At 41.7% G+C, this 57,121-nt stretch overlaps 1 protein-coding gene across 1 annotated transcript; it reads right to left on the bottom strand.

The window, feature by feature from the left end:
• Positions 1-12,516: 12,516 nt before the first annotated feature.
• On the bottom strand, positions 12,517-52,936 carry LOC308340498 (peroxisomal trans-2-enoyl-CoA reductase-like). Its single transcript, XM_080799706.1, is given in 9 exon segments — positions 12,517-12,698; positions 12,701-12,733; positions 19,308-19,419; positions 32,123-32,233; positions 33,244-33,340; positions 44,850-44,931; positions 50,238-50,406; positions 50,954-51,087; positions 52,717-52,936. Coding segments are annotated over 9 exon segments (909 nt in total). The 5' UTR covers positions 52,841-52,936; the 3' UTR covers positions 12,517-12,651.
• Between the last annotated feature and the right edge of the window lie 4,185 nt (positions 52,937-57,121).

Here is a 57,121-nt window from a genome sequence, read left to right as displayed (position 1 = left end):
CTTCCCGCTCCCCCACATTTTTCACGTTGAACTATCATAACCAGACTCACCGAGCTAACTGTACTGTTCCCACAATGTTCCCATTCTAACTTTATTCCTCTAACTCTACTGTGACACACTGTTTAGACGCCCAGGCTCAATCCTCACTTCTTCAGGGAGGAAACTGTTTCGCTCCTCCGGAAGACCCTCCCCTATAATCTCAACTGCTCTACAGCCTGCCAAGTCTTCCCAGTATAGCCAACTAAAATTAAACATCAGCCTGGATCCATTAGTTATACCACACTTGTTCCTAATCTGATTAAACTCCACTCAACAAACATGTATTAAGCACTTGCTACATGCAAGGTGACACGAAGATACAAAACAGGAGAAGCCATTCATCCTAACTGTTAGATTGGAGAATACATGAGCACCGTCCTTGATTGTGAAAGGCCCCCAAAAGTTTGCTCCAACTTTAAGCCCAGATCCCACCAATCTGAGTGTTCATAAATAACCAAATTTATCACAGTGGGTTTTTAGTTTTCCATTCAATTACATTACTCTTTTCTCCATAACACTCACAGAGATACATAGGCCAGAATCCCGCAACTTTTCCTTCTAAGTGGTACCCAAGCAAAAGTCCAGGTAAACCTCCCCATGAAGATTTCAAGTCTCCCCTCCTCTAGTGCTCCATGCTGCCACCTAGTGGCTATTCCTCGTAAGGGAATCGTAGTTTCTTGGGAGATGGACTAAGGATCTGAAATGGGTTCCAAAGCTTGCTTTCTCTACACCACCTAATCAGACTTAGATCTGAAAGGACCATCTCAGTATTCAAATGTGAGGTTTCAACGGTCTCTAACCAAACCCTAAACCTGCTAGAGCACTGCTGAACGGGGCAGGGGCAATATGTCCCCTTTTCTTATCAGCATGTGCCACACATGATTGATTTTTGTGGTTGTTTGTTTCATTCGATCTGATTATTGCTACTCGGTTTATTAGATTGATTTACTATCTTATGTAGAGGAAGTAATCTAAATAAGTGACTGGAACTGAAGCGTTTTTGTTTTCCAATTTTATTATTTATTTTCCTTTTTATCTACTTGAAATTAAAAGTACTTCCAAATCTATCGTGGAAACAACTTGACATAAATCAAAGGGCAGGAGCAAAATTCCCCAGAAAAAGAACAGTCCTTGGTGAAATGTGTTGATGGGCCACTTTTGCTGTGTAAAAATTCCCTCTGATGAATGGCCTAGAACTATCTTGTTCTGCATACGAATGGGGGGAAAGCAGGAGTTGGTGTGAGGACCAAGGACTGGAGAGAAACCAGAAGGAAGATGAAGCAGGAAGGAGGGAGGAAAGTACCAGAAGAGCACCTGTCATGAGCTGGGTGTGAAGGAAGGTGGCAGTGAATCCTTCCAGAATAGGACAGCACCGCACGCCAGGACTCAGACGAGGAAAGAGTGAGACTCTTAAACTGATGGATGCTTAATTTCTACTTGACCAAAGCTGAGGTCCCTTTGAATATGTTACAAGTGCCATTTTCAAAGGCTTTGTGAAGTTGGCTAGCTTAGGTCTGTAAGCTCCACTCCCCCTCCCCTTGCTGAGCCCCACAAGGGGCTTTTCTCCATTAGCTCTGTCTGGGCTGTTTTCAGTACAGAGAGGCCTTTGTCACCCAGGTAGGGATTTGACATGGAGCCACCTTCCTTATCCCTCACATCTTCCCTACGTGCCCCTTAAGAAGGCGAGGTCTCCTGTTTTTTGGTCCATAGGCATAGAATTCTGTTCACCAGGGGAGGCAATCCCATCCATATTAAACTTATTTTTTTTCTTTTTTTCTTTTTAAATAAGCTCTGATTTATTTATTTATTTTTTATTTTTTATTTTATTTTGTTTTTTTAAGTTTTATTTATTTGACACAGAGATAGAGAGTACAAGTAGGCAGAGCAGCAGGCAGAGGAAGAGGGAGAAGCAGGCCTCCCGCTGAGCAGGGAGCCCGATGCGGGGCTCGATACCAGGACCCCGAGATCATGACCCAAGCCAAAGGCAGCCGCTTAACCGACTGAGCCACCCAGGTGCCCCCATATTAAACTTATTAAAAATGAAACTACAAGGTGGGTGAACTTCCAAAACATTATGGTAAGTGAAAAACAGCCGGACAGGAAATGTCATATACTGTATGATTCATTTTCGTGACATATTCAGAATAGGTAAATCCAAAAAGACAGCTCATCTGGTTGCCAGGGCTGGGAGGAGAGGAAATGGGGAGCAACCGATTATTGGATATGGAGCTTCCTTTTGGGAATGTTTTTGAACTGGACAGAGGTGGTGGATTCACAACACTGGGAATGTACTCAATGCCACTGAATTATCTAAAAATTGTTCATCTTAGAGTATGCCAAATTTGCCTGAATTTTTAAAAATGGGATAAAAAGACCTCTTCCCTGGATGCAGTCCATTACGTTAAAAGTAACCCCCTATTGTAGAAGCCTTCACTTTTAAGTACCTGGATGTTATTAAAATATTGTTTTTTGGGGGGGCATCTAGGGGGCTCCGTCGTTAGGTGGCTGTCTTCGGCTCAGGTCATGATCCCAGGGTCCTGGGATCGAGGCCCACATCGGGCTCCCTGCTTGGTGGAAACCCTGCTTCTCCCTCTCCGCCTCCCCCAGCTTGTGTTCCCTCTGTCTTTGTGTCTCTGTTAAATAAATAAATAAAATCTTTTTTTAAAAAGTGTTACTCCGGGGTGCCTCGGGGGCTTTATCGGTTAAATGTCTGACTCTTGCTTTCAGCTCAGGTCATGATCTCAGGGTCCACACTCAGTGGGGAATCTGCTTATGATTCTCTCACTCCCTCTCCCTTTGCCCCTTCCCCCCCTTAAAAAATATATACAGTTACTCTGTCCTCAGGGTAGTGTCATATTATATTAGGTGAGTCAGGTAAAACTATTTGTTTCTAAAATCAATCTTCCTATTCAAGTCGTAGACACCGAATGGAAACAAAATTATATATAATTACACATAACAATAAGCACCTCCTTTAAACATGGGAGATAATTTCTATGTGTAGGAATATTTTCCTTCAAAAGGTGTTTGGAGCATTGTGATCCACACACCACTAAAAGTTTCTTGAAACAGGGACGCCTGGCGGGCTCAATCAGTGGAGCAGGTGACTCTTGATCTCCGGGTTATGAGTTCAAGTCCCACCTTGGGTGTAGAGACTACTTAGAAATGAAATCTGAAAAATAAATTTAGGGGCGCCTGGGTGGCTCAGTGGGTTAAAGCCTCTGCCTTCGGCTCAGGTCATGATCCCAGGGTCCTGGGATCGAGCCCCGCATCGGGCTCTCTGCTCAGCGGGGAGCCTGCTTCCTCCTCTCTCTCTCTCTGCCTGCCTCTCAGCCTACTTGTGATCTCTGTCTGTCAAATAAATAAATAAAATCTTTAAAAAAAAAAAAAATAAATAAATAAATTTAAAAAAAGTAAAAATAACTTGATAAAAATCATTCTTCTCTTCTTGGTAAAACATGAAGAAATGGATCTGAATATTTTCCTTTAATGTGTTTGGTATTGGGTGACAGAAAGGATAACAGAGTGAATATGTTTGTTTGAAGCGAACATGTAGGTGAATTAAACTATACTGAAACAAATAACATCCCTTCATCCCCACCACCACCCCACCACTATGACCCAGCATCATCTGGAATTCCAAAAGAAATACAACTTTGAGGTAAAAAGAATTACCCAAAAGCCATGAAACAGTGAAGATACCGGAACCTTCAAAGAAGGAAAGAAAAAAGAATTTAAAATACGCTAATAGCAAAATCAGCTATTAATTAAATTATTAATTAATTATTACTTAGCTATTAACTAAAATCCCTGTTTTAGACAACTGAGAGCCAAATCTCTACTCCTCCCCCACCCTCGCTGTTAAAAGAACCACTTCTAAATGCCATTGTTTCTCCAAGCATTCCAAATTTGAGAATTTTGTATAAAATGCTTTCTAAATTTCAAAACACATCTAAGACTTATTATATAATGAAATACAAAATTTTAACGTTTACCTTAATTTTCAAGAACGCAATTTGTTTCTTTTTTCCTCTCCAGTTCCATTACCTTGGACTGAAATTTTTTAAGGCATGGCATTTTGAGGCATGGCATTTTTAATTCCACACCAGAATCTGGATTTCTGCACCAGACCTAAAGAGCCAAGCTTCATATAAATAGGACATACAACAGTGCTTTGGAAGGAAATAAGCTACATTTGAAGTGTGTCCTGTTTGTAAAACAGAGATCTGTTTTAAATAAGTTGACTCCCCAAAAAAACCCTAGAAGACTGAAAATATATACTAATCAACAGAAGATTCTCCACTTGATCTTTCCAGGCAGTATCTAAATGGATAACATCTGGCATTCATTGTGTATTAATTTAACTCTATTTTATCTTGATACACTCTAGGTATTTTCTCAACTGTACCTGAATTTGGAAATTCAAATTTGTATAATGTCAATGTAATGCACATCTGAACTTATCCTCAATTATTTTGGAAACTGGCATTCTACCTTATGGTAGAATTAATTAACTAATTAAAGATCATAAATAAATGATATAAATAAATAAGCACCATACACCTTGAATAGTTACATCGGCAAACTTGATATGATGTATATTTTTGCCACAGAAAGAAAGAAGCTATAAGTAGGGATCGATCTATCTATCTATGAGAGGGAGAAAGAGACAAGGGTTTCTGAGTATTTTCCCCACAGAAATATAAAAATAAGTGTAGACCACTCAATATGTACAATACTGTGATCAGAGCATTTACAAATAGCAATTCCAATAAAAATACTAGCACAATCAAAGGGACACGTTATCTTCTTCATAAATCGTGTGTTAAAATAACAGGGGGGCACCTGGGTGGCTCAGTGGGTTAAACCTCTGCCTTCGGCTCAGGTCATGATCTCAGGGTCCCGGGATGGAGCCCTGCATTGGGCTCTTTGCTCAGCAGGGAGCCTGCTTTTCTCTCTCTCTCTCTCTCTCTGCCTGCCTCTCTCTGCCTACTGGTGATCTTTCAAATAAATAAATAAAATCTTTTAAAAAATAAAATAAAATAATGGGATGAAGGTAGCTTCATGGTGATTTAAGAAGGATTGGGCTGCTGAGTTAGGGCAACAAAGGCAAATGATTTAGAATAGGCTGAAAGTGTAATAAACACTTCCTACCTCCTGGAGGTTGGCATTTGGGCTTGCATGTCTAAAGACTCAAACTTGGGGCTCCTACATGGCTTAATCCATTAAGCTCTGTCTTCAGCTCAGGTCATGATCCCAGGGTCCTGGGATTGAGCCCTGGTCAGGCTCAGTGCCCAGTGGGCAGCCTGTTTCTTCCTCTCCCTCTGCCTGCCACTCCTGCTTGTGCTCTGTCAAATAAATAAATAAATAAGTAAAATCTTTTAAAATAATAATAAATAAATAAATAAACTCAATCTTATTATTTCTCTCTTCAGAGTTCTCAGAACTCAGGGATACTGGTTCACGCTCATAAACCCACCAGGAATTAAAGTGTGGTCTAGGCTTACACAAAACTCTCACAGTGGGTCGACATTCTGATGGGCCAGAGCAGCCCATTATAATATTATTATTAATTATTATTTTTTAAATAAACATATAATGTATTTTATTATTGTATTTATTTTTTTAATAAACGTATAATGTATTTTTATCCCCAGGGGTACAGGTCTGTGAATTGCCAGGTTTACACATTTCACAGCACTCACCGTAGCACATACCCTCCCCAATGTCCATTTCCCCACCACCCTCTCCCGTGCCCCCTCCCCTCAGCAACCCTCAGTCTGTTTCTTGAGATTGAGTCTTTTATGGTTTGTCTCCCTCCCGATCCCATCTTTTCATTTTTTCTTTTCATTTTTCTGTTTGGCAGTATCTGGCATGTCGTAATCACTCAAAAAATGATAGTTATCATTACCTACGACGTATTGGTTCTATAGCTCTGTGGGCAATATATTTCTGCTCTCCCATTTGAACTCCCAAGCCAAACACAAAGCCCATTTCTATACACACATGCTTTGCTTGCTCAACAAAATATTCTCTTCTGTATCTTACTGAAATCCTCTCCACTTTATTCCTCCAAGTAAGATAGTAAGAACTAATGAGAATCCAATGAAAGCATCCATCCTCCCCAATTCCCCAATCTCCATCCCAACAATACAGAAGAGAAGGGTTGCTCCTTCTCCCTCCCCACCACAGTCAATCCCACCAACCCCCAATCCAGACTCAATGCCTCACTTGGAAATCTTCCCATGGGGAAGAAATAGACTAGTCCTCTGTTTTCAGCTCATCTGAAAATAAGAAGCTAAAGAAATTTAACAAAATCAGCTTTGGTACATACAGCCTTTACTTCAGAAGGCTAAAATTAAAGGGTAAGAAATTCTGACAATTACTCTGAATCACCTAATCACCTAAGGAAATGACTTTTTTTTTATTTAAAGAAACCTTTACTACCTAAGTTTATGGTAATTATTAGTATCTGAAAAAAGGTAATTCTGTTGAGTTATACTTAAAACTACAAATTCTAACTAAATTTGTGACTCAGTCTATACAGATGAAAACAAGCTTAATGGTCCAAATAGTCAAGAAAACCAAGGAATATTGTTTTTGCTTTGGCTATCTGAGTTTTTCCAAATTTACCAATTGGATCTAATCTCCCCATTCAAGTGTATGAACTCAGGTATATCAATGTCACTGAAATAATTGGACCATTGTCCCTTTCCTGCAACTCTACATCTTTACCCAACTGGCTTGTGCTGGGCCTGACTAACTGGCAACGCTAACCAACCAGGATGGGAGGCTGGCCAGAATTTCGTGTTATGCCCAGGGCCTGCAGGACAGAATTCAGTTTAAGAGGCAATAATTTTGTACCACCAAATACATATTCTCCTTGGAACCTGGTCTTTTGCTCCCTCTGCCACACCCATGTACCCCCAAGAACCATTGGATGTAAGTGCAAACTCTCTCCTGTTTCTCCCCAGTAACTTTCTTTATAACCAACTAATTCTTCCTCATGCTACCCACTATCCAAGTAATGAATGACACCATTTTTATTTTGCAAATTTTTTTTATTTGAGGAATTTCCAAACTTACCCAAAGGTAGAGAAGAGAATAGAATTAACCAACATATAATGTATCTGTCACTGGCCTAAACAATTACTATCATGCTTCCAATCTCATTTCACTTCCTCCCATCCCCTACCCCACTTTTCTTTAAACTGGAGTATTTAAAACCAAATCCCAAATACCGTTTCTTTCCTAATAAGGAAGGACATTAAAAAAAAAAAATGTAACTGCCCTGCTGTTATCACATCGAATGACAAGTAACTCTTGGATAACATCTGCTAATATCCAGTTCATATTCAAACCTCGCAATTGTCTCAAAGAGTCAAGAGTCAGTGGTAGAAGCTGGGATTGGAAACCAGGCAGTTGGACTCCAGCAGAGTCTCAGAGCCCTAACTCATGGAAGGAGAGAGCCCACGGAGCGCTCTGCAGCAACGGGCAGGAAAGGGCAAAATAAACAGGGGGAGAGGATGTAACGGTGCCTGTGAGCAGACAGGTTGTTCTTCATTAAGGTCAGCAAAGTGGCGTCAATCAGGAGGGAACGGACAAGCTCCAGAAGACCAAGTTTGGAGGCTGCAGATGGAAACGCGGGATGGGGGTGGGGGGGCTCGCTCGATGAGAGGAGTAAGGACACCCCCCGGGATACAGCCCTGATGCGGACAGCGTGAGGACTTGCGGGTCCGCACGATCTGACTCCCACCGGGGCAGGGGGCAGACGTGCCTCAGGCTCCACGCCCGAGCTGAGAAAACTGGGCGGTGGCGCGGCTGGGGGCAGAGCAGACACTAACCGACAGGGGGCGCTGGTTACCAAACAAATCAGAGCATTGCCCGCAGGATTCCAAACGTCCCGTTGGATAAGCGGAGATTTAAATATTCCTTTAGATAACGGTCATAAAACAAGGGCTAGATGATCACCAGCTTTTACTCTAATACACCTTGTGGAATGTGGTTTCAAGTCTTCCTGCCACTTGATCAAATTTCAACACTTCAGGGAAGTGGATGTGATTTGAAGTTTGGTTCAATAGCAAATGGCCAAGGAAGAATTCTTGGAGGGTTTTGGTCCAAAAAAGGTGATTTTATTATAGCAGGGGGACAGGCCCCATAGGCAGATGAGCTGCACCTGAGTGTGGGTGTGACTGACTATATATTTTAAGTTTGTGGAGGGAGGGGAGGTAGAGATAACATAGATTTCTAAGGAATTTCTGTACGCGCAAAGCAGGGTCTTACAGGACCTTGAAGATCTAGCTATCGTCAAGATAACGTTGCTTCTAGTCTTTAACGAATATCCCTGGACTGCAAGCTGTAAGTTTCATTTAAACGACATCTTTCTTGCCTTTGTCCTCCTCATCAAAGTGAAACCCTTGTAAAGGAGGAGTGCAGAAGAAATACTAGGAGAAGACATTAGAGCTCAAGTGGAAACTTTGCAGCCAAGTCTTGGCTTCCCAAGAAGGCCCTGTCCGGAGAGGCTCGTGTTCCACAATTAACCACAAGGTGACGCTTTTTTGAGCCAAGCCTTGGGATAGTGTTGAAAATAAAAGGGACTGATGGTAACTGTTTAACAGTCATCACGGGATATAGGCATGTGGCAGCTGCGAAATGCACCCCTTAGGCCTTGGGGAACATAGTTAATTGCCATCTCGGCCCTAGTAGATTAGTAGCTGCTCTTTATATCTGCTTTTCCCATACTGGTTTGTTTAGTAAGCCCTCTGCCCAATATGGGACTCAAACCCACCACTCTGGGATCAACTGAGATCAACTGAACCAGCCAGGTGCCCCTATTCCATTATTCTTTACAGTTCTCCTTACTTCCTATTAGCCAGTCTCTCATCGCTCCCATCCCCTGTGGTAGCTCATAGTGCGAGATACTGAATCCAGGTAAGAGTTTACCGTTCCTGCTCGCAGGGACTCAGACACCAGTCTCCAGGGGCTTATACAAAGCCTGATCCACAGGCACGGAATCCCACGCAACAGCATCCAATCAGGTGACCCACTTCCCAGGAAAATGTGTGAGAGTGGGTCCCTGACCTTGAAACCATCAGTCGTTGTACACACGGTGCTTCTAGAAGGAGCCAGCTCCACAGAGGACTAGAAAAACCAATGCACAGCCTAAGTGCCAGCAACCTTCTGAAAGGTTGGAGTACCATCTGTCAGGACGTCTTTCCCCAAAGGCTTTGGGAACATTTCTGGGAACCACTGAGTGGAAGAGGGAGTGGTCCTACTTACCAACACTTCCAAAGCTCCACCGTGGGACCTGGTGCTTCCCATCGATTTCTGGATCTTGCAGCATTGGAAGTCCTGGTTCCCAAGGAAGCAATTCTTGCCAAGGGACCCCGGAGAGTCCCATTGAACTATGAACTATGGCCGAGTTCAGGGACCGTTGGCCTGCCTGTGTGCAGGCATGAGCTGATATTAAAAAGAGTGCCCCTGGCCAGCGGGAGGAGCAGAGCTACTCCTAAACAGTGAGGACAGGAGTGATCATGTGGAACCCAGGTCATCTACCAAGTGTCTCCCGGTACCCCCAGGCCCCACCGTGGTGTGAATGTGAACATGTAGCAAACCTTCCCTTTGCCTTCTGCTCACTCCTGTCTTTGTCCCTCTTTCACGGGTGTCACACTTGCTCCATGGTCTGAAGGTTGCTGCTGTCTTCCGGGGCTCCCCGCCTCTGCAGGCATATCCCCCATGTCTCATGCACATCTCATTCTGTCTCGGCACCGCTTCCCAGAGGACCTGAACTAACATAAGCCATGAACGAAAGGAGCAGCATGTGGGTGGGGGAGAATGTCCACTCTGTTAACGCAATTAAAAGAGTTGTTTTTTTCCTCTCAATGTCTTTTTCTTCCTGGTAGATGCCTTTAGCACCACGATCTTACCTTTTATGGCACTTAGAGCACTTAGGGAGGCTTAAATTTGTATGTGGCTTGATTAATGTTTCTCTCTCTCTCTCTTACTCTTGTAAGCTCTGTGGGGGGCAAGGTCAGTGTGGTTTTTTTGTTTGTTTTTGTTTTTCAGAATTGCACACCCAATTCTTTTTTTTTTTTTTTAAGATTTTATTTATTTATTTGACAGACAGAGATCACAAGTAGGCAGAGCGGCAGGCAGGGCGGAGGCGGGGGGACAGGCTCCCTGCTGAGAAGAGAGCTCGATGTGGGGCTCGATCCCAGGACCCTGAGATCATGACCAGAGCCAAAGGCAGAGGCTTTAACCCACTGAGCCACCCAGGTGCCCCTGCACACCCAATTCTTAACATGACGCTGAGCACACAGGGGCTCAAAATTATTGAATGATTAAACTTATTCAGGAATATTCAGTCTATAGCAAAATTTACTAAGTGTAGTAGCAAGAGAGAACATTATTGAGAGGACACTATCATGAAATGTACAGAAGTCCTGGGGAGTCGACTTATGATTCTAGAACATAGATAATGGTCAGCTGTCGAATCATTGGGCTAACAAGAAGATCTAATGAGGAGTGGTAGCTACGTCTCATGCTATGTGGGGTGGCCTCCATGTCTTAAGTAGAAATAAACACGCGACAACATCATGGAGATTTGTGGGGTGGGGTTGTTTTCGGTCATTGGCATGAGGGAATTTGAAAAGCAAGCCCTCCCTGCCTCTTTATCTTCCACACCAACCTGTGTTAGGGTTAACCTGTGGCTTGAATGCTTAGCAACTACGATATTATCGTGTCCAGAAGGCCATTTTCGAGTGTTTTCTAGAAGGAAAAGATTTCTTTCTTTTTTTTTTTTTTTAATTTGACAGAGAGAGATCACAAGTAGACAGAGAGGCAGGCAGAGAGAGAGAGGGAAGCAGGCTCCCTGCTGAGCAGAGAGCCCGATGTGGGACTCGATCCCAGGACCCTGAGATCATGACCTGAGCCGAAGGCAGAGGCTTAACCCACTGAGCCACCCAGGCGCCCCATAGAAAGAAAAGATTTCTGATCTTTCCCTGTGAATAGCACGGACACAAAATGTAGTTGTGTGTGTCCTCTCAGGGGTGACTCTGCACTTGGGCTCACCCAAGAGTGAACATCTCTTTCATGATGCCCCCCAGGCATCTAGTTAGCCTCACCCTGGTCCCGGCCCCATGTGGGAGCCTGATAAAATGGCAGATTTGTGGGTCCCTTCCCAGAGCATGGTAAACTATATACAGCTGTCGTCAACAATGGTTTCACGTGATTTTTCAACTTCACTGTGGTGTGAAAGCGAAAAGACTTTCAGCAGAAATTGCAGACCATTCTGCACCCATACAACCGTTCTGGTTTTCACTTTCAGCATAGTATTCAATAAATTACATGAGATATTCAACACTTTAGTGTAACATAGGCTTTGTGTGAGATGACCGTGACCAACTGTTGGCTAACGTAAGTGTTCTGGGCATATTTAAGGGAGATGAGGCTAAGTTACTGATTTTCAATAAGTTGGGTGTATTAAATGCATTTTTGGCTTAATGATATTATCAACTAGCAATGGGGTTATCAGGACATGACCCCCTTTTAAGCGAAGGAAGATCTGTACTTTGCACTGAGAATAAAGAAAAGAAAATATCTACTTGACTTCAAGAGGGAATACAATGAAAAGATGTTTAATTAAGACCAAAAAATGAATGTACATAATTTATAAAAGGCATTTCAGAAGTTGGGATCATTGCCCAAAAAACTCAACTGAAGGCAGAATACTGAACCCTAATTTGCATAACACTTAATTTAAAATTTTTGTTTTGCATACAAAAAGAGAAACATGAAGAAAAGGGAATCCTTTTTTTTTTTTTAAGATTTTATTTATTTATTTGACAGAGAGAGAGACAGATCACAAGTAGGCAGAGAGGCAGGCAGAGAGAGGGAGGGAAGCAGGCTCCCTGCCGAATAGAGAGCCTGATGCGGGGCTCGATCCCAGGACCCTGGGATCATGACCTGAGGCGAAGGCAGAGGCTTTAACCCACTGAGCCACCCAGGCGCTGCAAAAAAGGAATACTTTAGATTGGAAATCAAGACACAAATCAAATGCTTCCAAGAAATGCTGCACATGACTTTATTTTTCTTCTGACTCAAGAGGCTTTAAGCAAATCTAACTTCATGAACAAAACAAATCATGCATCGGTAATTATCATAAGGCTTTATGGCTCCAAAAGCATGATACCCACCATGAGATATGAATCACTGTATATCTCTAGTTTTAAGAATCATCCTGAGGCCAGAATTTGAGTTTACTGCCCACCTTTACAACCAAATATTAAAACCTTTTCGGGAAATCATGATACCTCTATTATTAATTTGAAATGATTTCATTTTTCAATTAGCTTGCTTAGAAATGAAAGGCATAATCATAAAGTATGTTAAGCCCCATTCCTAAAAAAGAAATCTTTAATCACAGGCTAAACAGTGTTGTTTGGGGCTTAAACATGCATTATTTCCAGAATAGTTTTTGCATAGGCATGATTGATAACATTAAAAGGCAGAAAGTGATTGTTTCCTTCATACTATCAGCTCCTGAAAGCACCAAAGTGTGTTCTTGAGATATTAAGGTATTTGGAGACAAAAGACACGTGTAGTTTCCTTAGCTTAGAGCTTGCTTTTAGTCTTGAAATCCTCCTTCATGTGTTTGACGACAGGTCCCCTCCTCCATCAGGCCAGTTGTCGTGATCTGGTGAGTAAGTGGAAAATCTCACATTAAATGCAAATCTATTAACCTCCTTCATCGTCTTAGTTTCCAACAGACTCTCTTCTTATTTTCCCTGGTTCACCCCTTTTCTTTTCTCGGCAAGAAAAAAGAAATCGTTAGGACAACTGGCAAAGGTCTTGAGAAAATCCTGGTTTTGAATCCCAGCTCTGCCAGGTACTAGCACTTCCAAATCTGGAGAGGTTCCTCCTCCTGAGCCTGTTTTCCTGGGGCGAGGCAGGGTGGGAGGGCGGGTGGTTGCTAACAACATCTGCTCTTCTGAAGTTGTGAAAATTAAATGTGATGGCCTATGCGGAGTGCTCGGCGTACCGCGGCCGTTCCACACGTACCATTTCCTTAGGAACCAGGATGACTTTAAAGCCGTGTACTTACTTTGTACTGGGCACACACAGCTGCCTGTCCAGCATCCAGTCCCTCATCCTCTCTTTCCAAGAGCCTCCACCTGCACTGGGGAAATCCATGAGTTTCTGGGGAAGTGGCCCCACTTTGATCTCTGACTGAGCTAAGTCACGCCTCTGGCTACTGGTTGGGGAGGGCTACACACATCAGCTGGTCCAAAACAGAGTAGGTCTCGGAATTCTGCTAGAAATGCTATAAAACGTCATTCCCCTCCCTTCTCTCTGTCCAGCAGGCTAGGGAAAAAGAAGCATGGGGCTTTTGGGGGACAGGCAGCCGTTCTGCAACCAGGAGAGTCCGTCTTAATAGAAAGCCAACACCACAGAAGCAAAAACAGAGGGAAAAGAAAAAAAAAAAAAACAAAAACATTGCCCCCGAAGAGCTCAATGAGCGGATAATTCAAGTTAGCAGACCGTTCAGTTACGGCCCAATAAATGCCTTTCCTGCTCAGGCCAGTATGAGCTGCAGCTAGAAACATCCTATCGGACACAAGGCTTTAAATGTGCATTATCTAATTTAATGCTTCTAAATGTTTACCCAATAAATGCTGTAAGTGACCCCGCTTTACAGAAAGGAAAATGGAAGCCTACTGCTACTGCCCCTCAGAACAATGTGTTACTTAAACTATAGCCCCTGGAGGATTGTACTAGTTACCAAGCACATTTGGATATGGCCTTAAGAAAAACATACACTGGCAACAGGTCTTCGGGGAGAAGGACGATACACGACCGTGAAGCTGGGCAGCTGGGGATGCCTGGCTCGCTCAGGGCAGAACGCCGCCCCTTCACCGAAGCCAGGCAGCCGGGAACGCCCGGCCCGCCCAGGGTGGAACGCGCCTGCTTCAGGGAAGCCGAGCAACCGGGAACGCCCGGTCAGCTCAGGGTGGAACGAAATACCGCCTGCTTCCCTTTTTCGATATCGCTCCTTTCTCTTCCCAGAAGCGCCCGTTGTTAGATGAGACCTTTGAATGTGCTTGATTAACTATAAACTTTATCCTCCTCCTTGCGTGTCCACGAGACACGTGACTAATGTTTGACCTTCATTGGTTCTTCTGTTGGCTATTGTTTCCATCTAATAAAAGTGGGACTCTGGAGTTGTTCGGGGCAGCAGTCTTTTCGACTGTTGTCCCCTGCTCCCAGTCTCTTGCAGCTGACTTGTTCGTGCCTAATTGTTCTCCTGTTCGCCGACCGGAAGCGGCAGCCTACAGAAATTAATTTTCCCAAGATCACACAGCTATTGTGTGATCTTCTACCCCAGGACTTGTCACTCCCGGACTGGCAATCTTCAAGAAAACACAGGACGGAAAGGCTCGGTATTCCCACTCATGGTGGGGTGGGGGCAGAAGTATATACATATATATTTTTTAAGATTTTGTTTATTTGTCAGAGAGAGAGGGAGCACAAGCAGGGGGAGCATCAAGCAGATCAGGCAGAGGGAGAAGCAGACTCCGTGCTGTGCAGGGAGCCCGATGTGAGACTCTATCCCAGGACCCTGGGATCATGACTTGAGCTGAAGGCAGCTGCTTAACCGACTGAGCCCCCCCGGCATCCCTGGGTGGTGGAGGGAGTATATTCTTGAAAAACTGCTGTAGCTGATTTCACCAAAACCTTAAAAAAAATCTCTACACTAATAAATACAGTGTTTGGGGCGCTTGGGTGGCTTAGTCGGGTGAGCGTCCGACTCTTGATTTTGGCTCAGGTCATGATCTCGGGCTCGTGAGATGGAGCCCAGCGTTGGGCTCAGCAGGGAGTCTGCTTGGAGATTCTCCCTCTCCCTCCCCTCTGCTCGCTCGCTCTAGTATAAATAAATAAAATCTTAAAAAACAAAACAAAACAGTGTTGGAATTACATAAGGAACATCTTTCACTGGTGGCCTGGAGAAGCCACTATCTGGAGTTCCTTTCCCTTTCTAAATGAGAATCGACAAATACCCTCAGCGCCACCGGAGAGGGCAGTGGCCACTTTAACTACTATCTGAAAACGGTATTGTACAACACGGAGACATTTCTGTCTTTCTAACCAGGAGTCTTAAAACCATGATATCTGGGGCACCTGGGTGGCTCAGTGGGTTAAAGCCTCTGCTTTCGACTCGGGTCATGATCCCAGGGGCCTGGGATCAAGCCCCCCATTGGGCTCTCTGCTCAGTGGGGAGCCTGCTTCCCTCTCTCTCTCTCTCTGCCTGCCTCTCTGCCTACTTGTGATCTCTGTCAAATAAATAAATAAAATTAAAAACAAAACAAAACATTTTTTTCAAAGAAATAGAACAAATAATCCTAAAATTTATATGGAACCAGAAAAGACCTCGAATAGCCAAAGGAATATTGAAAAAGAAAGCCAAAGTCGGTGGCATCACAATTCCAGACTTCAAGCTCTATTACAAAGCTGTCATCATCAAGACAGTATGGTACTGGCATAAAAACAGACATATAGATCAATGGAACAGAATAGAGAGCCCAGAAATAGACCCTCAACTCTATGGTCAACTAATTTTCGACAAAGGAGGAAGGAATGTCCAATGGAAAAAAGACAGCCTCTTCAACAAATGGTGCTGGGAAAATTGGACGGCCACATGCAGAAAAATGAAATTGGACTATTTTCTTACACCACACATGAAAATAGACTCAAAATGGATGAAGGACCTCAATGTGAGACAGGAATCCATCAAAATCCTTGAGGAGAACGCAGGCAGCAACCTCTTTGACCTCAACCACAGCAACTTCTTCCTAGGAACATCGCCAAAGGCAACAGAAGCAAGGGCAAAAATGAACTATTGGGATTTCATCAAGATCAAAAGCTTTTGCACAGCAAAGGAAACAGTGAACAAAAGCAAAAGACACTGACAGAATGGGAGAAGATATCTGCAAACGACATATCAGATAAAGGGCTAGTATCCAAAATCTATAAAGAGCTTAGCAAACTCAACACCCAGAGAACAAATAATCCAATCAAGAAATGGGCAGAGGACATGAACAGACATTTCTGCAAAGAAGACATCCAGATGGCCAGCAGACACATGAAAAAAATGCTCCACATCACTCGGCATCAGGGAAATACAAATCAAAACCACAATGAGATACCACCTCACACCAGTCAGAATGGCTAAAATTAACAAGTCAAGAAATGACAGAAGCGGTGAGGATGCGGAGAGAGGGGAACCCTCCTACACTGTTGGTGGGAATGCAAGCTGGTGCAACCACTCTGGAAAACAGTGTGGAGGTTCCTCAAAAAACTGAAAATAGAGCTACCCTATGACCCAGCGATTGCACTACTGGGTATATATCCTAAAGTTACGAACGTGGTGCTCCGAAGGGGCACGTGCACCCGAATGTTTATAGCAGCAATGTCCACAATAGCCAAACTGTGGAAAGAGCCTAGATGTCCATCAACAGATGAACGGATAAAGAAGATGTGGTATATATACACAATGGAATACTCTGTAGCCATCAAAAGAAATGAAATCTTGCCATTTGCGACGACGTGGATGGAACTAGAGGGTATTATGCTTAGCGAAATAAGTCAATCAGAGAAAGACAACTATCATATGATCTCTTTGATATGAGGAAGTGGAGATGCAATGTGGGGGGGTTGGGGGGAGGTAGGAAAAGAAAAAATGAAAGAAGATGGGATCGGGAGGGAGACAAACCATAAAAGACTCAATCTCAAAAAACAGACTGAGGGTTGCTGGGGGGAGGGGGGACGGGAGAGGGTGGAGGGGATATGGACATTGGGGAGGGTATGGGCTATGATGAGTGCTGTGAAAGGTGTAAACCTGGCGATTCACAGACCTGTACCCCTGGGGATAAAAATACATTATATGTTTATTAAAATAAATACATAAATTAAAAACAAAAACAAAAACAAAAAAACCATGATATCTTCTCCACATCACCACATTGATGTTACTAGTAAATACTAGTAAAGAAATCTAGATAGGAGGGGGAAATAATAATACTGAAGTCCCATACTTATCATTTATTAATGCAAAGAAGGTCTGAAGCCTGGAGTAGACTGTTAGTACACAAAAGAGTAGGGTGAACCTCGGTCCCTGATACAAAACTGAAATACACATGCAGGGTTCTGGAGCAGCCCAGTCCGTTAAGTGTCCAACCCTTGGTTCCAGCTCGGGTCTGATCTCAGGGTCGTGAGATTGAGCCCTGCTTTGGACTCCATGCTCAGCAAAGAGTCTTCTTGAGATTCTCTCTCCCTGTCCTTCTGCCTGCCCCTTCTCCCGTGTTCTCTCTCTCTCACTGAAATAAATAAATAAATAAACAAACAAATAAATAAATAAATCTTTAAAAAAGAAAAAAGAAATACACATGCATTACATCAACCACATTTTGATTTGCTAGCCACTTAACACTCTTCAGCAACAGTGTAAATACCTTTGAATTTTATATTTGTGTTCAATGTCTATCTTTGGCTGAGACTCATGAAATTATTGGTTTTGTATATTAAAAATAGTTGAAGAAGGTATTCGCAAATGACACTACAGACAAAGGGCTGATATCCAAGATCTATAAAGAACTCCTCAAACTCAACACACACGAAACAGATAATCATGTCAAAAAATGGGCAGAAGACATGAACAGACACTTCTCCAAAGAAGACCTACAAATGGCTAACAGACGCGTGAAAAAATGTTCATCGTCATTAGCCATCAGGGAGATTCAAATCAAAACCACATGGAGATGCCACCTTACACCAGTTAGAATGACAAAACTTAATAAGACAGTAAACAAAAAGTGTTGGAGAGGATGTGCAGAAAGGGGAACCCTCTTATACTGTTGGTGGGAACGCAAGTTGGTGTAGTCACTTCGGAAAACAGTGTGGAGATTCCTTAAGAAATTAAAAATCGAGCTTCCCTATGACCCTGCAAATGCACTACTGGGCATTTACCCCAAAGATACAGATGTAGTGAGAAGAAGGGCCGTCTGTACCCCAATGTTCATAGCAGCAACGGCTATAGTCGCCAAACTGTGGGAAGAGCCAAGATGCCCTTCAACAGACGAATAGATAAAGAAGATATGGTCCATATATACAATGGAATATTATGCCTCCATCAGAAAGGATGAATACCCAACTTTTGTATCAACATGGACAGGACTGGAAGAGATTATGCTGAGTGAAATAAGTCAAGCAGAGAGAGTCAATTATCATATGGTTTCACTTACTTGTGGAGCATAAGGAATAACATGGAGGACACTGGGAGATGGAGAGGAAAAGTGAGTTGGGGGAAATTGGAAGGGGAGACGAACTATGAGAGACTGTGGACTCTGAGAAACAAACTGAGGGTTTGGGAGGGGAGTGGGGTGGGGGGTTGGGTGAGCCTGGTGGTGGGTATTAAGGAGGGCACGTATTGCATGGAGTACTGGGTGTGGTGCATAAACAATGAATTATGGATCACTGAAAAGAAATTAAGTTAAATTTAAAAAAAAAGGAAAAAATGGTTGAATATAGCAAATTCCTATGGTTTCACTCAATATATATCCCAAAGATATATAAATGGTACCGAAGCACCCTTCCCCACCTAATAGGTCTGAGTCTTCTGCTCAGATATACAAGTCACTTATTAGAGGAAAAAAGAGGAATTAAATCTTAAAAATACGGCAACCTCTTGCCTCTTTTCTATCTCCTCCTTATACATATATATTTATATCAAGAATATTTTTCAAGGTTAAAAATCCACCAACCTATATACACAAGGCAATTTCTTAAAATATATAAATATGTGCTATGACAAAAAGTATTTAGGTATTTTCTTTGACTGGGAACATTTCCTTTAAAGATGATTTCAGGAATATAAACATTTTGTACATTTTTTATGTTCCATGAGAGAAAACCCTAATCCTTTCTGTAACTGCTTAAAAATTTTTTGAAAACTTGGGCACCTGCATGGCTCAGTCAGTTAAGTGTATGCCTCGGCTCAGGTCATGATCCCAGGGTCCTGGGATCAAGCCCCGCATTAAGCTCCCTGCTCAGTGGGGAGCCTGCTTCTCCCTCTTCCTCTGCCTGCAGCTCTCCCTGCTTGTGCTCTTTCTCTCTCTCTCTCAAATAAATAAATAAAATCTTGAAAAAAGAAAGATTTTGAGAACTTGAACCTGAAAAGGCATAAAGTTAGTGATAGTCATTTCTTGTGGGCCCACCTGGTACGTCGAAGATGTGCGTATACAAGGACTGGCCCCCGTCCACATACACCAACTGTCCGCTGATGAAGGAAGCTGCAGGGGACAGCAGGAAGCAGACCAGCGAGGAGATCTGGAAACAGAAGCACACATATGCACGCAGAAAAGCAGACGCTCCCCACCTGGGGCTGCTTCCCTGCCCAAGGAAAAGCATCCCAAAACACAGCTGTAACACACAATCTATAGTCCGTGTGCTACCTGACAGATCACAGAAGACTAACTGCCATTTTCTATTTGAGGCCCGTTAAAACAACGTGCCTGGCGTGGTGAGGTATGAAGGCGCCCACACAGTGTCAAATAAGCTAGACCCGGCGAAAAAGCTGAAAGAGAACACAGTGCTTGATTTTTCCCAGGCCACCCAGTTCCTGGCACACCTCTCAGCACCTACCATAACTCACTCTCCACACCACCAGGTGCCTTTTATGGTTTTGCCCCTGATGTAGTCAATGTGTCTGTGGAACACAAAGCTGGCATCTAGCCAAGGGTCCTGCAGGCTGCAAGGCCAGGAATGGAGACTACAGGAGCCTTCTGCGAGAGGAACTGCAGAATCCCCGCACACCCCCTAAAAATTCAGAGGTGACTGATAACCGCAGCAATGCCTACTCCCAAAACCAAAAAAAAAAAAAAAAAAGAAAGAAAGAAAGAAAGAAAAAAAAAAAAAAAAGAAATGATTTCCCTGGATATCAAGGAAGTCTCTGGGAGGCTCTTTGCACAGCCAGAGTTTCTCGAAGGGAGATCCCAAATACGGGCATTAGACTCCTTGGGGATGTTTATGGAAACTCCAAATTCCTAGGTCCTACTTGAGACCTTCTGAATTGTAAGCTCCGGGGTTGGGTACCCAGAATCTCCTACTTGATGAGGCTCCCCAGCGGGAATGAGACTGGGGGGAGGCTAATGGGGTGCTTAGGGTGCAGTATTTAAGGAGGCGATCACTCTCGGGGCAGACCCCGCACTCGGACGACCCTGAGAGTGAGCACATCCTTAAGTTTTATGTCCACGCCTAGCTTGCCTCACCCTAGTCTGGGTCCTGCATCTAGAGTGTTCGTTTACCTCGCTATGCCTCTGTGAGACCGTGAGAGCCTGGAGGCTAGGCATAGCCTTCTGTCTGTCCTTGCGCCCCCAGAAGCTAGTGTAGACCTGCACTCAAACAGGCACTAGCCATACGACATAAACCACTTTCCGCACAGCTAGTTGGAAGGGAGATGTGCTTTAAGTATAAAACACACACTCGATGCTGAAGACTTGGTATGGAGAGAAGAAGGCAAAATCTATAGAAGAACCAAAGATGAAACTGTAGATATATACTGGACTGAATAAAATCTTATTAACAATAATATATATAATTATTTCTATTATTATCAATTGTCTACTGAATTGCTGCAACGATATTAATTTCACCTTTTATATTTCTTAATGTGGTTACTGGTTAGCTCACAGTTACTTACGTAATGATTACGATATGTCTACTGGACAGCACTAGCACAGAAAATTAATCCTGGAAAAGGTCCCCCATCCCTGAAGAAGGGCATATATTTCTGAGCGATGGTGGAAGGTAACCACCAGAACTGGTATTAGCCTGTGTACTCAGTCAACAACGACTTGCCTGGTACATCAGGAAGACTCACCCCATAAGCACCTTCCTGAATACCAGCCAGACAAGAACCCTCTCATCCCAGTAACCATGACCTCCAAGTCTGCAAATCCCTGAAACCACACCGGCTCCAGAAAATGAGAAAGAGCCATACTCTGTTCAGAGAGACTGTGCCGGACTAGTGTGAACGTGGTTTTGTGCTGAATTTTGTTTGAAATATTGACTGATGGCTTCCTGTGTTGAGCGTAAAATAAGCGCTTCATTAATGTCTACAGAATGAAGGTTCTTCACGCATCTCTTCCCCTAAAATGAGCGGATGTTGCATCGCCCAGCTCCCGCTACAGCGTTTTGCCCACAGACTAGGCACCACTGAATTGAAACGATCTGCTAGGTAAAAGATAGCTAAATATTCACGATGCCTGGTTTACTTTGGGAGCTCAACACAGCGCTAAGCTGAACCAATACAATTTTTATAATTACCAAATTAATGAGGCACTATTGTACTATCTTCACACAGATTCTTCCTAACTTTCATTTTAACGAAATCTGTTTGATGGATGGACTTGAGGAACCAAGCCATTCACAAGTTTTATCCATCGGTAAACACGATTAAAGACTAGCAACTTGTAGCCACTTCCTATGTGGGTAACACCTCTTTTATCTGTGGACTTTCAGCTCTGTTTATTAAAGAGCAGAGGGATTTTAAATAAGCAAGCTGGGGTTTGAATCTCAGTACCATGAGCCATGTATGGCTTTAGGCAGATTACTGCGCCTCCTTGGCCCTTAGTTTCTTAATTTTGTAGTTTCTTTTTTTTTTTTTTTTAAGATTTTATCTATTTATTTGAGAGAGAGAATGAGAGGAGAGAGCACGAGAGGGGAGAGGTCAGAGGGAGAATCAGACCCCCCGCCGAGCAGGGAGGCCCATGTGGGACTAGATCCTGGGACTCTAGGATCATGACCCGAGCCGAAGGCAGCTGCTTAACCAACTGAGCCACCCAGGTGCCCCCAATTTTGTAGTTTCTTAATTCTGTAAAGTGAGTCGGGTCAGCCAAGTGCTGTGCTCCTTTCCAAGAGATGTGGAGGGACATCAAGCGAGCTGTGGCTATTCCTTTGAGAACTATAGCTACAGGGGTGCTTGGGTGGCTCATTTGGTTAAGCATCTGCCTTCAGCTCAGATTATGACCCTGGGGTTCTGGGATCGAGTCCCCATATCGGGCTCCAGGCAGTGGGGTGTGTTTCCCCCTTCTGTCTGCCACTCCCCCTGCTCATATGCCCCCCCCCATAAATAAAAAAAAATCTTAACAACAACAAAAACTACACCTACGTTCTGACCCTCCTGTCTCTACCCCAGGGGCTGTCACTTATTGTCACTTACTGTCAGCTCACTGATAAGCAGTTCAGCCAAAGGCCTGGTATGAGTGTGCTCCCCCCAATGATGATTAGCCGGGGTAATCAGAATATTTTAGAAACAGGACTTAGGGATGCTAGGACAGTCAAACAGAGGCATCCTCTGTTCTGCATCTCATAGAAGCTCCCAGTCTCTCCCCTTCCCTTCCCAAGTGAGATATTTGAGGGTTTTACCTCCATCAGTCAAAGCATGGTCAGCAAAACCCCGAGTCTTTCCAGGTGATTTGCAAAGATAAGACTATTTTCATTATGATACTAGATCTTTGTCTGTCCTCCCTGTGTTGACATTTGCAGTAATGGTGCCAGAGCAATGGTGGGAAAAACTGCTGGAGCCTCAGTGCAAATCGCAGCAGGAACATGAAACGGAAACTAGAGGTCCTTACACTAGTGGTCACTGTCTTCTTCACCAGCAAGTACACATGGGGGGAAAGACTGTTTCACTTTAGAATGTCCTCGATGAAGCAGCAAAAATTACTTGTCATATTGCTCTTGACCACTGGGTACAATATCCTTTTTAATATCTAGTGTCATGAACTAGGAACTGCACATCAAGCTTTTCTACTTCATAGGGAAGTCTGACAGCTGTGAACTTAACTAGTCACTCTCTTCGTGAAATCCATCTGTTACCTGAAAGAACCGAAGTATGGTTATTCACACTGGGGTTGTTGGCAGACTTTTTTTTTTCCCCCAGAAATGAATGAAGTGAGCATGTCACTTCAAAGGAAAATAACTTTGGTTTTTGTATTTGTTGTCAATGACAAGATCTGAGTACGCAAGTGAAAAGCAGAATTTTGGAAAACATGAGCTTGACAGTTTCTTAATGTTTCAAGAATTTTCTGAAGAGATCAGTGGTGATATTAACATCAGTCTCATATAACACCTACTACTCATCACATCACATGCTTTCCTTAATGCCCATCACCAGTGACCCCATCCACCTCCCCTTTAGCAACCCTCAGTTTGTTTCAAATGGCTAAGAGTTTCTTATGGTTTGTCTCCCTCTGATTTCGTCCTGTTTTATATTTCCCTCCATTCCGCTATGATCCAATGTTTTGTTTCTTAAGTTCTACATATGAGTGAGATCATGTATTTATTTTTCTCTGATTGACTTATTTTGCTTATTAGCATAATACCCTCTAGTTCCATCCACATCATTGCAAATGGCAAGACTTCATTCTTTTTGATGGCTGAGTAATATTCCATCGTGTGTGCGTGTGTGCGTGCGCGCGCACGCACACACACACACACAATTTCTTTATCCATTCATCTGTTGATGGACATCTGGGTTCTCTCCATATTATGGCTACTGTGGACATTGCTGCTACAAACATTGGGATGCATGTGCCCATTTGGATCACTATGTTTGCATCCTTTGGATAAATACATACTAGTGTGATTGCTGGGTCGTAGGGTAGTGCTGTTTCTAACTTTCTGAGGAACCTCCCTACTGTTTCCAGAGTCACTGCACCAGCTTGCACTCCCACCAACAGTGTAAGAGGGTTCCCCTTTCTCCACATACTCGCCAACATCTGTTGTTTCCTGAGTTGTTAATTTTAGCCATTTCGACTAGTGAGAGTTGGTATCTCATTGTGGTTTTGATTTGTACTTCCCTGATGGCTAACAACGTTGAACATTTTTTCATATGTCTGTTAGCCATTTGTATGTCTTCTTTGGAGAAGTGTCTGTTCATGTCTTCTGCCCATTTTTTGACATGATTGTCTGTTTTGTGTGTGCTGAGTTTGATAAGTTCTTCATAGACTTTGGATACTAGCCCTTTACATGATTGTCTGTTTTGTGTGTGCTGAGTTTGATAAGTTCTTCATAGACTTTGGATACTAGCCCTTTACCTGATATATCATTTGCAAATATCTTCCTCAAATCTGTTGTTTGTCTTTTAGTTTTGTCAGTTGTTTTCTTCGCTGTGCTAAAGCTTTTTATCTTAATGTAGTCCCAGTAGTTCATTTTTCAGTGAACTTTTTTATTCTCTTGCCTTTGAAGACGTGTCTAGCAAGATGTTGCTGCAGCTGAGGTTGAAGAGGTTGCTGCCTGTGTTCTCCTCTAGGATTTTGGTGGATTCCTGTCTCACTTTGAGGTCTTTGATCCATTTGGAGTTTATCTTTGTGTATGTATAAGGAAATGGTCTGGTTTCATTCTTCTGCATGTAGCTGCTCAATTTTCCTAGCACCATTTGTTGAAGAGACTGTCTTTTTTTCCTGCTTTGTCAAAGATCAGTTGGCCATAGAGTTGAGGTCCATTTCCGGGTTCTCTATTCTGTTCCACTGATCTATGTGTCTGTTTTTGTGCCAGTACCATACTGTCTTGATGATTACAGCTTTGTAATACAGCTTGAAGTCCAGAATTGTGATGCCATCTGCTTTGGTTTTCTTTTTCAACATTCCTTTGGCAATTTGGGGTCTTTTTTTATTCCATACAAATTTTAGGATTATTTGTGGCAGTTCTGTGAAAAAAAGTTGATGATATTTTGATAGCAATTGCACTGATTACATAGCTTGCTCTAGGCAGCATGGACATTTTAACAATATTTGTTCTTCTAATCCGTGAGCATGGAACGTTTTTCCATTTCTTTGTGTCTTCCTCAATTTTTTTCACGAGTATTCTATAGTTTTCTGAATACAGATCCTTTGCCTCTTTACTTAGGTTTATTCTTAGGTATCTTACAGTTTGGGGTGCAATTGGAAATGGGCTCAACTCCTTAACTTCTCTTTCTTCTGCCTCATTGCTGCTGTACAGAAATGCAACTGATTCCTGTGCTTTGCTTTTATATCCTACCACTTTACTGAATTCCTGTATGAGTTCTAGCAGTTTTGGAGTGGAGTCTTTTGGGTTTTCCACATAGAATATCATGTCATCTGCAAAGAGTGAGAGTTTGTCTTCTTCTTTGCCAATTCTCATGCCTTTTATTTTTTGTTGTCTGATTGCTGAGGCTAGGACTTTTAGTACCATATGGAACAGCAGTGGTGAGCGCGGACATCCATGTCCTGTTCCTGACCTTAGGGGGAAAGCTCTCAGTTTTTCCCCACCGAGAATGATATTTGCTGTGGGCTTTTCATTTATGGCTTTTATGATATTGAGGTATGTACCCTCTATCCCTACACTGTAAAGAGTTTTGATCAAGAAAGGATGATGTACTTCGTCAAATGCCTTTTCTGCAACTATTGACAGGCTCATATGGTTCTAGTCCTTTCTTTTATTTATGAAGTGTATCACATTGATTTGCGGGTGTTGAACCAACCTTGTAGCCCAGGAATAAATCCCACTTGGTCATGGTGACCAATCCTTTTAATGTACTGTTGGATCCTATTGGCTAGTCTTCTGGTGAGAATTTTTGCATCCATGTTCATCAGGGATATTGGTCAGTAGGTCTCCTTTTTGGTAGGGCTTTGTCTGGCTTTGGGATCAAGGTAATGCTGGCCTCAAAGAAAGAGTTTGGAAGTGTTCCTTCCACCTCAAGTTTTTGAAACAGCTTCAAAAGAATATGCATTAATTCTTTTTAAATATTTGGTAGAATTTCGCTGAGAAGCCATCTGGCCCTGGCTCTTGTTTGTTGAGATTTTTTTTTTTAAAGATTTTATTTATTTATTTGACAGATAGTGATCGCAAATAGGCAGAGAGGCAGGCAGAGAGAGCGGAGGAAGCAGGCTCCCTGCTAAGCAGAGAGCCCGATGTGGGGCTCGATCCCAGAACTCTGGGATCATGACCTGAGCCGAAGGCAGAGGCTTTAACCCACTGAGCCACCCAGGCGCCCCTGTTGAGAGATTTTTGATTACTGCTTCAATTTCCTTGCTGGTTATGGGTCTGTTCAGGTTTTTTATTTCTTCCTGGTTCAGTTTTGGTAGTTTATATTGTCTCTAGGAATGCATCCATTTCTCCCAGATTGTTTAATTTGTTGGCATATAGTTGCTCATAATATATTCTTATAATTGTTTGTGTTTCCTTGGTATTGGTTGAGATCTCTCCTCTTTCATTCATCATTTTATTTATTTGGGTCATTTCTCTTTTCTTTTTGATAAGTCTGGCCAGGGTTTTATCAATCTTATTAATTCTTTCAAAGAACAAATCCTAGTTTCATTGATCTGTTCTACTGTTCCTTTGAATTTTATTTCATTGATTTCTGTTATAATCTGTATTACTTCTCTTCTGCTGGGCTTAGGCTTTATTTTTTTGGTCTTTCTCCAGGTAATTTAGGTGTAAGGTTAGGTTGTATACTTGAGACCTTTCTTGTTTCTTGAGAAAGGTCTGTAGTGCTATATACTTCCCTCTTAAAACTACCTTTGCTGCATCCCAAAGATTTTGAACACTTGTGTTTTCATTTTCATTTGTTTCCATGATTTTTTAAAGTCTTCTTCAATTTCCTGGTTGACCCATTCATTCTTTGGTAGGATGCTCGTTAGCCTCCATGTATTTGAGTTCTTTTCAAATTTCCACTTGTGATTAAGTTCCAGTTTCAAAGCATTGGGTCTGAAAATATGCATGGAATGACCCCTATCTTTTGGTACTGGTTGAATCCTGATTTGTGATCCAATATGTGATCTATTCTGGGGAATGTTCCATGAGCACTTGGGAAGAATGTATATTCTGTTGCTTTAAGATGGAATGTTTTGAATAGATCTGTGAGGTCCATCTGGTTTAGTGTGTCTTTCATAGCCTTGTTTCCTTGTTTATCTTCTGCCTGGATCATCCATCCGTTACAGTGAGGGGGGCATTAATATCCCCTACTATTACTATTGATTTTTTTTATTTTGTTATTAATTGGCTTATATAATTGGCTCCTCCCATGTAGGGGCATAAATGTTTACAATTGTTAGATCTTCTTGTTGGATAGACCCTTTAATTATAATATAGCATCCTTCCTCATCTTTTATTACATTCTTCAGTTTAAAATCTACTTTGTCTGATATAAGGATTGCCACCCCAGCTTTCCTTTGATGTCCATTGGTATAATGAATGACTTTCCACCCCTCACTCTAAATCTGGAGATGTCTTTGGGTCTATAATGACTCTCTTGCTGGTAACATATCGACAGGTCTCGATTTTTATCCAAACTGATACCCTGTGTCTTTTGATTGGGGCATTTAGCTCATTTACATTCAGAGTAACCATGGAAAGATATCAATTTAGTGCCATTGTATTACCTATAAAGTCACTGTTTCTGTATATTGACTCTGTTCCTTTCTGGTCCATGTCACCTTTAAGCTCTCTTGATGTTTAAAGGATTGCCTTTAATATTTCTTGCAGGGCTGGTTTGGTGATCACAAATTCTTTTAGTTTCTGTTTGTCCTGGAAGCTCTTTATCTTTCCTTCTATTTTGAATGACATCCTTGTTGGATAAAATATTCTTGACTGCATATTCTTCCCATTTAGCACCCTCAATGTATCATTCCAATCCTTTCTGGCCTGCCAGGTCTCTGTGGATAGTTCTGCTGCTCATCTAATGTTTCTACCCTTATAGGTTATGGACCTCTTGTCCAGGGCTGCTTCAGGACATTTTCTGTCTCTGAGATGTGCAAGATTCACTGTTATATACTGAGGTATTGATCTATTTCTATTGATTTTGAGGGGGCTTCCCTGTGTCTACTAGACTGGAATGTGTGTATCCTTCCCAGGATTAGGGAAGTTCTCAGCTATAATTTGCTCCAATATACCTTCTGCACCCTCCTCTCTTTCCTCTTCTGAGATCCCAACTATTCTAATATTGTTTTTTGTTTTTTTTTTAAAGATTTTATTTATTTATTTGACAGAGAGAAATCACAAGTAGGCAGAGAGGCAGGCAAAGAGGGAGAAGCAGGCTGCCCGCCGAACAGAGAGCCCGATGCGGGGCTCGATTCCAGGACCCTGAGATCATGACCCGAGCTGAAGGGAGAGGCTTAACCCACTGAGCCACCCAGGCGCCCCTCTAATATTGTTTTGCTTTATGGTATCACTTATCTCTCAAATTCTCCCCCACGTGATCCAGTAGTTGTTTATCCCTCTTTTTCGCAGCTTGTTTATTCCCTATCATTTTGTCTTCTGTATCACTAATTCTCTCTTCTGCCTCATTTATCCTACCTAAAAAATTTAGCCTCCATTTTTTATTGCATCTCATTAAAATAGCCTTTTTTATTTTTGACTTATTAGATTTCAGTCCCCTTTTTTCTCCAGAAAAGGATTCTCTAGTGTCTTCTATGCTTTTTTCAAGCCCAATTAGTATAATCATTATTTTGAACTCTAGCTCTGACATCTTACTTATTATATCCATACTGATTAGGTTCCTGGTGGTCAGTACTGCCTCTTATTCTCTTTTTTGAGGTGAGTTTTTCTGTCTTGTCATTCCTGCAGAAAGTGTTCACTGTTCTATTTGTAGAATCTAGCAAGTCTTTTCTTAGATCTCTACTTGAGTTTGCAGGTGTTCAGAATGAGAAGGGCTCCTACTTCTCACCATCTTGGACTCCTCACAAATGTGGCTTTTGATATTATATAATGGATTATGTGTCAACATCTAGAAGATCTCCATAACTCAGTGGACCAGTTTTTCCCAAAAGAACAATAACTTATGTCACAAAATCATGTTTGGGTGAAAGATCTAATCAAAGTGCAAGAAACACTAGTGGGTTTTCATGTAACAGAGTACAAAAGATTCACTGACATGGTTTGAGGTCAATACACATTGCAACCCATCCTTAAGAAACAGCCACTTGTCAAATATCAAAGAAGGATATCCACAATTATCTAAAAAGATCATTAAAATGCTCCTCCCTTTTCCAACTGTACATGTACATGAAACTGGATTTCTTCATATGCTTTAAACAAAACAATATATAGCAACATATGGAATGCAGACACAGATGTGAGCATTCAGCTGTATTTTGTTAATCCATACATGAATGAGAGTTAGAAAAGTGTAAAGCAAATGCAAAAAATGGTTTTCTTCTGCTTTTTAAAGTATAGCAACTTTTCACTAAAAATATTATGTTGACATGTAATGTCTTTATTACTATTATTTTAACTGAACTGATAAATATTCCTTAAACTTCTCAATTTTGATTTCTATACAGTAAATAGAGGTAATAAGGCTCACATAAACAAAGGGAGTGTTCTGTCCAAAATAAAAATTTAATCATATCACCTCCTTGATTAAAATCTTTTAAAACCCCTCTTAGTTTTCAGAATAGAAATCCAAACATCTCGCTTAAAATGGCCCATCAAATGTCTGATTTCACAGTATCTTCCAAAAACTTAATACGCAAAACTATTTTACTTCAAGAATTCTAGAAAGTTACACCTGACACAAGAGTGCATGTCTGTGTTCAGGGATGTTCACTACAGAATTACCACAATATCAGAAACATAAATGGAATCTAAACATGCAACAGTAGAATCTAATTAAACATATCATGGTATAGCCACAGCAAGTTGCAGAAAAACACATACAGCAGAATCCCAATCTGTAAAAAGGTTGGTAACTATGGGTCTTTTGGGGTATGCCTAGTAAATTTCTGGAAAGAAAGACATCAAAATGCCAATGAAAGCTAGTTTAGAAATTAGAAAACTGTTTCTTTGAAGAGTTTAATGGTTTTGCTTTTACATTTAGCACTTCAATATTTTTTTTTTCATGGTGACTTTATATTTTAATAAACATATAATGTATTTTTATCCCCAGGGGTACAGGTCTGTGAATCATCTGGTTTACATATTTCACAGCACTCATCATAGCCCATACCCTCCCCAATGTCCATTTCCCCACCACCCTCTCCCGTCCCCCTTCCCCCCCGCAACCCTCAGTCTGTTTCTTGAGATTGAGTCTTTTATGGTTTGTCTCCCTCCCAATCCCATCTTTTCATTTTTTCTTTTCCTACCTCCCCCCAAACCCCCCCACCTTGCATCTCCACTTCCTCATATCAAAGAGATCATATGATAGTTATATTTCTCCGATTGACTTATTTCGCTAAGCATGATACCCTCTAGTTCCATCCACGTCGTCGCAAATGGCAAGATTTCATGTCTTTTGATGGCTGCATAGTATTCCATTGTGTATATATACCACATCTTCTTTATCCGTTCATCTGTTGATGGACATCTAGGCGCTTTCCACGGTTTGGCTATTGTGGACATTGCTGCTATAAACATTCGGGTGCACGTGCCCCTTCGGAGCACCACATTTGTATCTTTAGGATATATACCCAGGAGTGCAATTGCTGGGTCATAGGGTAGCTCTATTTTCAGTTTTTTGAGGAACCTCCACACTGTTTTCCAGAGTGGTTGCACCAGCTTGCATTCCCACCAACAGTGTAGGAGGGTTCCCCTCTCTCCGCATCCTCGCCAGCATCTGTCATTTCTTGACTTGTTAATTTTAGCCATTCTGACTGGTGTGAGGTGGTATCTCATTGTGGTTTTGATTTGTATTTCCCTGATGCCGAGTGATGTGGAGCATTTTTTCATGTGTCTCAATATTTTTTTTTAAAGATTTTATTTATTTATTTGACAGACTGAGATCACAAGTAGGCAGAGAGGCTAGCGGAGAGAGAGGAGGAAGCAGGCTCTCTGCGGAGCAGAGAGCCCGATGCGGGGCTCGATCCCAGGACCCTGGGATCATGACCTGAGCCGAAGGCAGAGGCTTTAACCCACTGAGCCACCCAGGCGCCCCAGCACTTCAATATATTTGGAAATTATTTTGTATGTGATATGAGATAAGAGGTCTAGTTTCTTTCTAATTAAACAGCCAATTGCCATAAGACTTATGCTAAATGGTCAATCCTTTCCTTGCAGATTTGAAATGCTACTTTTATCCTATTAAACTCCTTATATATACATGGTACTGAAAGAAGAGTACATTCTGTTCCACTAAATTTATTCTGTTCCAGTGTCAGCACCAGATATCCTAAATAAGTGTGACATTTATAATATGTTTTGATATTGGGAAGGTCAAATCCCCCCCATTATTCTTTTTCAAAACATTTTTTAGCTGCTTTTGCATTAATATTTCTCTAGACAAACTTTAGAATCAGTGTGTTTAATTCCAAAACTATATTAAATATATGCATTAGTTTAGGGAAACTTGATATTATTTATTTTTATTATTTATTATTTTTTTTATTAAACTACAGTTGACACTTGACATTACATTAGCTTCAAGCATACAACATAGTATCTCACAACTCTATGTTATGCTACGCTCAGCAGAAGTGTAGCTACCCTCTGTCATCAAACAAAGGGAACCATGATTTTAATAAAATTGATTTTCTCCATTGAGGATTATAACATGTTTCTATTTATTCTTTTTTTTGTTCTTCAGGAATAAATTTCTTATTGTTTAGAGCTAAGTTTATACCACGTAGTTCCATTTTTATTATTATTATAGCAACAATATCCTTTTTTCCATTGTATTTTAAGACTGATATTGCTGGCCTTTAAGAAAGCTACTGATTTCTACATACTGAAATCTGGTTGCCTTTCAGAAACCAAGTATGGAACTTCACCTGATTTGGCTTAGGGTCCTGTGTACCAACAAAGGCCATGTGATAAAATAACATAGCTGAAAAGTGCAATGAAATAAAACCAAGCTGTTCTTCATTCACACTGCATTCAGTTCTGGATAAAGAGAGCTGTGAGTGTGTAAGGCGCAGAGCCAGAAAGTGTAGAGGAAATGGGTTGGTGGCAATGGGACCACTCATCTCTGTCAGCCTCTATCACCTATCAGATTGTGTAAAAAGGACACCAAATGTCGCAATATTACAAAGTATAAAAGAAAGCAATTGGAATCAATGTTAGAAATGTACATTACCTCCTCAGGAACTCCAATTTGCTTAGCTGGGATTGTGTTAGAGAACCCTCCAAATAAGTTTTTTGCCAATGGATCATAGTTTTCAAAAGCAGTCGGGGAATAAATGACTCCCTATGTTTAAGAATAAAAAAAGAACAAAATGAAGTACATAAAACTAAATTTTAAAATCACAAAGACATCCAGGCAGTCATCAACCAACACCAAAAAAGTGGCTTAATAGAAAAGTCAACATTTCTAATATTAATTTTTCTCAATATCATCAAGGAAGTACAGTTAACCACGATTACAAGTGGATTCTATGAATGTTCATTTTGTGAACTCTTCTCCCTGAATAACCAGCTAGCTAAGCCCTGTATTTTTCCTGAAAAGATGTGTTCTCTAAAAACATAATTCAACGAACAGATCAGAGAGGCACTTAAGTGGGAGAAGGGGGATAGAGGAGTCTATTCTGTTTTCCACCAGGCTTCTCTGATTTGTAACAGAAGCCTGGGCTATGGTTATGTGAGACATGGAAAATACAATGGTTTCATGGGTTTTCATTATGGTAAAACCACAGATAAAATATTTGAATCCAATATAAATAAATAAAATTTCAATTGTGTGGGAATTCTTTGATTTGGCTTTTACTAGTTTTCAAGTATGTTCCCAAGACATTTTCTCTTCACTTCTAATCAATCTTTAACTTGAATTAGACCTTAGTTTTTTCTCTCTCTCCTAAAGAAGCATTAATGATACACCACGAAATAACAACGTAATCTGGCAAATATTCGTTCTCTAAAGCAGAGGTTCTCAATCTTCATTGTGCATTTGAATTTCCTAGGTGGCTTTTAAAAACACCAACACCTCGACTCCACAGTAGGGAATCAAGCTTACCTTTCAATACTTTTTAAACATTTTCTAGATAATTCAAGGATACTGTCAAGACTGAGAATCATTGGCTTCCTTTCACCTGCTTGACAGTCTAGTCGTAAATCGAAGCATAAGTCTCTCCAATTTTACCTATTTTTAAAAGCCTGTGATTCCTAGTATGCATGCATATGAACAAATACCTCCATTGACAATACAAAGTGAATCAGAAAAGCACAACTTGTCAACAGCGTTCATATGGAACGTTTACTTACAGGGGCAACACAGTTGATCCTTACTCCACTGTTAGCCCATTCCACAGCCAAGGACTTGGTGAGGTTGTAAACCCTTGCTTGAGCGGCTCCAGAATGCCTTTAAAAGACAAAGCATAACAATTCCAATCAGCTTCCACTGAATGTTTCTCTCGTTAACTCAAGTGACAGGTATGTCAGTGGCCTGTCAGATCCCCACAGATACGTTCTTGTTGAGTCTGGTTTTTGGAGTCTTCGTCTGAACAGTGGGAAAGAAGTGGGTCCTTTAACGTTAAAGCCAAAAACACAAGTATCTGATAGTTAATTGTGTGTGACCAGCCCACACAAGATCCCTCAAAACACCATGACCATAAGAGCAATATTTTGAAGATCTTTTATTATGTAGAAAAATTAACAGATTGGTTATTTTGGGGGTTATAAGTGTGGTTATCTTTTAAATTAATTTTAGATGACAAGGCATAAGAAATTCATATATGGGCTAAAAATAGTATCAATAGAATTTCTAGACACACCCAAATTTAAGTAAATTTTAATATACTTTCAGATAGAAAGTTCAAAATAGTTAGGTCTGCATTGATATGGGGTCTTATGCACAAGGTACACACACTGTGGCTTAGAATTTCTAATTATAAGGTCCTTGGCACCAAGTATGTCAGATCTGGGGGCATATCCACTTCTCACTAGAGAGGACCTACAGAGCCCAACCTCTCTGGAGAAAACCCATCTCTGTCCCAGCGTTGGCCACAGTAACCTTAGTGGGACTCCAGGCAGAAGACAACCACTTTGTCAGAATTACCCAAGCGATCCCATCACCATCAGGTATGGCCACAACTTCTGTTGCTACTGCATCCAGCAGTCCTGGGTCTATCTATAGGACATGTTCCCTTGCCCTGCCTACCGTCCCCAATGCTAAGAGCGGCCCAAAGACAACACTCAGCTGGAAGGATAATAGAAATTTCCAGGCTTCTCCACAACACCAGAAGTAAGAGGCAGGGGCAGGAATAAACATGCTTACATAGAAATGCAATCAAGCCCTGGCCCTTTTCTGTGAGGGGGACCTAGAGGTGTTTGCCCCCTTGCACTCAGTGCCCTGATCACCAGGGCCACCACATGAGGTCCTGCCTCGCATCATAGGAAAAGCCTCAGCAGTTATGTTGACCCCCTGAAGAAGAAGCAAGTGGCAGACGTTCAGAAGCTGGTGTAACCACCCAAGAGAGAAAGCCACTAGAACTGAGAGACAGAGGTGGAAAACCAGAGACAGAAGTTACTGAATTTCAGCATCTGAACCAGTTTGTTATACATGAGCAAGAGGCAGATGCAGGGCAGCAGAATATGCCACTCCAAAATAGGACAGTAGGAGCTCAGGACATGCCACCCAAAATACACAGCTTTGATATAATATTTTGAGCTGTAGGCACTTGAAAAATAGCAAATGCAGGGAGAAGCTTTCTCTGAACTCCCCTTATCTGCCTAAATGTAGACTGGGTTCCACCAAAAGGAACTCAAATACCATAAGTCCCGTCCCCAGGGGTTTCATCACCCAGGGAAGACTGCCTGTGGTCACAGTTGTATAAAGACTACAAGTTGACATCACACCCAGACACACTCTGTCACAAGCTACCATACCTCCCACCTATTTTTCCAAGGGACCCATGCATCTTTCCTGAAAATCATTTACTCTCCTCTACGAGGCTCCCATCTTTCCTCCCCTGTCTTTACTAAGACAGTGGTTCAGTCTGAGCTCTAAGCCACTCTTGGAAGCTACTCATTTCTCCCTGGGTATCTCCCACGTACACATGATGTATACATATGAAGAAAGTTGTTTTTGTCTTGTTAAGTTGTCTTTAATTGCAGGGGTCTCTACTAAGAACTCAGGAGGGTAGAGGGAAAATTCTTTTTCCTCCCCTACACGGTTTTCTCAAGCTTCGCAGATGAAGAGAAGGACACTCAGAAACTTAACGCAAACATAACAACATGTTGAGATTAAATTTTCATACTCAATGATCTACCAGAGAAGGTGACAGAAAAGAGTGTGATGTCAGAAGTGAAACTGCTGATGGATGTCAAGGGCATCTGCAACAGGGGAGCCTGAGGCCCATGCTCTCCATCCTTTCCAGTTAAGGAGAGAAGGATGCAGTCTTCCTCCATGGTATTCAGATCTCCTAAAAGTGATACAAGGACTGAAAGAAGTTACTCTGGATCCCAAAACAGCACATCCTAATCTGCTTGTCTCTGAGGATAAAAAAGAACAACAAAGACCAATAACCAGAAAAAACTTTGACAACTGTGAGGAAAAAAGCAAAGAGTTCATTCAAATCCAGAGAGACTTATAGTTTATCCAGTCCTGCGTTCTGAAAGACTTGATTCTGGTGGGCATTCCTGGGAGGTCCAGGTAGATGAGATGCCTGAATGGGCCATGGGGGTTTGTGAAGATTCCCTTTCCAGGAAGAGAAAGTGGTTCCCATTGGAATAGAACAGATACTGGACAATTCAGCTTCGGAGTGATGACTATGTCCCATTAAGTGCTGCCCTAGTCACTCTTCTTCTAAAGGAAAACCCCGGAGGGACAGACATTTATTTGAACTATGAGTTGACTGAGATTATATGTTACCGTTTCCATGACAGGTCTCACAGCTGTTCTTTCAATGACCAATTTTCTGAAGTATGAAGGCCTCGTTTCTGTATCAGATATGATTTAAACTCTCTTACAATCTGTACTGGAACAGATTGTGAGTGATAAACTGTCTTGAAGGTTGTCACAATGCCTCACTGTCTTCCTCTAATTTATAAATAGGAAGCAGAAGGATGAATGACTCTCCGTGAATATAGCACCAACCAATTTTTTCAATGCTTCTACAACTTAAACATATAATACCATACAGTATATGCTCTTTTTCATCAGGCCTCTTTCACTCAGAATAATTCTTTTGAGGGAGGAGAAAAGATGGCAGAGTAGGGGACCCTATTTCAACCGGTCCCCTGAATTGAGCTGGCTATCTACCAGATCATTCTGAACACCCAAGAAATCAGCCTCAGATGTAAGAAGATATATCTGGATCTCTACAAACAGCATATCTGCAGTGGATGGTCTCGAGGTATGAAGTGGGAAGCCGTGATTCTGCAGGCAGATATCAGAAGATAAATGGATGGGGGAGGAAACCTCCATAATCTTGTACCAGGAAGGCAAGAGCCTCCCACACTGGGGACCAGGCACAGACTCACACACTGGTAGCCACGGGGAAAGGGCTTTAGGGCAGCCTACCAGACTGAAACCTGGAGCTACGGGGTACATGTGTGAACTGGGGCGCAGCTTGTGGTTTTGGAAGCACAAAGGGGCAGAGTCCGGCCCTGGGAGCGAGGGCTGGGAGTGCTGCTGTGCAGCCTGCAATGCAGGACGCTGCAGTTTTTAGCAGCACAGACAGAAACCGAGACAGAGTGGCCTGGAGAGCTCAGTGGAGAGCAGACTGCAATCTCATTGTTCTGGGACAAAGGTTTAGATATGGTCACTTCTGTTCTGACTCTCAGAAGAGATGCGTAAAGCCACCAGAGAACCAAAGTCTCCCCCCTCCCCCAACCAGCTTTCACTGAGCCCATCTCCCTCCCCCCACAGGGGGCAGGGCAACTCTGCCCAAACAGGGTTGCCTCAGTAACAGTGTGGCAGGCCCCTCCCCCAGAAGACAGGCTGGAAGAACAAGAGGCAGAAAACCCTAAGTTCCCTATAAAGCAGGTGCATCTTGCTTGGGTTGTGGTCAATAATTTGTACTCTGTACATTCCCTCAACCACCCCTCAACAGAATGACTAAGAGAAGGAACCCCCAACAAAGGAATGAATCAGAGAATATGGCCTCTGCCACAGAACTAATAGATATGGATATAACCAAGATGTCAGAAATAGACTTCAGAGTAACAATTACAAGGCGAAATCTAGACTTGAGAAAAATATTAACAACAATATCGAATCTCTAAGGGCAAAAATGAAATTTAATCAGGCCAAACTTAAAAATGCTATGAATAAAATGCAGTCTAAACTGGATAGTCTGACTGCCAGGGTAAACGAGAAGAATGAATTAGTGAACTAGAGGATAAGATGATAGAAAAGAAGGAAACTGAGGCAGAATGGGAAAAACAACTTAAAGCCCAAGGAATCAAACTGAGAGAGATTAGTGACTCAATGAAACATTCCAATAGCAGAATTATTGGGATCCCTGAGGGGGTGGAGAGCGAGAGCGAGAGTGAGAGAGATCTAGAAGGTATATTTGAGCAAATCGCATTTGAGAACTTCCCTAATCTGGGGAAGGAAATAAGCATTCAAGTCCAAGAGGCAGAGAGGACCCAAGATCAATGAGAACAGACCAACGCCCTAGCATACAATAGTACAATTTGCAAATCCTAGATCCAAGGAAACAATCTTGAAAGTGGCAAGGGGGGAAAAGATTTCTTATGTACAGAGAGAGGAACACCAGAATAACGTCAGACCTGTCCACAGAGACCTGGCAAGCCAAAAAGGCAAGACATATTCAGGGTACTAAATGAGAATAACATGCATGCAAAGATACTTTATCCAGCAAGGCTGTCATTCAGAATGGATGGAGAGACAAAGAGCTTCCAAGAATGTCAGAAACTGAAAGAATATATGACCACAAAGCCAGCCCTATAAGAAATATTAAGGGGGGTTCTATAAAAGAAGAAAAACCCCAACAGTGATATAGAACAGGAATTTACAGAGGCAATCTAGAGAAAAAGCTTCACAGGCAACATAACAATAAAATCGTATCTTTCAATAATCACTCTTAACATGAATGGCCTGTACGTTCCCATGAAATGGCACAGGTTGCAGACTGGATAAAAAGACATGACCCATACCTATGCTGTCTACAAGAGACTCATTTTGAACCTAAAGATACATCCAGACTGAAGGTGAAAGGATAGAGAACCATTTTTCATACCAACAGACCTCAAAAGAAAACTGGGGTAGCAATTCTCCTACCAGAAAAATTAGATTTTAAGCTAAAGACTGTAGTTAGAGATACAGAGGGACACTCTATCATTCTTAAAGGGTCTGTCCAATAAGAGGATCTAACAATTGTAAATATTTATGCCCCCAACAGGGAGCAGCCACTACATAAGAGACCTCAACACTCCACTCTCGGCAACAGATCATCTAAGCAGAAAATCAACAAAGAAACAAGAGCTTTGAATGTCACACTGGACCAGATGGACCTCATAGATATACTACAGGACACTTCACCTTAAAATATCAGAATACTTATTCCTCTCAAACACACATGGAACTTCCTCCAGAATAAACCACATACTGGGACACAAATCAGGTATCAACCAATACCAAAGATTGAGATTATTCCCTGCATTTTCTCAGACCATAATGCTTTGAAACTGGAACTCAATCATAAGAAAAAGTTTGGAAGAAATTTAAACACTTGGAAGCTAAAGATCATCCTGCTTAAGAATGTTTAGATCAACCAGGAAATCAAAGAAGAATATAAACAATTCGTGGAAACCAATGAGAATGAAAACACATTGGTACAAAACCTATGGGATACCGCAAAGGTGATCCTAAGGGGGGGGATACATAGCCATCCAAGCCTCACTCAAAAAAATAGAAAAGTCCCATATACACAAATTAACTTTACACCTTAAGGAACTGGAAAAAGAACAACAAATAAAGTCTAAGCCATGCACGAGAAGAGAAATAATTAAGATTAGAGCAAACATCAATGAATTAGAAACCAGAAACAGAGTAGAGCAGATCAACGAACCTAGAAGCTGGTTCCTTGAAAGAATTAATAAGACTGATAAACCACTGGCCAGACTTATCCAAAAGAAAAGAGAAAGGACCCAAATTAATAAAACCATGACTGAAAGGAGAGAGATCACAACTAACACCAAGGAAACAGAAACAATTATTAGAAATTATTATCAATGACTATACGCCAATAAATTAAGGAACCTGGAAGAAATGGATGTCTTCCTGGAAACCTATAAACTACCAAGACTATAATAGGGAGAAACTGACAACCTGAATAGACCCAATAACCAGTAATGATATTGAAGCAGTGATCAAAAACCTCCTAAAAAACAAGAGTCCAGGGCCTGATGGAGTCCCTGGAGGATTCTACCAAACATTCAAAGAAGAAATAATACCTATTCTCCTGAAGCTCTTTCAAAAAATACAAACAGAAGGAAAACTTCCAGACTCATTCTGTCAGGCCAGCATTACCTTGATCCCCAAACCAGGCAAAGACCCTATTAAAAGGAGAATTACAGAACAATATTCCTGATGAATATAGATGCCAAAATTCTCAATAAGATCCTACCCATTAGGATCCAACAGTACATTTAAAGGATTATCCATCATACCAGGTGGGATTTATTCCTGGGATGCAAGGTGGTTCAATGTTCGCAAATCAGTGTGATAGAACACATTAATAAGAGAAGAGATAAGAACCATATAGTCCTCTCAATTGATGTAGAAAAAGTATTTGACAAAATACAGCATCCTTTCCTGAGTAAGACTCTTCAGAGTGTAGAGACAGAAGATTCCTCAATTTCATAAAAACCATCTATGAAAAGCCCACAGCGAAAATCATTCTTTTTTTTTTTTTTTAAAGATCTTATTTATTTATTTGACAGACAGAGATCACAAGTAGGCAGAGAGGCAGGCAGAGAGAGAGGAGAAAGCAGGCTCTCCACGGAGCAGAGAGCCCGATGCGGGGCTCGATCCCAGGACTCTGGGATCATGACGTGAGCTGAAGGCAGAGGCTTTAACCCACTGAGCCACCCAGGCGCCCCCGAAAATCATTCTTGATGGAGAAAAGCTGAGAGCCTTCTCCTTAAGATCAGGAACGTGGCGAGGATGCCCACTCTCGCCACTGTTGTTAAACATAGTACCAGAAGTCCTAGCAACAGCAATTAGAGGGTGCCTGGGTGGCTCAGTGGGTTAAAGCCTTTGCTTTCAGCTCAGGTCATGATCCCAGGGTCCTGGGATCGAGTCCCACATCAGGCTCTCTGCTCAGCAGCGAGCCTGCTTCCCTTCCTCTCTCTCTGCCTGCCTCTCTGCCTACCTGTGATCTCTGTCTGTCAAATTAAATCAAATCTTTAAAAAAAAAAACCCAGCACTTAGAAAACAAAAGAAATGAAAGGTATTCAAATCGACAAAGAAGAAATCAAATTCCCTCTCTTTGCAGATGACATGATACTTTATGTGGAAAACCCAAAGACTCCACTCCCAAATTACTAGAACTCATACAGCAATTCAGTAATGTGGCAGAATACAAAATCAATGCACAGAAATCTGTTGCATTTCTACACACCAACAATGAGACAGAAGAAAGAGAATTAGGGGATTGATTCCATTTACAATAAATAGCACCAAAAACCATAAGATAACCTTGGAATAAACCTAACCAAAGAGGTGAAGTATCTGTACTCGAGGAACTACGGAACACTCATGAAAGGAATTGAAGACACAAAAAGATGGAAAAACATTCCATACTCATGGACCGGAAGAATAAACATTGTTAAAATGTCTATGCTGCCCAGAGCAATCTATACTTTCAACGCCATCTTGGTCAAAACACCCATGACATTTTTCCAAGTCCTGGAACAAACAATCCTAAAATTTGTATGGAACCAGAAAAGACCCTGAACCACCAAGGAAATGTTGAAAAAGAAAAAAAAAATGCTGGGGCATCATGTTGCCTGATTTCAAGCTATATTACAAAGCTGTGATCACCCAGACAGCATGGTATGGACACAAAAACAGACACATAGATCAATGGAACAGAACAGAGAGCCCAGATATGGACCCGCAACTCTATGGTCAAATAATCTTCAATAAAGAAGGAGAAAATATCCAACGGAAAAAAGACAGTCTCCTCAATAAATGGTGCTGAGAAAATTGGACAGCTATATACAAAAGAATGAAACTTGACCATTCTCTTACAGCATACACAAAGATAAACTCTATATGGGTGAAAGACCTCAATGTAAGGCAGAAATCTATCAAAATCCTAGAGAAGAACATAAGCAGTAACCTCTTCGACCTCAGCCACAGCTACTTCTTTCAAGACCGGTCTCCAAAAGCAAGAGAAACAAAAGCAAAAATGAACTTTTGGGACTTCATCAAGATCAAAAGTTTCTGCACAGCAAAGGAGACAGTCAACAAAACAAAGAGGCAACCCACGGAATGGGAGAAGATATTCAGATAACACTACAGATAAAGGGCTGGTATCCAAGATCTATAAAGAACTTCTCAAACTCAACACCCAAAAAAACAAATAATCAAGTAAAAAAATGGGCAGAAGACATGAGCAGACACTTCTCCAAAGACAAATGAATGGCTAGCAGACACATGAAAAAAATGCTCAACATCATTAGCCATCAGGGAAATTCAAATCAAAACCACATTGAAATATACCTTATACCAGTCAGAATGGCAAAAATTGACACGGCAAGAAATAAAAAATGTTGGAGAGGTTTTGGAGAAAGGGAATGCAAGTTGGTGCAGCCACTTTGGAAAACAGTGTGGAGGTTCCTCAAAAAGTTAAAAACAGAGGCATCCTATGACCCAGCAATTGCCCTACTGGGTATTTATCCCCAAAGATATAGATGTAGTGAAAAGAAGGGCCACATGACCCCAATGTTCACAGAAGCAATGGTCACAATACCCAAACTGTAGAAGGAACCAAGATGACCTTCAACAGACGAATGGATAAAGAAGATTATTTATACATAAATACAATGGAATATTACTCAGCCATCAGAAAAGATGAATACCCACCATTTGCATTGACATGGATGGAACTGGAGGAGATTATGCTAAGTAAAATAAGTCAAACAGAGGAAGACAATTACCATATGGTTTCACTTATTTGTGGAACATAAGGAATAGCATGGACGATATCAGGAGAAGGAAGGAAAAAAATGAAAGGGGGATTATCCAGAGGGGTAGGCAAACCATGAGAGACTATGGACTCCAGGGAACAAACTGAGGGTTTTAGAGGGGAGGGGAGCAGGGGGATGGGTTAACCTAGTGATGGGCATTAAGGAGGGCACATACTACAATGAGCACTGGGTGTTATACAAAAACAGTAAATGTTCTATGAAAACATGGAACACTATATCAAAAACTAATGATGTACTGTATGGTGATTAAGACAACATAACTTTTAAAAAAGGAATAATTATTTTGAGATTTATCCACGTTGTTGCATGAGTTAATAGTTCATTACCTCTTATTTCCAACTAGTAGTCTGTTATACAGATATACCACAGTGTGTTTAGTCATTCACCCACTGATGGGCATTTGAGTTACAAACTATCCATGGGAGACATGAGTTGCTTTTTTGACCTAGCTTTTGCCCTCATAATTATTTATTAATTAAAATTAAGGTGTGCCTGGGTGGCTCAGTGGGTTAAAGCCTCTGCCTTTGGCTCTGGTCATGCATGGTCTCAGGGTCCTGGGATCGAGCCCCACATCAGGCTCTCTGCTCAACGGGGAGCCTGCTTCCTCCTCTCTCTGCCTGCCTCTCTGACTACTTGTAATCTCTATCAAATAAATAAATAAAATTTTAAAAAATTAAAAAAATTAAAAAATAAAATTAAAAAAAAGCTCAGCAGCTCAGACTAAACTCCTCTGCAAAGATGTAACAGAAAATAGACTAGCCTTAGACAGTATTAAGAAAATGTGCCAAGACAGCAATATGACTCAAACATATACACAAGATATCCAGATAGCCTTTTTTTTTTTTTTTAAGATTTTATTTATTTATTTGACAGACAGAGGTAATAAATAGGCAGAAAGGCAGGCGGGTTGGGGGGGAAGCAGGCTCCCAGCTGAGCAGAAAGCCCGACATGGGGCTTGATCCCAGGACCCTGAGATCATGACCCAAGCCGAAGGCAGAGGCTTAACCCCCTGCGCCACCCAGGCACCCCATCAGATAGCCTTTCAACAACTCAAAAGATGCTCCACAGAGAATACCATTTCTTGACCATGAGAGCTGTCCAGAAGCTAACAACACACATTTTGGGTCAGGCTCTGGGGAACATGTACTCTCATACTTTGTTGGCTTGAAATACCTGAAAGTATGCATTTACTCTTCACCTTCACCCAGCAATCCAACTTCTAAGATGTACCCTGAAGGTACAACTCCACAAACATGAAACAAGTATGTACAGTGTTATTCGCTGCAGAATTATTTGTAATGCAAAATGTAGAAACAATACAAATTTCTACTAAGTTTGAGATAGTACGTGCATTTGAATAAAGGAATTTGAAAAGAAATCTGTAAGTCCCTAATAGTGGTCTACCAAAAAATTTAATAATAATAATAATAAAAAATGCAGAGAGAAAGAAGGAATGGCTGTTGAAGAAAAGTCATTTTACAGAAGAATATCAGCTAATAAATACAGAAGCAATTATGAAATCAGAAAAATCAACATCTTCCGAATCCTAATGTAATGTAAGTGATTCAGGTAAGAATCAACAACGGTTACAAAAGTCACAAAGGCAAACAGGATATTCATGCAGTGCCAAAATATCACCCTGCACATTATAGATTACATATTACTAATAAAGGAAGTCAGGTCACTGTCTTACTTGGTTAACAGGCTATCTCTGGAATGAGAAGGTACAGAGCACTCAAAATTGTACCTTATGCAGTTTTATACATATGTAAAAACTAGCATGCTTTGTTTTTATAACACTAGGATAGGTCTATTTCATAAAAAGAAATATTCTATGTTGGAAAATCTTTAAAAATTTTTAATTAAAAAAAGGGAAGGAATCAGAACTTATAAACGATACCAAAGAAATCAAAATGAAATAGATACAAAAGAAATACAAAATGAATTTTTTGTAAACCAGATTTTTTGACTACTAAACGTGTGGTTTTCAAGTAACTTCCTGGCACACTGTTTTTCTCTTTGTTCTATGTGGATGCCCTTTTAGATTATTGAGACTCTACTGAGCCAGGAGGCTAAGTTAGTTCACCGATTGACCTTTTTTTTTTTTTTTTAATCTATTTCCAACATAAAAATTTACCAAAATCAGAGTAAGAGTCAAACATGTCAAACTCCATTATGGAATAACAATTTAGCAGTTCTGTCTAAAATTGAAGATACATATTTACAGTATTCAAATCTAAATTAATCTAAATTTGTTACATTTCCACATGTTAACAAAAAAGAAAATCTCTTCAGACATTGATGACCAGTGTAGTGACATCTGGATTAGGGTTACTGGATAAAATAGAGGACATCCAGTTAAATCTGAATTTCAGATAAACAACAAAATATTTTAGCATAAATATGCCCCATGCAATATTTGGGATAGACATAATATAAAATTTAATGGGGCCTTCTGTTTCTATTTTCTTGGTAAATCTGGCAAGTCTAATATGCGTAGGAATGTTTTGCAAGTACATTTTTGAAGTCCAAATAAAGGGCAATGTTAAGTATTGAGACTGAAACTCATTGCACGATTCAGGATTGTGACTTAAGAAATTTTCTCCACCCCACTCCCCCCATTCAGAGGACAAAACCCAAAGACATAGGAAAAAAAAATGTATATATATATTAAGTATGCTTACACAAATCCTGGAAATCCGTTTCTAGTAAGGGCAATAATATTGACAATAGATCCTCCATGCTCTTTCATCCAGGAGTTGTAAACTGCAGGAAACAGCCAATGACAATCATATGAAATAGCGTCCTGACTTCTCTTCTCACTCACTGTCCCACCATCTTGCTTGCTATTTAAAAATTTTTAATTTCAGGGTACCTGGGTGGTTCAGTGGGTTAAGCCTCTTCCTTTGGCTCAGCCCTGCATCAGGCTCTCTGCTCAGCAGGGAACTTACTACCCCCTCTCTCTCTGCCTGACTCTCTGCCCACTTGTGATCTCTTTCCCTGCCAAATAAATAAATAAAATCTCAAATTTTTTTTTAATTTACAATTCCTTTTTTTTAAAAAGCCTGACTGAATGTAATTTATACATCATGAAACTCATCCACTTTATGTGTACAATTTAATGATTTTTAATAAATATATAGTCATGCAACCAGTATCACAATCCAGTTTTAGAACATTCCATCACCCCCCAAAACATTGCTTTGTGCCCATCTGCAGCCCAAGCCATCCCCACGCAAACCCTCAACTACTTTCCATTTATATAAATTTGTCTTCTCTGGACATTTCACATAAATGAAATCACACCGTATGTGGTCTTTTGTGTCTGGCTTCTTTTACTTAGAATAGTATCTGTAAGGTTCATCCACAGGGTAACGTGTATCAATAGTTAATTTTTATTGCCGAATAGTATTCCAGTCAATAGGCCATATTTCACTTGTCTATTCACCAGAGGATGAACATTTGAATTGTTTCCACTGGTGGGTGATGAAGAATACAAACTGTTGGGTGGACGTGTGTTTTTATTTCTCTTGGGTAGATGCTTAGGAATGGAACTGCTGGGTCATATGGTAACTGTATGTTTAACTTTTTAAGTAACTGCCAAACTATTTTCCGGTGTCTCCACTATTTCACATTTCCACCAGATATGCATGAGGGTTCCAGTTTCTCCGTGCTATTATTGCCCAATTTTTTTTTATTATACCATTTTAGTGGGTATGAAGTGATATTTCATTGAGGTTTTGATCTGATGTCCCGAATGACTAATGGTGCTGACAATCTTCTGATGTACTTATTAGCCATTCATTTATTTTCTTTGGTAAAATATCTATTCAAATATTTTGCTCATTTTTTAATTGGTTTGTTTTCTTAATACTGAATTATAAGAGCTCTTTTTATGTTCTGGATACAAGTCCTTTATCAGAGATGTGATTTTCCTCAGTCTGGCTTATCTTTTCATTTTCTTAATGTTGTCTTTTGAAGTGCCAACATATTTAAGTTTGATTAAGTCAAGTTTACCAATTTTTTTACTTTATACATGGTATTCTAGATGGTGTATCTCAGGACTCTGCCTAAGTCAAGGTCATAAAGATTCTGTCCTTTATTTGTTTCCAAAAGTTACACAATTTTACTATTTGCATTTAGGTCTATGGTCCATTTTGTACTTTTGGTTAACTTCTGCTTATGGTATGAGGGAAGGGTCTTCTTTCATGTGGATATCCAACTGTCCAGGACCATCTGCTGAAAAGACGATCATTTCCCCATAGAATTGCCTTGGCCCCCTTGGCAAAAATCATAAATATAAGGGATTGATCACAACTATAAGGGTTTATTTCTAGACTTTCAAATTTGTCCAAAATATCTATTCATCTGTCCTTATGCCAGTACCACATTATCTTGAAATCAAGAAGTATAAGTCCCCCAACTTTCCTGGTTTGCAAAACTGTTTTGGCTACTCTGAGTCCTTTGCACTTCCACATGTATTTTAGGATCTGCTTGTCATTTTCTGCAAAAATAATAGGGACTGCATTGAACCTACATACCAATTCAGGAAGAACTACCATCTTAACCATATCAAGTCTTCCAATTCATAAATACTGAATGTTTTTCCATTTATTTTGATCATTCATTTCTGTCAGCAATGTTTTATCGTTTTTAGATACAAGTCTTATCCTTCTTTTGCTAATTCTTTCAGTATATTATTTTCAATTTTGGTGTTTCTTTTAGGGGGAGAGAGTGGGAGTGGGGTTGGGGGGGGTAAGGTGGAGGGAGAAGAAGAGAGAATCTTAAGCAGGTTCTACAACCAGTGCAAAACCCTACACAGGACTCGATCTCATGAGAGATCATGACCTGAGCTGAAATCAAGAGTCAGACCCTCAACTGACGAAGCCACCAGGAGTCCCTCATTCTTTAAGTATTTTATCCTTTTTTGAAGTCCCATTTGATATTTAGCCATCGACTCTATTCATACAAATCAAGACAATGTCAGATGTGTACCCTCAAGACTCACTTCAATAGAAATCTAATTTTTAGAATTTAAAGGCCAGAGAACAAGGAAAGATCCATTCCTATTAAGAGCTTAGACAAAAATAAGAATGGTTTCCCATCATTACTTAAAGCTTTCCAGTGGAGTTCTTACCAATTCATACTAGATGACAGAAAAAGGAGGTAAAGCCCCCAGAAAAGAAGACATAAAATATAGTGATTTTTGGACTCTAAAACAATTCTTTCATATTATTTTGAAATTATTGAAACTGGGATATGTTTTACAGTTGGTGACTTCTTAGGATACAAATAACGCTGTTTGAACTTTCTTAGTAGTATATAAAATGATGGTGCATTTCACCAAAGATACTTTGACTGTATCTTTCACTCAATGAAATACATTATTTATTTTTAGACAACATGATTGTGTAGCTAAAAGACCTGAAAGACTAACCTCAAAAACTGTTAAACTACAAATTACTAGATAAAGCTATAAGATGAACTTGAAAAAGCAGTTCTTCCATAAACCCACAATAATCCAGCTGAAAATAATTGGGAAAAAAGCACATTCAAAACAGCAGGTGTCGGAATGCCCAGGTGGCTCAGTCAGTTAAGCATCTGCTTTCAGCTCAGGTCACAATCCCAGGATCCTGCGGTCAAACCCTGCATCAGGCACCCCGCTCATCGGGGAGTCTGCTTCTCCCTTTCCTTCTGTCCCTCCCTCTGCTCGTGCTCTTTCTGTCGCTCTCAAATAAATAAATAAAATATTTTTAAAGATCTTAAAAAAGAAAAATCCTTAGGAGTCATCCAAAATATCTAGGTAGAACCTTAGTAAAAAATATGAGAGGGGCTCCTGGGTGGCCCAGTCAGTTAAGCATCTGACTTTTGATTTTGGTTCAGGTGTTGATCTCAGGGTCATGAGTTCAAGCCCTGTGTTGGGCTCCATGCCCAGCATGGAGCTTACTTAAAAAAGATTTACATGACAAAAACCACAGACCTATGCCAAAAAAATATAAAATTGCCAAAAAATATAAAATAAGAATCCATTAATAGAAAGATGCGCCATGGTGCAGAGATAATATTTCAACATATTGTCCAATTATTGACAGGTTGAACACAATTCCAGTCAAATTCCCCAGCAGGAGTTTTGGGGAAAAAACCTGAATATAAAACTCATCTGAAAGAATAAAAGGGAGGCGCCTGGGTGGCTCAGTCGGTTAAGCATCTCCCTTCAGCTCAGGTTATGATCCCAGGGTCCCAGGAACAAGCTCCCCATCAGGCTCCCTGCTCAGCGGGGAGCCTGCTTCTCCCTCTGCTTCTGCTCCCCCTGCTTGTGCTCTCTTGCTCTCTGTCAAAAAAATAAAACCTTAAAAAAAATAATAAATATAAACAAAATAAAAATAAAAGATAATAAAATAATAATAATAAATATAATAAAATAAATGTAAATATAAATATATTTTATATATCTATATAAATATATAAAACAAAATATAAAAATATAAATAAAATAAAAATAAAAGATAATAAAATCTTTAAAAAAAAAATCTCCCTCTGCTTGTGCTCCCCCTGATTGTGCTCTCTTGCTCTCTGTCAAAAAAATCAAATCTTTAAAAAAAAAAGAAAGAAAGAAAGAAAGAGGTCATGAATAGCCCAAAAAGTTTGGAAATGAAAATAAAGAACTATGTGCCATATCAAATATCTAAAAAACAAACAAACAAACAAACAAAACTATGAAAAAATAAAAAGATATAAATTTATTTCAATTACCCCACATAGACTTTCTGCTTTTGCTTAAATAGTACTCTATGTTAGAACTCTGAAATCAGGAGCACCTGGGTGGCTCGTCATTAAGTGTCTGACTTTGGCTCAGGTCATGATCCCAGGGTCCTGGGATCCAGCCCCACATCAGGCTCCCCACTCAGTGGGAAGTGTGCTTCTCCCTATCCCATTCCCCCTGCTTGTGTTCCCTCTCTCTCTGTATCTTTCTCTGTCAAATAAATAAATAAATAAAGTCTTAAAAAAAAAGAACTCTGAAATCATCTTTGTGTTTTCCCCCTGACACTACCAGAGCTGTCATGGGAATATTTCTTTAAGAAATGTGAGGTAGTCTCAGATGCCAATCACACGTCCAGCTTGTTACATGTGCTTCTGACCAATGGGGTATAAATCAGAGGTTCCCATTAAACAGCCAACCACACAAATGTAAAGCTTTATACTACTAGTTAGATAAAGTTGAAAGCTGGAAATGTCTGCAAGATTTTGACTTGGAGATATTAAGAATATAAAGCCTAACCCATATTAGGGTGAAGACCCTTTGGGTTGGAATTCTACCTGTTCTGTGGTTTTCATCACAAAAATGTCTTCGATCGTTTTTAACAATACTCTTGAATTACTCAATGTCAGGGGTTGAATATCCTCACCTATGAAATATAACTTTCAATCCAAAGATCTACATGCATGCTAATTAGTTGTTAGTCAGAAAGGATGTGGACTCGGGCATTCTCCCTGAAGATTTGACAAGTTACAAGAGATTAAACAGATTCATTTCTTTAAAACTAAGTGTGAGAATTTTTGTTTTTTTTTTAAAATCTCAGGAACAACTTTGTAGCTATAACTTTGTACAGATTTTTAATAATTTTCTCATGATAAATTCCTAGAAATAAAATTATAAGATCAAACCATACCCATATTTTACAAATATTGCCAAATTACTATCCAGAAAAGCAGCAATTTACATTTCTGTGTCGTATGTAAACAAATCAGGGCAGTCAGTACTGCAGACATTGAGTTTCTGAGCCCCCAACAATTCTCTTGGAAGATTCTCTATGATCTAGGGGCACCTAGGTGGCTCAGTGGGTTAACCCTCTGCCTTCGGCTTAGCTCATGATCTCAGGGTCCCAGGATTGAGTCTGGTATCGGGCTCCCTGCTCAGAGGTAGCCTGCTTCTCCATCCACTCCCCCTGCTTATGTACGCACTCTCTCTCTCTCTCTAATAAATAAATAAAATCTTTAAAGAAAAAAAAAAAGATTCTCTATGATCTTTAAATAAAGACACCTTGCCTTTTTGAGTTATTGATCATACTCACCTGCTTTGCAAATGTAGAAGGTGCCCGTCAGGTTGGTCTCAATCAGGGTCTCATGCCATCCCTTTGCACTGATGTATTTTGTAGGAGACATGGACTGGCCTCCTCCATTGTTTACCAAAAAATTGATCTTACCATAAACATCTAAGGTGGATTTGACCAAATTCTTCACCTAAAGAAAAATGTTAAAAGTAAACTGGTTAACAACTTCATTTGCTAGTTGGACTGATAGCTTCCTCTGGGAGAAGGACTTGCAGTCTGTCACCGTAAATGGTATCAGTACCAGTAGCCGAAATCCAGTTAAAATTAACATTAAGAAATTACTTAAAAGGGGCACCTGTCTCGCTCAGTTGGTATAGCATGTGACTCTTGATCTTGGGATTGTGAGTTTGAGTTCCACGTTGGGTACAGAAATGACTGATCACTTAAAAATAAGACCTTAAAAAAAAATAAAGAAATGACTTAAAGGGCAAAAGGCACAAAAAGTAATCTCGCTGAGACCACATCCTTGCTTAGCTTCCTTAAGGACTGTTTCTTTCCTCTCCTCCTCCAGGAGGTAATACTCAGTATATCGTTAGCAAAAGAATCTCTTTTACAGCCTCTGCTTCTAGTTAACCTCATCTAAGACCTCTACCACAGGAACATCTGAAGCACTAGTTTTAGGAACCACTACTGTAAATAAAATGAATGAATAAAGGATATAGACATATTTGCATTACCTCCTCTTCATTGCGGATGTTGCATTTTATGGGAGTGACCTGAGCCTGGTTGTTGGGGGGCAGGCTGGCCTTCAGTTCTGTCGCAACAGATTTTAATCTATCAAAGTTACGAGATGCAATGACCACATTACACCCTGAAAAGAAAACAGTCAAGAAATAGTAAATATGCTTTCATTGGTAAATATGCTTTCACTGGTTGTCTAAATAAGAAAAACAAAGTTCAGAAGTTCTTTCATGTGTACCCATTAAAAAATGGTGAATCAGGGGGTGCCTGGGTGGCTCAGTAGGTTAAAGCCTCTGCCTTTGGCTCAGGTCATGATCCCAGGGTCGTGGGATCGAGTCCCGCATGGGGCTCTCTGCTTGGCAGGGAGCCTGCTTCCCCCTCTCTCTATCTGCCTGCCTCTCTGCCTACTTGTGATCTCTGTTTGTCAAATAAATACATAAAATCTTTTTAAAAAATGGTGAATCAGGACTTCTGCCTCTGGTTGAGATCGAACATCAATCATGGAGTTTACCCTCCAGACCAATGGAAGAAAAAAACTGGTCAAAGTATAATGCAGAATGGCTTTCAGGCACAGGACACGGGGTAGCATGGCACAGTGATCTCAGAGAGTGGAAACAAACAATGTGAGCCCTATGATCATTCCAGTTTCCTGCCTGGAGAGTTTCCCAGGTGCAGCCCAAGGAGGAGGAAGAGGAACCATTCAGATTTCAGGACAAGATGAAGTTGGGAGTCAAGGGAGGCCAAGAAGGCACTGGAAATAGCGTTTCAAACAGGCAAAACCTCGTGGGTAAGATACTCAGAAGGATATGGCCTGAGTGGTGAAGCAAAATTACCCTAGATTAACTAGATTAAAGGCTATTCAGGCCAATACTTAACATATAACAAGTCTCCCTTAAAGTATCAAACTGTTTCCAAAGAACCTAACAACAGAAATAACAACTTCTGGGATGCAGTTAACACAGAACAAAGCTCAAGAATATTTATTTTTTATTTATTTTTTAAAAAAAGATTTTATTTATTTATTTGACAGACAGAGATCACAAGTAGGCAGAGAGGCAGACAGAGAGAGGGAGGGAAGCCGACTCCCTGCTGAGCAGAGAGCTCCATAGGGAACTTGATCCCAGGACCCGGAGATCATGACCTGAGCCAAAGGCAGCAGCTTAACCACTGAGCCACCCAGGCGCCCCAAAGCTCAAGAATATTTAAATGAATATAAAAATAACCAGCATCCAATTAGGTAAAATTAAAATGTTCAGCAGTAATGCAAAGAAGCAGGTAAGTACAACCCATAATGAGGAGAAAAGTAAGTTAATAAAAACAGAAACAGAAATGGCAATGACGTTAGCATTAAATAAACCAGCGATAAAGAGAAAAATATGAAAAGGCTTCCCGCGTTTCCTCATTCGGTAATCCACAGGACGGGTTCATTTTAAACACATCTATAAAGAATTTCACAGCGCGTTTCCACCGGTCTCCTTGTTCCCTACCTCGAGCACGTTATCTCTGATTCTAACTCTTCCCTTTAGTTCACAAATGGTGGTTTCATCCTTCAAGGCTTCTGCAGCATTTCTTAGAGAGACCCTTCCCTTTCCCCCCGCGGTTTCAACGTCGCCTACAGGTACAGCCTCTCGGCTTGGCCAGTCCACGTCTCCCAGCCCTGCCGAGTACCTCCTGGCTCCCGAAACCCCCTTACGCCAGTGTGTGCCTCTGCCGACCTCTTGATCTTAAGTAGCCTGACCCAGAGGGCCCGCTCCCGTACCCAGGTGCAGCAGCTCCGTGGTGATGGCCTTTCCGATACCCGTGGCCCCTCCGGTGACGATGGCCAGTTGGTGCTGCAGCAGGCCCGGCGCGAAGCAGCTCTTCAACTCGCTCCAAACGGCCATGTCGTCCCGGAACCTGAATCCGGACAGCGCTAAGGTAACTCTCCCGTCAGTCTAGGAAGGGCGACCGTTTATGGACCCTTCCCACGTGACCGCCCGGGCCCCGCCCCGCCGCTCCGCCGCTCCGCCCCGCCCCCCCGCGCCGCGCCGCCCCGCCCCGCCGCTCCGCCCCGCCGCTCCGTCCAGCCCCGCCGGGGCAGGTCCCCATCCTCCCAGCCGACTGCTGCTCCCCGGTGGCGGCTGCCTGACTCGGTCTGGGTCCTCTGCCAGACTTTGTCCGCGGCATGTGTAGGTGAGATCCCTTGTTCGTTGGGTTTTTGTTTTTGTTTTTAAATTTCGGTGCCATTGTGGGGACCGGAGGAAGGGAAGCAGACAAAAGGCGGGCGCGTGCTCCATTTCCAAAATCCTCGGTGCTTTAGCTCTCATGATTAATTAAGATAGAATTCTCCAGGGCACCTGGGGAAGGAGAGGCTGCAGGCTCCGGCTCCAGTTGCTGTGTGTCTCTGGCTGGGAAGGAAAGGGGCAGGCTTAGCTGAGGGGGAAGAAATCTGGCCTCCGATCCTTTCACCTTCTGGAAGGGACGCTGAGATCTGAGTTGGGGGGGGAGGCCTGGGGGGTGGGATGCCGTTGTAGTTATCCACAGAACCAAGATAATACATGATTTTAAAAATAAGCTCGAGCCCACCTCCACCGCATCTCCCTTTCCCCGCCCAGGAATGAAGGGAAGATGCAACCTTTACCCCATTTGAGATCTAATCCATTTCAGCCCCGCTGCAGAAACTGACGAATCCGAGGGTGTGTGCTTGCTGCAAGAACGCTGGTGTAGGTGTGTGAGATCCTATCATCTAGTTCATTCCTCAAGCAGGGAAGCAAGCATTCGGAGGATGGGGGGAGGGACGTGGAATTTCTCATCCGCAGTTTCACGTCCAGTAGCCCGGGGTTATTATTCAGATTCTCCTCCGCATTGTTCGTGCAGCTTCCCTCTGTCCCCCGACCAGAGAGAGCTTACGCCTGGACTGGCCTACTGAGACTTGGCCTAAGAATTTGGCAGATCTAGGGAATGTGTGTGGTGCTGTGGTCTTAACAATTCAGGGAACACGCTATTTCCGTCTGCTCTCAGAGTACTGTATTTTCACCTACAAGGTATTAAAATGATGTAAAAGCAAACAAAGGCCATCCTTATGTTGGCCCCCCCCCAGCTCATTATTCACAAAGCAAGTTAGAAATGGGTCTTGTTAAAAGTGGAATCATGGGGGGAGGGGTGTCGGGAGAGGGTGGTGGGGTGATGGACATTGGGGAGGGTATGTGCTATGGTGAGCACTGTGAAGTGTGTAAACCTGGCGATTCACAGACCTGTACCCGTGGGGCTAATAATACATTATATGTTTATTAAAAAAAAAAAAGGAAATACTAAAAGAAAAAAAGTGGAATCAGACATCACTTCCTCTCTGATCTCCGATCACCTTACTCTTCTCTGACCTCCTTTAAGAAAACTTGCCCTGCCCCCCCCTCCCCCGGGCCTCACTCAGTTAAGTGTCTGACTTTTGTTTTCAGCTAAGGTCATGATTTCAGGGTTGTGAGCACAGAGCCTGCTTGAGATCTCTCCCTCTCCCTCTGCCCCAACCCACTCCCCACCCTCCTGCACTTTTTTCTCTCTCTAAAAAAAAAAGAAAGAAAGAAAAAGGAAGAAAACTTGCCCTTCTGTTTTGTTGATGACAGATTCCAATCTATACTCATTAAAGAAAGGAAGACACCTCTTCCACATTCTGCTTCCCATTTGCTAGAGAGTGCTTTGATTTCAATGACAAAGTATATATATATATTTTTTTAGTAGGATGAGGAATAGTGACTCAGTTCTAGGACTTTCTTATTCTGGAAAATTCCTTTCTTTCTTGAGAGCAAAGAGTACTTTGTTACTTTTAAAGAATCTTTTTATCAAAGGTGTAATTTAATGTGATTGGTGATCTGGTTTGGACCTGTGGATTCACAGAGCTCTGCCAGGGTGGGTCCCTGTGGGCCTCCATCCACTGCAACTTTTGTGTGGCAGCTGAGGGGACTGAGGGACTCTGCAGTCCTCCAGTGAAAAGGCGACTGGGCTGGCTTTAAGCCAGGGTCACCCGCTGAGGATGATAAGGAGCCCTTCCCGGGCTGCAAGGAAGTTGCAGTCTGAGCAGTCAGAAAGGCTCTTCTTCACCGTCCAGAGAGTCTGTGATTAAGAGAGACGTTGAGGGGGTGCCTGGGTGGCTCAGTGGGTTAAGGCCTCTGCCTTCGCCTCAGGTCATGATCCCAGAGTCCTGGGATCGAGCCCCGCATCGGGCTCTCTGCTCAGCGGGGAGACTGCTTCCTCCTCTCTCTCTCTCTGCCTGCCTCTCTGCCTACTTGTGATCACTGTCTGTCAGATAAATAAATTAAAAATCTTAAAAAAAAAAAAAAAGAGAGAGAGAGAGAGAGAGATGTTGAGGTCTCTTTGAGAGATCTGTTAAAATGAAAAGGCATGTGCTCTTTGCCCAGTTTCTCACCACGGTCAGGGTTTGAAAGACTGCTAACCCCAAAAGGTCCGGAGGTACAGCAAAAGAGCCTCCTTGTTTCTAGATTTTCATTCTGGTTCTGGTTTGAGCCATCTCTTCACAGGGCATCCACGCCATGCTACACTGATGTTCCTTTGGCTGAATCAAAAGCTGTCCTACGCCCTGCAACACTGCTCCCTTTGCTCCCCAGGGGGGGAAAAGGCATCTCCTGGGCCCTGATCCTTCCACACTCCCACTCTGTCATCCCCTCTTAGCACTGACTGCCTTGTCTTCTGGGATGTGCTTGCTGCTCACCCATCTTCCCACCCCTCCCCCACCCCATCTGCCTGGTAACTTCATTCTCTTCCTGCCTCAAAGCAGCTGCTGGCTCATACTGATGGGGGCCTGTGAGATTCTCAGCATGCAGCCTCACAGATTCCTGGTGCAAAAAAGAATGTTAGTGAGGCATCTACTCACCCCGCCCCCCAACGCCCTCACCTTGAAGTAAGAGTCCCGAACTGAACCAGCTTGCATAAACAAGACTCTTAACCAGTTCACAGTATTCGGTCAGTGTTTCCAGTACGGTTAACTGTCTCTGCCTTTTTCTTTTTAAGATTTTATTTATTTAATTAAGACAGAAAGAGCATGCATGGGGCTGCATGCTGGGATCCTGACCTGGGATCCTGACCTGGGCTGAAGGCAGGAGCTGAACTGACTGAGTCACCCAGGCACCCCTGTCCTTGCCTTTGTCGAGTTTTCGTTGTAGCATGTATGTATGATGAAGTTCTAGAACCTAGGTGAGGTTCGGTGGGCTGAGGTCCGGAGCCGATGACCAAGAAAGAATTCTTGAGACACCTTTGGTGCAAAATGGTGGTTTATTAAAGCACGGGGACAGGACCCGTGGGCAGGAAGAGCTGCTGCCCCGGGTTGTGAGGGATGGCAGGTTATGTACCCTGCGGTTGGGGGAAGGTGAGGGAAAGGGAGGTTTGAATGGAGTTTTCATATGCTAAAGGAGGCCTACAAGGTGCTGGGATACAGGAGGTCTCCCAGCTTGATTAATGTTGTCTTTCAGCACGCCGCTAATATCAAGATAGTTGGGAGATTCCTGTCTTGCAGGATTGTGATCTCTGCAAGTTAACTATTTGTTTCTCGTTTATGGCAGTCAGGGGTGCCTGAGGAATGCTACACATATTACCGGGGGGAGCGGGTGGAGAGGGGATGCAGGGTGCCAGCTTTTGCTTTGTCCTCAGCCAGCCTCCTGCTCCCTCATCATGTAGGTATGATGGGGGTGAGACTAGGGCCACCCCTCTTTCCCTATAAACAAACAAAACTCAGACAGGGAAGATCCAGTTTTATAGCTCTTCACAATAGGGAGATGCTCAAGCTCCTCGTAACCCACTCCCCTCGCTACTGGGAACTATTTCCTCTGCAGACAAGCCAGATGCTTCTAGATGATGAACCAGCCCTCAGTGTGAGTGCCTTTCAGGTCAGGTAGGCTGAGGAGTGACCTGACAGATACGGCTCACGGGACCATGAAGCAACAGGATACAGTTTAACTCATAACCGAGTCACAGTCACTGGCCAGAGGTTAGAAGTTTCAAGTTGCTGATCCATCATGGCTCCAGTCACAGACATCAGTCTGAGCCAGATTCCTTTCTACCTTTACATTGGTGGGACTGTCTTCCTGAGAGGGGCTAATGGTGATTTTTGGTGGTAAAATGGTAAGCATGTTATTTCCTGGCTGACATAGTGCATCTCGTTGTGGTAAATCACAGTG

Source organism: Martes martes, assembly GCF_963455335.1.
Source record: "Martes martes genome assembly, chromosome: 3".
NCBI lineage: Eukaryota > Metazoa > Chordata > Mammalia > Carnivora > Mustelidae > Martes > Martes martes.
The sequence above is the reverse complement of the archived record's forward strand: the minus strand, read 5'-3'. Positions and strand labels throughout refer to the sequence as shown.